Consider the following 55,980-nt stretch of genomic DNA (forward strand, 5'->3'; position numbering starts at 1 on the left):
ATATTTCTAAATTTTTCATAACTTCTAGAAAATATTTTATGTCCAAAATAAAAGGAACGCTTTCTAGAAAATTAAGTCAAATTTTTATTTGACTGAAAAATATTTTATTAACTAAATTTTTTAATGACAAATAAACACAAAAAAAATTAAAATATAATTTTTTAAAATTAATTTTTTATAAAATAAGCATACCTTAATAGAATTCAATAAGATGATTTAATCAAAACAAGTACACCTAATCAATAAAGAAATAAATTTTAATGTAACCATTTCGTCTAAGCTTCAAAAATATTTCTTTTGGAAAACTCATTTGAAATGCAGTTATTATTACAATTTTGATTTTTATCCTTTTTTTATTTTAAAAATATTTTTTAAAAAAATTAAAATTCTTTTTTCTTGGATTCCAATTATTACTTTTGTTAATTATTTTAAATAATTTTAATATATATATATATATTAAAAATATTTTTAAATAAAAAATACTTTAAAAAACATTCACAGCCACGTACTAAATAATACCTATTACTATAAGATGCCACTTCGTATTGTGAAACGTGAAGGCCCGATTTATTTACTTGATACTCATGATCTGAGTTTATAAGCTTCACATAATACAATATAGTTGGCCCCCCCCTCTAATACTAAAGTGTAATTAGTTATGTGTAGAGAGTAAACTAACATGGGTCATCAAAATCCAGAAGATCTTGTGCTCAAGGAAGATGATGAGCTCATAATTTCCTGACCAAGCTCCTTTATCTTGTTCAGTAGAAGCATTTGCTCAGTCTCGAGCTGTACCGTGTACTCTTCTAGCATGTCCTCTAGGCTTTGCATCTCGCTCAGGACTGTCGAGAGTCCCTCCAGGTTGCCATCCTCAATCAAAGACTGCAACTTGATCATCGATTGTTTCATCTGGTCAAAACCCATTCAAAGAAACAACTTCAGACTTGAAAACATATGTTAATTCATGAAAAACATAATAATCAGATAAGATTTCATCATGGATCCAATAAAAAGAGCAAAAATAAAAGTATGGATTGAAAAAAACTCAAGTTTTGCAAGGAAAGAGAAAATCACATGGCATCGTTAAATATTGGTCACTAGCTTAAAGGGATCCCGTAGAAAGCTTAAATTTAGAAACAGCAGCAGTGATTATACAAGATAAAGAGCTTGAGAATGTCAAATTGATTGGTCTAGAGGTGGTGTACAGGACTATCATCCTGTAACACATTATCATCACCTGGTTAGAAATTTGGTGTGATTTGGTTAAAGATGCATCAGCCTCCAAACTGCTTCTTGTTTGTAGTTCTGGAACTTTCCTAGTTATCCGAACGTGGATCTCTCCCCTTGTTACTCCTTGGAGAGGTATCCACTTCTCAGAAGTCTGGTTTGGAGGCAATCCCTGATACTCTACAACACAATCACCTATACTATAGGTTGGAAGCAAGGCATTATAGTCTTTCACATGCAACTCCAAGAGACTGCCATCATCAGGGAACTCCAAGGTCTGATTCCATTGAGGATTCAGAGTTTTGTACATAACCTGAAGGACAAGACAAGGAACGTTAGGTAAGTGATTGAAGTGTTGTAACATCCAACAGAAGCAACAGCAGGGCATAAACCAGACCACATACCTTTGTTCTCTTCTTCAAGCTTCCATAATGCACCCTCACATATGGATCACTTGTCCCTCTAATATCAGCAGCAATAAGATCTTTTGCTTCAACAAGGATAAGTTCAATGCAACCATTGAATGAACCTGAGACAGAACCCTAAGCATATTCGAGGAACAAAAAAACAATAATATCATTAGCTATAAGGATTTCAGAATATTAGGTCGCTGACAACAAGCCGTTCATAATAGCTTGGTAATACAACAGCTTGTTTGCACTCTTAAAAACAAGCTGGTTATGAACAAATCTGAACTTCAAAAACTGATATACATCAGCGAAGCAAGCAAGCAGGTCAGCCTAATATGTTTTACATGTCTACAGGTCAACGCACCTTCACATGTCCAGATGAAATAAGCTTTTGCATCTTTCAAACATTATTATGGTGTCAGGTGACTGCCTTAATTTTTAATGCCATGAAATGGCTTTTTGATTTTCAAAATGCATTTTAGTAAACTACAGGAAATACAGTATTGTTAAACCTTAAATATGATATAATCATACCCGTGATCCTTCAGAGTCATTGACTCTGACTGCTTCTATTTGAAGCCTTAATTCTCCTGAATTCACTCTTTCAAGGGGAACCCATATGTCCCTGATTGATCCCTCCAGCAAACCTTCTAAATTTACTCGTGCACTACCAATGTTTTCATCTCCAAAGGTTTCTTCGCTGTAGCATTTAATCTTAAGGCATCCATCATCTACTATCTCATCAAATTCAAACTTTTGATTCCAGAAAGGATTAGAATTGTGTGCAGTCCGTGTTTTCTGTAGGACCTGAGGAGACAGGTTAGAAGCATGATCAGAATCAAACGCAAATACTCTTGTGAAGTATTTATGTAGTTTCCCATACATATGGATCGGCTTCAGTTTCAAATTCATATCCCATACATATGGATCGGCTTCAGTTTCCCATACATACATGAAGAACCTAGAATCCTACCTTTCCATATTGCAGTTTAACATATGGATCACACTTTCCAGATCTTTCTTTTGAAATAAGATCTTTTCCCTCCATGATAACCACATTAATCTTCCTTCCTGTTCTTGAAAGAAGATTTGATGATCCATACATCGACTTCTGAGAGCTAACATTGAACTTGTTCAAGCTAAGGGAACCATCAGAGAACTGCCATTCTTTTACTACAAGCTTGACAGTCAACTGCCACATGCATATAAACAAGAGAAATGGCTTAGTTATCATCATTAAATCCTCTACTGACACAAGTTAGAATGAGTTACTTGATATCAATTGCATATAACACGATGAAAGTTTAAAAACAACTGCATGTTATCAATTACTCAAAATTTGAAACCAACAGTTGTCTATGCTTGTGCTGGTGCAAAGTTGTATCGCAATTTAGTCTAGAACTCCATCAAAAGGAAACAAAATCAACCACATTTGATTTTATATGGGATTCAAACTAGTTTCTACAGCAGCTGAAATTTTACAATTGATGCAACAAAAGATGACCTAAGGCTAGTCAAGGCTTTAATACTCCATCATAACTAGCTTCTGTTAAGCACAACAAGAGAAATATATCGATACAACACAGCAACTCAAAAACAAGTAACTAGTCACAATAAAAAATTTCATGTGCTACCTCTCCTGAAGTAACTCCCTCAAATGGAACCACCATTTCAACTTCTTTTCCACAAAACTCAGCATGTTTGGCAACTACACCAGAGTCAGGTCCCATTGCCCAAAACGCTGTTGAATCATCTGCAGCATACTTCATCTGCTAGTACAAACCAAGAAAAAAGATGCTAAATTAATTGAAACACAGAAATTTTTCTGAAGGAAAAAAAACAGGGATGTCTAGATGAACATATGTCAGGCAATACAAGTCAAAAGCACACACTCTTGTTGCATCCATGATTTTAGAGTCACGTTTATTTCTGAAACTTGGCTCTGCTTCGTTTCATTTTTGGAGATATATATAATGCTTGAAAATGTTAAGTCTTTCTTTTAGGAGACCTGGCTGCAATGGCAACGCATTTCAACATTGCAGTCTTTTGACTTCGTGCATTACAATCTACAAGGCATGAATGATGTAGTTTACAAATTTACATAATGTGTATTAAAAAAAGTCACTCAATGACAAATAAAATCAATCAATTAAAGTTTAGTGGTAATGTAATAAAGAACAATAAGATTTAAGCTCCTAAGTTTTTGCGATGAAATTATTCATGAAAAATTCAGAAAAATATCCTGTGATGACCAATATAGGGTGCTTATGATGGTTTAACTAATTAAGAAATAAAAAACATCCCCTCATTTGAAAACCTCAATCTCCTACAACGATAACAAAAAATAATTGCATGCTGTACGCCAACTTTTGGCTAATGTTTAAAACATGTGACAAAAGGCTGAAACTCACACAATAATTAAACCCAATGAAAGTGACCTGTTGCTCTCTAATTTACACAAAATAAGAGTCAGCTTGTACCTTGATCTCACAACTTGCTAGATAATCATACTTCACACTGTTGGGTGGGCAGTTGTAAAGATGTAACCTAAGAGTTCCTGTATCTTCATGTAAGACCATGTTAAATGTTGAATCCCATCTAGGGCTTGAGCCTCGTCTCACTTCTGTTCTCCTTGTTAACTGTCCAAGTTCAACCTCCACAAATGTTCGCAGATCTTTATCATCAAAATGCTCCACCAAACTACCATTTAACGAATGACTTTGTTCCCTTCTTGAAGGGCTTCCTCTCAGGTTACTTCTAGAAAGTTTTCTAGCTGAGATGACTGATACATATACAATTCCACCAACAGCCTTTTTCCTTAAATCTACTGCTGGTAAACAGTAACAACGACGGTGAGGCTCAACCATTGTCTTAACTAAGGTGTCAGTTAAAACCTTGACCTGAAATTTTAAAGAAAAAGAAGAACAAACACTTATAAGACCAATAGTACTGGAAGAACTAGAATAGAAGCAGAATAGAACAAACACAATTAAGGAAGTACAGCAAGATACATCATTATGAAATACTAAATACTGTACATGTCGTAAGTTAGCTAAAAAGAAACATGATGAATTCTAAATACTTAATTCAAGAGGCTAGAAAATTCCATGTAATAATAATAAAAATAATGAAAATAGAAATAATATAAAATTTACTACCTATTCATGTGAATAAAATAAGTTAATAAATAAAAAATACCAGCCAAGAAGAAACGCCGGGCAGCTCTGTGGCAGGTAGTGACTGGCTTCCTCCACTCCCAAAAGCAACTCCTATTCTTACTTCAGGAGTTGACACAAATGAGTACAATACTGCTCTCCCATCCAGAACTGGCATCAAGAGAAGCTGTTAAAAAAAAAAAGATGAGAGATTAAACAGCAACCTCAAAGGAAAAAACTGATGCACTTGAAAGCCAAATAAAATCCGAAATTTAGGAATGGCTCGCTTAAGAAACAAGAAATTAAATGCACAATAAAAATTGACAGTCTCAAATAGGATTACAACGATATTAATAAAAAAATGTTTGAAAAAAGTATTCCATGCTTGTATATCTCCCAAGTACAGAACCTATATCCTCTCCCTTGAGTAAATTGTAAATGCATTTCCAAATGTTCATCTCCCACAGCAATGAATTTTCAGATCTTTGCTAAATTTTGCAGATAAATCCCAAGCAATAAGCAAGGAGTGGAAGATCTCAAGGATATGGATACATTGAGAAGAAGCATTTTTTACAATTACTAGAAGCACTTCAAAACTACTTGGAGCTTTGAATTTTAAAGTGGTTGGAAAGGGAGAGGGAGAAAGGAAGAAGAGCATGAAGCAGAGGAGAGGAAAAGAGTGAGAAAGAATTGGGGCACAAACTTACAAATTATTCGCCGGGAGGCCAGGAATGAGATCATGGAATGCTTATGGTGGCATATAAAGGAGCTATGGGCTAACATAGGAAATGATGTAACAAAAAATCATAGGGCTGAGAGAATGTGACCATCATTACCAACTTATAAACTTACTTTTGGATGTTAATGTTAGAGAATAATATAAATCATATCTTGGAGTCTCACCTAACAGCTTAAACTATGCGGTTGAGATGGTTCTTTGATATGATATCAGAGATTTAATGACCAAGCAGTTACAAATTCAAATCTTACCATCTCTATTTATTTGATAAAAATTAAGCACAAGGTAATGTAGGTCTATGCAAGTTTCAAGCCCAAAGGGCTTTCACTTAAGGGAGTATGTTAGAGAATAATATAAATTATATCTTGAAATCTCACCTAACAGCTTTCAATTGAGGAAGCATGTTAGAAAATAATATAAATTATATCTTGAAACCTCACCTAACAGCTTTCAATTGAGGAAGTATGTTAGAAAATAATATAAATTATATTTTAAAACCTCACCTAACAGCTTAAGCTATTAAGGTGAAATGATTCTTTGACAATTAATATTGAAATGCTTTATTTGGTCAATAGCATTTATTAAATCACCGCCATGTGTGTGTTTGCTTCTTCTTTTTTGGTGTGCTTGTATGTGTGTGTATGTGAAAGAGAGAGAGAGGGAGAGAGAGAGAGAGTAGCCAAAAGGGAAAAAAACTAATATGTACAAGTAACTGATCCCGCCAAACAAATGAGGGAAGGTCATGTAAAAGATACTTTGATGGTTCTCTTACACTCATTTTTTGGTGTCAATATCCATGAGGAACACATAAAATCAAGCCATTAGCCATATACATTTTGATCAATCAACCAGTGCCAACACAAAATTATTTAGAGTGCAGAAAACATAAATGATTTTACATACCTCACCCTTGAAGTGGAGGCTATTTATAACAATCCGAGCAGTTCCCATTAATGGCTTTGCCAGCTTAGCCAATAATAAAATGCTCATGTCACTGGTATCCCAATCGAAACCCAAATTCATAATTCGCTGTCATAATGCATAAAAAATGCAATGTGAAAATATGAGAAAAAATTACTGTTTGAAAGGGGGATAACACATTAAGTTAGAAAAATCACTAGAACAATTTAGTATACATTGTATTCGTCTCTATAACCTCTATATTGTGCTTTAACTTTTCCCTTTCTTTCTTCATTAAACACCTTACATTTCAAAATAAATGCTCAATCATCATTCCAATAGAGTGTTTGAGAGTATGGTAGATGTTATTTTCCAAGTTACTTTTATATTATTAAAATACATTAAAATAATATTTTTTTTATTTTTTAAAATTCATTTTTAACATCAGCACATCCAAAACAATTCAAAAACACTAAAAAAAATAAATTTGAAGCAAAACAAATTCAAATTTTGACGAAAAGCAGTTTCAACTTAAATGTCAAACACCCTATAAGTCAAATGACTTAATTTTTCATTTGGTAGTTGGCTCATCAACCACCTTAATTACATCAGACTCAATCACCTCAAACACCAGTTTCCACTTCTCATCATCTTGTGCCTAACTTAATTATTAACTCATATATCAATAACAAAGTGGAGGAGAAGGCAGACCAAAATGCAATGTTCGTTGAATCATAGGCTCCTAATGGAATAACTTTAGCTTGCATCTTCTGAGCAATTGCAAGCAAAGGCAATTGCATGTTCTTTAAAAACTCATCCCAGTATGGGTTCAAGATGCAATCAAATTAACAAGCTCCATGATTTGGTTTCTCTTTGCTAGTTAAAGGATCCTTTTGAGGTCATTTTTGTTGTTTGGAACTAGCATGAGTTTTATAGTAACAAGTTTAGTTGGAATGTATTGATGAGCAAGTCTAGTGACCAACTAAATTCCACTCATGACAAGCTCAATAATGAACTACTTAAGATAAGCTAGATTGACTTTTTCCATGCAGTTTCATCAATTAGTCACCTCGAGCTCCGATTCTCACTTCTCATCATCTTGTGCCTAGCTTAATCACTAACTTATACATCCATAACAAAGTGGAATCAAAGGCAGACCAAAATGCAATGCCCATTGAATCATAGGCTCCAAATGGAATAACTTTTCCTCGTATCTCTAGAGCAATTTTCATTCCTATACTTGCATCAGTTAGTGCTAAAGCAGAGACAATTGTATGTTCTTTACAAATTCATACCAATATGGGTTCAGAATGCAATTAAATTAACAAACTCCATAATTTGGTTTCTCTTTGATTGTTATTGAGGTCATTTTTGTTGTTTGGAACTAGCACGAGTTTCATTGTAACAAGTTCAGTTGGAATGTATTGATGAGCTTGTCTAGTGAACTAAATTCAACTTATAAAAGCCTCATTAATGAACTATTTAAGGTAAGTTAGATTGACTTTTTGCATGTAATTTGATCAAAGACTTAACTTTTTATAAGATGTTGTGAAACTAAGTCATTCTTTGCTTAGTCACTTCAAGCACTAGTTCTCACTTCTCATCATCTAGTGCCTAGCTTAATCAATAGCTCATATATCCATAACAAAGTGGAACAGAATGCAAACCAAAATGCAATGCCCGTTGAATCATAGGCTTCCAATGGAATAACTTTTCCTCGTATCTCTAAAGCAATTTCCATTCCTATACTTGCATCATTGAGTATTGAAGAAGAGACAATTGTATGTTCTTTACAAATTCATACCAATATGGGTTCAAGATGCAATCAAATTAACAAACTCCATAATTTTGTTTCTCTTTGATTGTTAAAGGTTCCTTTGAGGTCATTTTTGTTGTTTGGAACTAGCACGAGTTTCATAGTAAGAAGTCTAGTCGGAATGTATTGATGAGCTTGTCTAGCGAACAACTAAATTCAACTCATAAAAGGCTCAATAATGAACTAATTAAGATAAGCTAGATTGACTTTTTACATGCAGTTTCATAAAAGACTTAATTTTTGTGAACTGTTGTGATAACTAGTCATTCTTTGTTGTGAATCAATAATGAACTAATTAAGATAAGCTAGACTGACTTTTTCCATGCAGTTTCTTATAAGACTTAAATTTTGTAAACTGTTGTGATACCAAGTCATTCTTTGCTGTGAACTTCAGTATTTCTTGCTGGAACTTTATTGCTATTCCACATATTTAGTAAAGTCAATGTCAAAATGCACACTATTGATTACTAGAACATATACAATAGGCCAATCATTAACATCATTAATGTAATATTTCAACACGAGCACTTGCATACTCCTACTGTCTTTTGCACTAAATGAATAACTGGATCCACCAAATGCATCAGAAATTTTTGAAAGGCACAGAAACATAAGGTTGCTTGTAAGACAATAAACAGAAAAAACAGAGTGGTTGACCTTGTTGATTAACATTTAATTGTAAGGTAATATTAGCAAGCATTAGGTAAAGTATATGTACATACCTTCCAAGCTATACGAAGGGATAAAACAGCAAACAAAATTCAAAAAGTGAAAATGGAACCAAACCTGATCACCTGAAGTTGACCAACAAGTCCCATGTGGACCCAGAGAAGGTGGGCATGAGCCAAGTGAAAATTCCTGCAACTCAATTTTTTCCTACATGAAGGGTAATATTTTCTCAGGAAACATGTACAATAATGTTAATCTTAACTTATATTTTCATGGAAATTAATAGAAGAGAAAATAAGTATATCACTTACGATGAGCTTCAACCTGCGTTGTTTTAAACGTTTCTGCAAAGAAAAATGTTGAACTTTTTTGTTTGATCTCACAAAGAACCATAAATACACGCAAGTGTGTGCATGAGTACACCTTCATATACGCAAGAGAAAGTTCATTTAGATCAAAAAATAGCAAAAACAAATATCAAAAGGTAGGAACAATGCCTTGGCCCCCTTTCTAGCAGTAAAGAAATGGAAGTGTGATACCAAATCAATCAGTAAAGAAGTGGAAGTGTGATACCAAATCAATCAAACACCATTTTTCAAATGATTACGTGTTCTTATGATTGATTCCCAAGAAATTATGACAAAGTGGGAATGATTCAGAGTTCTAGAGCCCCTTTCTAGTAAGTTAGGAAACAAGAGTGTGATGGGAAATCACTTTTATTGCAGCTTCATTTTCCTGGACGATTTTCTTGTGGTATAAGAAAGCCACTGCACAACTGTAGTCCTGCCACTGTGTCATTCACAAAACCCCACAAAGAGCAGACATTTGGAATGTGCCTTTTGCTTTTAGCTTTTAAACAAGAAGATCATAAGGAAATTTAGATGGCATAAATATAAACACAGCCAGTAGACATCTTGGAGCTCAGACAATAATGAACAAATAAACCTTGGCATAGGATAGAAAATTTTCAGTAAAAGTGACTATATCGCACAAGCCAATTAAAAACAATCAAAAAATCCTGACCTCAACAATGGATGAGAATCTTGTTGCAAGCTTTGGGTTCATATAGCTGGTCCAAATTTCCATCAACAGCTTGTTCAGCCACTCACAGTGTTCCAATGGCGTTATGGGCTATGCATATATGTGAATAGATTATTAGACTGAACCTAGTTAACACGAAATTTTGGGTAATCACAGAAGAGAACAAAGAAAGAAGAGATACCGAGGTGTTCAATACAACTCGCTTCCACTTCTTGTTTAGGTCTTCCACAAGAAGTCTACGTTGATAACTGCAATACTACAGAGGGAAAACAATAATTTCATTTTACAGCATTTCACATGCTGTGCTGAAAGCACAAGAGGAACCTAACTCTACAATGGCAACCCATAGTTATTTAAAAGGTGATGCAAGTAATGTTGTTAATCTAGGACCCACTGCTAGAATCAAAGTCAACTTTACCACAATCAAAGTCTAACCGAAAAGAGGAAAGGGGTGGGCAACAATAAACAGTGATCACAACATTTGTTTACACTGGGGGGAGAGTGATAAGCCTGAGCATGATTTAGAAAATATAAACTGTACTTGCATTTAAAGATTTTCAACTACATAAAGTTGTCCTTCTCTAGTAAATCACACCTAAATGCAGCAGCTTTTTTTGAAAATAAATGAATAAGAGATTCATAAGACCTCAAGAACTCAACAAAGTATATCCCAATTTTAACATCCCATAATATGAAACTTTTCAAGTACAAAAGTTTAATGACAAATGATAATAAAATCTAAACTAAAGAAAATAATAATCAGACAATACTGCATCACCATCCAAAATAGACATTGAAGACCAGAAAATATCAAGTTAAAGCGGGAGAAAAGTGAATTGATGGACTTGCCCGAAAAGTAGCCCAGATAGCAACGACAAGAGGAACCCAATTGGAGAAAGAGAAAACCCATTTCTCAATACCCCAACAAACCAAAAGCAAGGGGATTAAGAAAGCAATAGAGGGCTTTTCCTCCAAGAGATGATTAAAGAACTCCAAAACCTCTTCAACTTTGAAACCGGCCCTACCCTTTCTTCTTCCCATTTTTTCAAGTCAAGACAAAACCTACAACTTCACTTTCCTTGTTTATAATATCCTCATATACCATGATCCATTGTTAACCGTATATCCCCATGAAACAAAAGGCCATTAATTTCCTGGAAAGTGTGAGAGAATCGTTACCTTCAAAAAGCGCTTGGAAGGAAATTTTAACGGTTAAAGATGGGAACTTGAAGAGACTGGACTTTGTGTTTCCATAGTGGAGAGAGAGTAACATGAAAAGTCCACAAGTCGTCAAGAAAATAAGAAAAAGCATTCATTTTATTTTTTATTTTTTATTTTTTATTTTTTTGAACTCTTTTAAGTTAACGAACTTTGCATACAAGTTAACTAACGGTTTTATTTTGTCCGAACAACTACCAATGCTGTGTTCTTATTTTCTTTTATTTAATACTACTCTCACCTAATTTTCTCCTGAGAATTATATTTGTATTCCATATTAAAAATACCTGTTTATACATCAATCACTGATTTTTTTCATAAAAAAATAAAATAAAATGAGGATAAACTTGGCGGTCCTAATTTAAATTTCAGTTATGTAATCATTTGAGTTTTGCTTTCTCTAATTAATTAATGAATATGGCTCAGATCTTTGGTGGTCGGACCCCTTAAGAATTTATTATTGGTGAACGTGGTCCACGTTGCTCAAATTAGCTCCTAATTCTTCATCTCGATCCTATTTCTTCATCTCGATTTGGACAGTTAGATATTATCCTTATTTATGATCAAAGTTAATAAAGTCAATTATTTTTTTTTATTTTTTATGTATTCTTTATAAAATTGAACTGGTCTTTTTAATTACGAATAGAATTTTAAATTAAATTTTAATATATTTGAAAAATGTGCTAGTAACATCCTGTATTTTACAAATTCAATAACATTATTTTCACTAATTATATTCACGATGTAAAGAGAGGTAAGAGAAATTTGTAACACTTTCTTATCCTTAATTCATTCCAACACATATTACACAAAACAACGAGATATATTTTATTGCCCCTGTATATTTTATCATTCATGCATTTTAAAGAATGATTGGAAATAGATACAAACTATATTTTTAAAAAAAATTAATTTTTTTATTAAAAATTAAATTTTTTTATACTTAGAATCATTTTGATGCATTGATTTTAAAAATAATTTTTTTAAAAATAATAAAATATTATTTTGATACATTTCAACATAAAAAATATTTTGAAAAATAACTATAATTACATTTCATACTTTTAATCATTCAAAAACATTTATTAATACAACAAGTATATTATATCTTTATAGTTTTTTATAAAATTTAGAAATATCTCATTTTTATAAAAGCACTATCCAAGGCAGTCACAACTTTCCATCTCAGATATATTTTATTGCCCCTGTATATTTTACCATTCATGCATTTTAAAGAATGGAAATAGATACAAACTATATTTTAAAAAAAAAATTATTAAAAATTAAATTTTTTTTATATTTAGAATCATTTTGATGCATTGATTTTAAAAATAATTTTTTTAAAAATAATAAAATATTATTTTGATACATTTCAACATAAAAAATATTTTGAAAAATAACTATAATTACATTTCATATTTTTAATCATTCAAAAACATTTATTAATATGACAAAGATATTATATCTTTATAATTTTTTATAAAATTTAGAAATATCTCACTTTTATAAAAGCACTGTACAAAGCAATCACAACTTTCCATCTCATATTTAATACCATACTTTCCATCTTATATTCAATACCATAGTGTCATAGCTTGATTTTGCGTAGTTAGAACATATTAAAATTCTTTTAAAATAAATAATTATAATGATATTTTTTAAAAATATATACATTTACATCATGCTTTTTAAATAAAATTTAAGTTTTTATGATAATATTAGTAATTATTTTATTAATAAGTATACATGAATCTAATATACAATTGTTTTTTTATTATGCATAGATATTCAATAAGAATAAAATATATCTTTTGTTGTTTGTTTTTATTGTGAATTTTTATATAGGTTTTTTGAATTAATTGGTCAAGTATTATTAAGATATGATTTTTTATTATTAAAACTTACTTTTCATATCATGATTATTTTTTATTTTAAATACCATTATTCTAATAAAGACATGCTTTTGTCAAAATTATACACACACATATATATATATATATATATATATATATGAAAGGAAAAGGGAGTTTTAGCTCAAGAAATACACTTTTTTCTCCTTGATTCAAATCATTAAAAATTTTACAGAGATAGCTTATGAAAATGACTTGTCGTTTGTTTTTAGCTATACATAAGATGAAAAAACTAGACTCAAAAGAAAGTATATTTCAAAATGAAAATTGCAAGATGCGCTGACCTAGCGTTGCAAGTCAATGTGTGCTTAGATTGTCTTTGCAAGTTCAGGCATGACTAAGCTTCATCTACTTTGCCCTTCATTTTTTTTTCTTTTTTAATTATTTTATATTTTAAAATAAATTTATTTTTAAACAAATAACTATAATGATATTTAATAAATACCATAATTTCTAAATATAATTTGAGCTTTTTATAATATTATTAGCAATTATTTTATGAATAAAGATATATGAATCTAATATGTAATTCTTTTAAAAAAAAACTTTACATAGATATTAAATTAGAATAATATGTCTTATATTTATTGTGAATTTTTATATATTTTTTAAAATTAACTATTCTTTTAATGTTTCATACATTTGTATAAAAATTATCAAAACATGATTTTTTTTTATTGAGTTTTACATTTCATGATTAGTTTTTATTTAAAAAACTATATATGCTTCTAATAAAAAAAGATATTCTTTTGTAAAAAAATAGAGTGTTTGTTTTATTTAGAATTTTTATAAATATTTATTTTAATTACCTGGTTTTTTAATTACAAAAAGCATTGTTATTAATAAATAAAAAAGACATGTTGTGTGAAGATTAAAAAAAATACAAAATTTTGTAAAGAGAATTTCCATTTTATGATAATAAAATTAAATAAAAATAAAATATAAAAATGATACCATCGCGGGGCATATTTAATATTGTGTAAGCAATATATATATATATATATATAGACTGAGAGAGAGCGCGTAATTAACAAACAGATATAGGTGCAGAAAGCGCCTAGGGTCATAAAGAAGAGGAGAAATCCTTGCTTCCTGGAAATTAACAAACAGATATAGATTTGCCGAAATATCCGGTAGCCTAAACACGTGTTAATATCACCACTCCCGTTTTAACATCCTCCTTAACAGGCAACTAACTCCTTTTTCACATGCCTATTTCAAACTTACCATAATACCCTTCCCGCATCCACTTGGCATTACCATAATACCGGTCCTGTCATTCCTAAATTACGCGCTCTCTCTCAGTCTATATATACATACATATATATATATATATAATATTTATTTGTTGGCCCCCCATCTCCACCCCTACAACACCACCATCACCGCTCAAAACCACAAATTCAGGTGCAAAATAATTAATTTATTTATCTTATGAGCCCAGCAAATCTCCATGATCACAAAGCAAAGACCAAGAATATGTACCCACCACCACCCTTGAAAGTCAACAAGGACTCTCACATGATCAAAAAATCATTTCCATCACCGCCGTCGTCATCTTCATCCTCCGCGTCTTCGCTAGCTGTTACAGGTCCCATCAAGCCCCATCCGGTGATCATCTACACCCACTCGCCCAAAGTCATCCACACAAACCCTAAGGATTTTATGGCATTGGTGCAAAAACTAACGGGCTTGTCGCAGTCCGAGGATGACCCATCGGCACCTCACGTAAGGAAAGAAAATGGTAATAGGGTGGTGGCCATGGAGGAAAACAAGAAGGTGAAGTTTAACGATGATAATGAATCGTCTTCAGCTATTACTGATCATGAGAATTATGGGAGCATTGGTGATCGAGGACAATGTTTTATGCCACGCCATCCTAATTACATGACTAGTATTCCAATCTTTACACCTAATTTAGCTGAGTTTCTTTGTGCAAACCAGCCATGCTATAATAACTATACTACGGATCCTTTATTTCTTTCCTTCTCCAAATATGATCTCAGCAACTTCTGCCTTGGAGGTGAAGATTAATGAGTTCTGCGGGTATTATTAGTTTTCTTTCTTCTGATTTTGGAGAGAAGACAGTCTCTTGGCAGAATCTTTTTCTTCTTCTTCTGGTTTTAGTGTCAATAAAAGCTCCGATACATACCTATTCATATTTTTTATTCAATTTCAGAAATAAAGTGTTAAACGATGTTTCATTTTGTTCTGTGTATAAATAGTTGAGATTTGCTCATTGTTCTTGAGAATTAGTGCTTGTAACCTTTTTACCATACATGTGTAGATATATATAGCTGCTCCATCATTAAGGGAAAATATACTGGTATTCTTGCTTTGCAAAGTACATTGCTTTTGCATGAGGTAGTAATTATTTTTTGTGTTCATGTCTGCAAAAGAAAACCATATCGAGAATTTTACGTTTGTTTCAAATTTAAATTTAGACCACAGTTATGGATTGTAAAGATGACGACAGCTCAATGAGGATAAACGACAGCTACAGTTCCAAAAAGAAAGCGTGCCGTTTCAATATTTTACGTACAGTTGATTTCACCTCAAGTAAAGAGAGAGATCAAAGTGGGAATTACCGTTAGAAAATAAGACATGTATTGTTGAATCGAACATATGTACATGTACTCTTGATAAGACAGAGATTCAGAACAGCTGTTTTTCTGCATGCAAGTGTAATTCGAATTCAGATTCTTTTTTTTAGGTAGCTAAGCTAAGTGTTCCTAAATTATTTAGGATCCAGTTTTGGATTTAGCTTTAGCAATCTAAAGGAACAATAAGATGCTGAAACTAATGTGGGTTATGGAGAGTGATTCATTTTTATGGAATGTTTTTTAATTTTTTTTGTATTTGTTTATTTTTTTAAAAAAATTAGCCAATAAATAAAAGAAAATTTTAATTTGTTTTCTAAATTTTTTAAGCAAAAAAATTCAGAATTATCTTATTATTTATTAATTATATCAAATTTAATCCTTCATTGTTTTATTATTTTATATATATATATATATATATATTTTTCAATTTCATTCTTTAAAATTTAATTTTTATTTTTTTCCCTCTTATCCTTATCCCCATTGAATTTTTTTTATCTATCAAATTTTATCTTTATTTTTTTATATATCATATTTAATTTCTATTCTTTTAATTGTTATTTGTTTTATTTGTTATTTGTTTCATTTAAAATAATTTATAAAATTAAATTTTCTTTCAATTTCATCCATCTACTTTATTATTTATCATAATAAATTATTTTTCATAGTTTTTATAACACTAATAAAGAACATAAAATAATTCACATTACATGGAAACCCTTTCCAAAAAATAACCATTTTCCAGCAAACACGCATTCATTGAAAATAAACAAGTCCTTGTAGTAGTAAAACATCAACTTTTTAAACTCTTTGTTTTCCTAATAATGATTCTTCTTCCGTGGTTGAGATTTACACTCGCACAGATGATTCTGTGGAAACATAACTGTACATGTATAAAAGGGAACACCATTACTTCTTCTTTTTGTCTTCCTTTTCTCTTTCAAGAACAACAGGAGCTGCTGGTATACTGAACCACCACTCCCTTAATCTCCTTGTCCATCTTTCTGTGCTTGCTTTCCTTGGAGGTGAATATCTTGTAAATGTCTCCAAAAAGATCAACAGGGTAATGTACTTGCTAGGTACGAAAACCACGACCAAAGCAACACACAGGAGAGTGAAAGCAAATTTCTCGCTTGCCTTGTAATTACATAAACACCCAAAAGCAGAATGCAGTTGAGTAATTTGAATAGAATATGGAGAATAGACGTGTAATTATACTCCTAATGCACTTATGATTTATGACATATGAAGAAGGTTAAAATTAGAAAAGATCAGACATGCTGGCCCGCAAGGAGAGTGACAGAGAGTAACCTGGGGGAAAATGGACAACAGCAAGGCACGAAACTTGAGGAGGATAATGTTTCCATCCTGGATGAACTGTTCAGCTTGAGAAATAGCATTCTGAACAGCTAAAAGCTGCTCCACCGTGTTCATTGGTGGAGGTGCTATTACCTTGAGTTTATCAACAGGCCTTCCTTGATTACAAAATCGTGTGAGCACCATAAAGATAGCAAGAAAGATGGTCATCAATCCAAAGGCATAGCTCAGCCATCCCCTAAAATGCAGATCCAGTAAGTACTTGTTGAAGGAAAAAACTGTCTCCGTAACATTGTAGAGAAATCAGCCTAATCCTACAGAGAAATCTCTCCCCCTTTCAGGAACTTCCTCCTCTGTGACACTATCTTTCAACAACTGTGAATGTATAAAGAAATTTACATAATTGCACCTAGGTTTTCATCCAAGATCAAATATGCTTCCTATCAATCCAGAAACATTTTGATATATATGATTAGATATATAACTAGCTAATATTTTAGAAAGATTCACCCATAAATCAGTTTCGCACATTTCTCAAAGTGGCTTCGAAGGGCTATGAAATCAAATAGGAATCCATGGGAGAAAGTTCATGAATGCTCTTTCTGAATCCAATAACCAGAGTCCCACCATTCATTATTTACATATGAAAAAACCTCTAGTGGGAAAAAAAGATAGAGTTCTGACATGACCATCATATTCAAATCCCATGGAAGGCAAATTTGAAATGGCTACCAAATCTGTATTTCAAAAAAAAAAAAAAACCATTATGCAATTCAATCTTCTGTTGGTGCACAGAATGCATCCATGAATAAACCATTTCACACACAAGATTATGTCAGTAACTGTGCAATTCATGTTTCCATCCTAATAAAATCCCAGTCTCCAACAGTTAAACTGGGGCAGGTTGGAAATATTTGGAAATCACACAAAATTATTGTTTGATTCGGTTTCTAATACAGTTGACCATGAAAAGTTTGTTCTTTAACACGATTTTGTTTCATTTGTCTTTTATGATGAAAACTAGTAGTGACGGTAAATTAAGATAAAGAACCTAAATTTTCAAGCTAGGTTCATGCTTTTGAGGGCTTCGCAAATCAAGAAAAGAGAAAAAGAAGTGGATTTTTTTTTTGGGGGAAAGAGAAAAAGAAGTGGATTTTTTTTTTTTTTTTACCTAAATTTTCAAGCTAGGTTCATGCTTTTGAGGGCTTCGCAAATCAAGAAAAGAGAAAAAGAAGTGGATTTTTTTTTTGGGGGGGGAGATTGAAGAGAAAACTATCATCCCAACCTACTAGACGGTACAAAGCAAATGAAAAGGGCATAATTTGGTTTAGAGCCCAAAGGACAGGCAAATAAGGGGCAGGCTAGATTTCTTAATTCTAGGTAATCCAGCAAGGAATTCAACATACTACATATTGCATTCATAGCTTTGATCATCTAATGAGAGCACTTCCAAAGAAATTAAAATCTCAAAGGCACCCTTTATTGCATTTAAATATAACCAGTGATTTCCATCCCTGTTTAATCCTTTAGACATTTATATGAACTATACAGCAGTGTCGATAAACAAAAACTCCACTACTATTAGGATAACTTGATGATTTTGCATCATTATAGTAAGCCCAACAGTAAGCAATAATGTAATTAATGTCTTACCTCCAAATGACATAAGTGTGAACCAAACAGAACACCAAAGACTTCATAGGGTCATCCCAGTGTATCAAGGAAATAAGCCACTCCACAACTTCCATAACAGGGAGAAGTAACTCCTGCGAACACCAGATGTTTGCAAGGAATATTAGAAAGATTATTGAAGGTACTATATAAAAGAGCTTTAAGAAAATGGCCTGTTGTCACACAAAAAAACTCAATATATTCTTGGCAACTTTATTTCAAATAATGTAAATAGCAGAAAGAATTCAGGCACAAAAAAGCCGTTACTGATTCCTATAGGGTAATTTATAGTTCTTAGCCTTGTCAGCAAACATCTCCATTTCCATTCATTCTAATGTCTTACCATGGCATTGATGATGGAAAGGAATAGAGGCAGATGGAACAAGGAAGCAAATGTGCTTGGTAAAATTGAAACTCAGAGTTACTTAGTACTATAACTAGCATCACCTTCATTACTGCCAGATTGGTATCAATGCCATCTACTTTAACTCCATCAACTGTTTCTTGTGCTAGCACAGTTTTTTTGTAGCTGTTTTGAGATTCCTTAACCACCTTCTCCAATGAACTCATCTCTCCCACAGCTATCTCACCAACAACAAGCCCAGCCTCATTAAGATCACCTGAACTTGTTCCTAGCACAAACCCTAAATTGGAAATCATGGCCAAGGAAGAGATTGAATACATCCCACCTCCAGCCTTATAATTGTTAGTCCGATCTAGTTCCCTTATGGAGGACATGTTTGCCAGGGTTTCCAGTATCAAATCTCCACCAGGAAGTTGATCACAAAGATTAAACATAAGAAGAGTTTCACAGCAAACAGAATTCACAGCACTAATTTCTTGAATTGCTTGAAGTCGCAGAATTCCAAGCACAGCCCTTGAAAGAGCTTCATCCCGTTCAACTCCAGAGATCTTGAACTTTTTTATAAATCTGTGAACGTATAAAATTTCCCGAATAATTGCCAACCAGTAATCACGACGAGTATGGCCTTTAAGCTCAGGAAACTCAATGACAGCTGGCTCTGATCTACATGAGAAACAATTAGAGGTTAATGCTAATAAAGTTCAAAACATATGTTTCATCAATGGAAAGGAAAATAAACACGAATCATGCCTTACAAGGAAATAGATTTATAGAAGACTGCCTTGTCAAAAAGACGAGTACCCCATGGCCCAGTCAATTCAGGTTTAATAATCTGTTTTAGGTCATCTGACAAATCATATATTTTTGGCTTGTCATAGGATACCACACGGAGAGCTTCAAAGTACAGTGCATGGTCGGTGAGAGTTAGACGACCTGTATGCACATGACAGTAAATAGAAGAAATTAGGCAAATATTGCACAGCATATAGTTATCAGAAGTACGGGGAAATTTTATCATCTTTCTATATCATAACCTCTTTTGCAAGTATGTTACACCTTACCTTGATTTCCTTTTCACAAAGAGAAGGGAACAAATACAATGAATTTACCGAATCACTTATCCAATGAACCTACCTGGCCATGTAGATATTCCAACATGTTCAAGAACTGGTTGGGTTGTCACTGTTCCATCTACTTCCAGAATCTTCTCTCTTCTTGACAATCGCAGTGTAGAAAGGAGTGATGAATCTGATTGAGTCTTCATCTTTTTTATTGCCCTGTAGAGAATATAAACATAAAATATAAATCCTGGATGTATGTGCCTACACAACATAACATTACAGGTGCAAAAATATATTGATCCTACTGAACATAAAAATTGCCACTATATATTGCACAATCTTTAAATGAAATATTATGATCTTTACAATCAGGTATATTTAAAGAGAACATTTTGCGGGTTGTCAAAAAGGAAACAAAAATAAAACTGTACAGCCATTTCTGAATGAAACATCATCTTAGTCACATCATTCAGTCAGCTTTTATGGTGACACCTAACAAGATCCAACCTGATATATTCTATATATTGATAGGATAACAAGAAAAAAACATCAAGGAAGAAAAAGGCATCAACTCAAAACAAGCCTGACACACTATTAAAAGCTCTATACAAAATGCAACTAATAAGGATAATTTGCTAGCTGATCTAGCTTTATGTTTCACTGTGTGGTAATGGATATGTGAGGTATTTATGTGACCTTCCTTGGACATAAATTTTTTGATAGGGTTGTGAGTAAGGCTGTATGCTTTCTTGATAATCCATATTGTTTCTTTGTGATGTATTTTACGATATAGTCTCTTCCTGTGTGATTTAACAAACAAGTACATGAAAAAAATTCAGTTCCTGGGAATAAAGCAGACAGAAAATAATAAATGAGAAAAAAAGAGCATTCTAGGCAAACCTAAGAAGTAAGAAACTTAATAAATATAGAAAAACAAAAGTACTTCAGCATTTGTTGGTTGGGCAACTACATCATAAAATGACAGGTGCTTGTACTGCATGACAAAGGATCTTGTTGGAAACGATGTACTGTACATCCCATCAGTTAAGGAACAAAAAAGTTACCTTTCTAGTCCACTTAGGTACTTGTCATAGATGGAGAATTGAAGCCGGCCATCAGTTGCCTTAGTAAGCACATCAAAAAGATTTTCACTGATAACCACATTGGCAATGATTGGAACCGCTGGAGCTATTCGAGAGAAGGCCTCTAGACCAACTGTTAAGTCCTCATCTAACTAAAAGGAAATAAAATCCACAGTCAACAAATCAACAGTAAGGTGCCATAAACTTTCTACATAAAATTGCTCCATATTAGCCAAAACATTCAAAAGGACAGGGGAAAATGCAGATACTAGTAACAAGCACACAAAGACCAACATGCATGCATGAGCTTAGAGGGATGGGGGAGTGGGTGTATGTTTGGAATTCAACATTAGATTCTTCTAAACCTTCTACAATATCCATGCAAGAAGGGAGCAAGTGTGAATCTCCATGCCAAAATTGTGAGAAACAGCTTAGTTATATATAAAAAAAAACTGATGTTATTTTGGACATCTAGTGACATACAAATGAGTAAGGTCAGCATGATTAAGTGCAGAATTTTACATTGAGCACTGGTTGGCTAGCAGCTGCTGGAGTAGTCCAAGCTAGCATCATGTCATATGTCAACCGTCGGAACTTTTTATCAGCTAGATGACCAGTTACTTGAGTTGATAAAGCCAGTGCTCTGAAGCAACAGTATTCCAAGAAGTTTCTCGCATAACAGGAATGATGCTTTAATGAATCAGAAGCCTCTGCATTGAAGCTTTCTTGAAGTTCACAAGCAGAAATGCCAAGGATTCTGCATCATAGCCCTTGACCATAAGGAGATGAAAATTGCAGTAGAAAGGAAATTCATATACTTTGAGTTAGCAATCAGACTGTCTAAGTGAAAAGGGAACACCAGCCTACAAGATGGTCATATAGAAAGTCAAACTATATAGAAAGTTCCTAAATCAACTGAATCATAATTTGCACAGAAACTACAGCATGGGAAAAGAACAAGCAAGAACACAAAAAGAGTAGCACAACTTACTTTGAGCATCTACGAACAACCACATTAGCAAGTGGAGAGAGCTCAGCTATCCAATTCCTGCCAGCTGATGGAGACCTTTCCATCTCCTCAAATTCTTCATTAAAAGAATTTCCCTTTCCAAATAGCCATTTAAATGATCCTTCTCTTAATAAACCCTCAAGCGCACTTCTAGTTTTGTTTGCCGTAGGGCTAGCCATCTCTAATCTTCACCTAACTGTATGATCAAGTGAAAATATAGCCAGTAGCCCATCAAAGTCATCTCATCCCATAAACATTCCACCAAAATCCTTCCAATCAGCACATATACCTATTGAGACAAAACACTTAGCAAAACTACTTATTACTCATTCAACTCTATCTAACATACAAATTCCTAGTTGTGCAATCTAATCTGAACAATTCGTTAAAAGCCCAGCACAGACTATTATCGTCAAAACCCAGCTACTAAATTCACCAACAACCTAACCCAAAAACCATTCTTCAATTAATCACCAGACCAAACCACACCCTTGACCTTAACTCAAAATCTCATATTTAACTAGGGATTATATCAATTCTTACAACACTTGTGCTAAAATGGATGTACCACAATCTTTATCTCAATAAAATGAAGAAGAACAATACCACATCAAAAAGAAACTGTACCTTGACGATCAAATTCTCTAAAATCCGACAAGAATTCCACAAGCCCACCACAGATCAAGTTCAAGGAACCATTCTACAAGAACCCATTTGACTGAAAACGCAGACTTATAACAAAATTAAATTTGTCAAGCAGAAAAGGAAAAGCAAAGAAGATAAGCACCTTCTAGTTCAACATTGGGTGGTTTATTGTTAGAAATGATGCTATCTTGATCTGGGGTTTATCAGAAAGAGTGGGGGATGAAAAAAGAGAAAAGAATGAATGTTAGTTATATAAGAAAGAGAGATGCGGTGAGAAGAATCTTGCGAACTCAGTGTTACTCAAGTTCACGTCACCATACCTATTGATTGGCAATTTAAATTCCATCCAACCTTCTATTTATTTATTATTATTTATTATTATTAATATATTTATGCAACTCGCCTATTTCATCTAATTTTATAAATTTTAAAATTATAATTATATAATTTTAAAATTTATAAAATTTAAATTAATAATTTTTAAAAAAAAATTAAAATCTGATCAATTAAACTATACTCCTTAAAATTTTATTTATTTATTTTTATGTTTAGAAAAATTATATACATACTAAATTTTAAATATCACTTAAAATAATAAAGAAAAATATAAATTACTTCAAGTTTATTTTTATAGTCAATTTAATAACAAAACACTCTTATATATTAAATATTATAACTTTATCATCGTATTAAAAACAATAAAAAAAAACTTTTATCAAATATATGTTTTGTTCAGACAAGAAGATAAAGATTATTATCAAGTTAAGATATGATCACCCCCTTAACAATTAGTCAATAAATTAATATTTTTTTAATTTTGGTATATAAAAGGAGGCATTTATCTTGATTTTCAGATCAAGATCATGTTCTTACTCTCTCTTGTCATATTTAAGTTTTTCTTATATTAATCTCTTATTTATACTTCTCATTTCCTTTCCTTTACTTAGTTAACTTTTATCTTATTTATATTCTTATCTTATTTATTTATGTTTTTCTCTTTTATTATATTTAGTTAAGTTTAATATGTTAAGGTGAAAAAGTTACACTAATGATATAAGAATAAGTATAATATAAACTCAACATTAACCCTAATGTTTGATACTAATATGTTTTGTATTTATTATCATTATTCTTATTATTGTTATTGTTGTTATAGTTAACGTCCTTGTGGTTCGATATCGGTCTTGTCGGGTTACTTATTACTTTGGCATTCCTATACTTGGGAAAAGACATCAATCTTTTGGTCATGTCAAGTTTTTGGCCTCGTTGTCGAAAAGGTAAATTCTTGTGCAAATTATAGTATTTATTTTATTTTTTCTTTCCACTTTTCTTGTATCTAAATTTGTTTCTTTTCTTTTCTTTTCTTCTTCCTTTTATTCTATTTCTACACGTGTATAAGAGTTTGGTCACGTACATTAAGTGGTAGACTTTATAGGGTATCCTTATCATTTTTAAAAAATATGGTTAAAGAAGATAACCAGTCGCTTCATAATGAGAATAATAAAAATAATAGTGTTAGAACACTTAGAGACCACATGAATCCTATAAGAGCAACTGCACCATCATGCATATTTTTCCCAGCTGATGCATCTCATTTTAATTTTAAACCGAGCATTATTCAATTTTTATCTTTTTTTTCATGGCTTAGATTTAAAAAATTCATACTTGCATTTAAGGGAATTTGAGGAGGTTTGTAACACATATAATAACTTCAATTGTAGCATAAACACCATCAAATTAAAGCTTTTTCCTTTTTCATTGAAAGATTAAGCTAAAACATGGTTACAAATTTTGAGACCATGATCTATTTGTGAATGGGATGAAATGCAACAACAATTTTTAAAGAAGTTTTTTCCATCTCATAAAATAAACTCTTTCAAAAGAAAAATCATCACTTTCACTCAAAAATCAAAAGAAACATTTTACCAATATTAGGATAGATATCGAGACTTGCTTAATACTTGCCTTCATCATAGTTTTGAAATATGAAGATTGGTTTCATATTTTTATAAAGGGTTAACACCTAGAGATAGACAAATGATTGAATTGATGTGCAATGAAACTTTTGAAGATAAAGACCCTAATGAAGCAATGGAGTACCTAAACTTGCTAGCTGAAAATGCTCAAAATTAGAACACTACAAACATTTATGAGGCATCAGTAAAAGTCAATCTTATATATTTAGTGGAGGTATGTACAACCTTATGGAAGATCATGACCTCCAAGCCTAGTTTGCATCTTTAGCTAGAAAATTTGAGGTACTAGAATTGAAAAGGAGTGGTTAATTAAAATCTGTTCAAGACATTATATGTCAAATCTATAAAACCAATGAACATTCAACTAATGACTGTTTAACTTTGTTTTCTTTTAAGAAATGTCTCCATGAACAAGCTCATGCTTTAAATAGTTTTCAAAGGTCCAATCATAACTCATACTCACAAACATATAACCCTAGTTAAAGAAATCACTCAAATTTTAATTGAAAGAGTAATAATAATAATACACAAACTTCACAACCACCGTATCAAACACACTATAATTTTCAAAATTCTCATAAATATGCACCCCTTTATGCTCCACCTTATAAAAGAAAATTTGAGAAAATATTGCATGTATTCATTGAAAAACAAGAGACAATTAATACTCAACTTGCTCAAAGCATGACAGATTTTAAAGATACTCTTACAAAGTTCACATCTGCTCTCAGTTTCCAAGAGATAGGTAAGTTTCCATCTCAACCATAAAAAAATCTCAAGGGGCAGCACAATATAAATGTAAGTAATTCCAAAAACCAACACAAAAATCCAGTCAAATCACTCATCACTCTTCGCAGTGATAAGGTTATTGAAAAACTCATTTTTGAACCTTATGAAAAAGATGATGAGTTAATCTCTGAGGGTAAGGAAGGGGTTGGATCTAAATATTACAAAGAAAAGACTATTTTTATATGTCCATTTGATACTTTTGCATATTGAAGGATGTCTTTTAGATTATGCAATGCACCGATCATGTTTAAAAGATGCATGTTCAATATATTTAGTGATATGGTTGAATGTTTTCTTGAAATTTTTATAAATGATTTTTCTATTTTTGGTAATTCATTTGATGATTGTTTAGCAATTAACTTAAAAAAGGTTTTAAGTAGGTATGAAGAGAAGAATCTTGTACTGAATTGGGAAAACTATCACTTTATGATAACAAATGACATTATACTTGGTCACATTATTTCATAAAAAGGAATTGAGGTTGACAAATCTAAAATTGAGTTAATTGCTAACTTGCCAACACCAAAATCTATTAAAGATGGTAGATCATTCTTAGAATAAGCTGGTTTTTATAGAAGGTTTATCAAATATTTTAGTGTGATATTTAAGCCCTTGAATAACCTTCTAACAAATAATAATATTTTTTAATAGACTGAACATTATGAAGAAGCCTTTGCTAAACTTAAAAGCTTACTTACTTCTGCTCCTGTCATCAACCTCCTAATTGATTATTACCTTTTGAAATAATATGTGGCGCTATTGATTATATCGTGGTTGTTGTTTTGAGATAAAAAAAAAAAGATAAGAAAATTATGTAATTTACTATATAAGTAAAACTTTAATTAGTGCTCCAATGAATTACACCACCACTGAAAAAGAATTACTTGTAGTAGTATTTGCATGTGAAAAATTCATGTCTTATCTTATTGACTCACCTGTTATTGTTTTTAGTGATCATTGAGCATTAAAATATCTTCTTTTTAAGAAAGATTATAAGGCTAGATTGATGTAGTGAATTTTATTACTTTAAGAATTTGATATCACAATCAAAGACAAGAAAGGCATCAAAAATATTATTGTAAATCATTTGTCAAGATTGATAACAGATTTGAAATCTGACATCACACCAATCGATGACTACTTTCCTGATGAATCTTTACTTTCTGTCTCTACAATGCCTTGGTTTGCTAATATTATCAATTTTCTTGTTTTAAAACAATTGTCAGCTCATTAGAGTACCTAAGATAAAAGAAAGTTCTTGAATGAAGTGAAGAACTTTTATTGAGATGACCCTTATTTATTCAAATATTATTATGATCAAATATTTTAAAGACCCATTCCTGATAATAAGGTAAATAGTGTTATTAAATTTTGTCATTTTAGGTCATATAAGGGCCATTTCTCATCAAGAAATATAATTGCAAAAATCTTACAAAGTCGATTTTATTGGCCCACCATGTTCAAAGGCTAACATACATTTTGCAAGAATTGTGAAAATTATCAAAAATTAGGATCTATTTCAAAACGTCACATGATGCCTTTAAATCCTATTCTTGTGATTAATACTTAAAAGTTCATTTTTATCAAGGATTTATATCATCATTTTGCACTTGAAATATCAATAACTCATCAACTAAAACATGTTTTTTAATAACAAGTCTAATACCATAATATACCTTTAATTTATAGTAAATATTTATCTTAAATGCAAGCCTATCACATAAATAAAAGAATTGATTGATGAGTTTAAGTATTGAAATTAAAAAAGCAAAGAGAGGGGCAAACTTAGAAAAGAGATGCTGGTTCAACTCAAGTTAAAACATTGTTCGGTCATCAGATCATATCTAGAGCTGTAAAACTTGGATTTAAGTATACTCTATATGGATATAAAGCTAAGATATAAGCCTAAAATATTCATGGAAAAGCAAGACTCAATTTTGCTATTTGGAAGTCTAAATTATAGCAACAATGGAGAAGTTTGAATCTGTCCAACAACTCAGACACTGTTTAGTGTTTAACCCATATCACGAGTTTTAAAAGTCTAAATGACCTCAATCTTTTTTTTTTGAAAAAACATGACAACTTCCTAGAACTTTCATGATTAAGTCTGTCTAAATTTTAATGTTAGCAATATCGTTTTGTTCAGACAAGAAAATAAGGATTGTCACTAAGTCAAGATGTAGTCATCCACTTAACAATTAGTCAACAAATCAATAGTTTTTAATTTTGGCCTATAAAAGTAGGTAATTGCATGCATTTGGACATCTTGGTTTTTAGATCAAGATCATATTCTTGCTCTCTTTTTATTGTAATGCTTAAATTTTGCTTATATTAATCTCTTATTTATACTTCTCATTTCCTTTTCTTTACTTAGTTAACTTTTATCTTATTTATGTTTTTATCTTATTTATTTATGTTTCTCTCTTTTATTATGTTTAGTTAAGTTTATTATGTTAAGTGACACGACGAAAAGATTGATGTCTTCTCCTAAGTGCAGGAGTGTCGAAGTAATAAATAACCCGGCAAGACCGGGGTCGAACCACAGGGAGGTTATTTGTACAAATTATAAATAACAATAATAAAACAGCAACAACAACAACAACAATAGTAGTAATAATAATAATAATAATAATAATAATAATAGTAGTAGTAGTAGTAGTAGTAGTAGTAGTAGTAGTAGTAGTAGTAGTACTAATAATAATAATAATAATAATAATAATAAAGAAAGAGAAGAAGAAGAAGATGATGATGATGAGAACTTAGAGATGAAATATTAATGTAAGGATTAAACAATAATAATAACAAATGTCAAGGTTAGAGGTTCCACTAATGGTATATCAAACAAGTATAGTATAAACTCTTATTATTGAATTGGAAACCACACACAAAGGAGGTTCCAATCAGATTATATATTGTTAACATGATTACATTAGTCATCTTATTCAATTAATGCTAATACTTTTAAATCTCATCAAGCATTCATGATTATAACTTATGTTAACAACAAATCAAGTTCCTTTCATAGCTCAGGTGTCGGTTATACCATACAGTATGAGCTATGAGAGTGCCAAGCATTTGTTGTACCAAGTGTTATACAACATAAATCAAGATTAGTCATTTAACAAGCAAAGTATTAAAGAGTGAACAAGATAACAAATATAAAACATGTTAGTATCAAACATTAAAGTCCATATTAAGTTTACATTATACTTATTCTTACACCATTAGTGTAACCTTTTCACCTTAACATAACTAACTTAGCTAGACATAATGAAAGAAAGCAAAATGGATAAACAAAATAAGAACATAAAAGTTAACTAAGTAAAGGAAAGGAAATGAAAGGCATAAACTTAATATTAATGAAAGCAAAGCATAAAAAATACAAAGAGAGAAAGGAAGAGCATGATCTTGATCTAGAAACCAAGATGCCTAAATGCATGGCAAATGCCTCCTTTTATAGGCCAAAATTGGGAACTATTGATTTGATGACTAATTGATAAGTGGGTGGCCAACTTTTGACTTGGTGACAATCCTTATCTTCTCTTGTCTGCCCAAAACGTTATTGATAACATCAAAACTGGAGCCAGTTGCAAACATGAAAGTTGTAGGCAATTGTCTCAGCTTTCTTGTGTAAAAACTTCAGCTCATTTGGACTTCTAAAACTCCAGATATGGCCAAAATACCGAACAGTGCTCGGGCTTCTTTGTTGTTGCTACAATTTGGACTTGATAATGGCCTTTTTAGATCTTGGGCTCCTATGAAAGTTGTAGGCCTATGTCTTACCTTTCCATCCATATAAATTGGACCTAAATCTGAGATATATAGCTCTAGATATGACCCAATTACCGAACAGTGTTCCGGTTTGGATTGCACCGACATCTCTTTTCTAAGTTTGGCCATCTCTTTATCCTTGCAATTTAAGTTCTTCAAGTCATCAATCAATCCTTTCATTTATGTGATAGGCCTGCATTAAAAATAGACATTTACCACAAATTAAAGGTATCTTATATTATTAGATATATTATTATAAAACATGCTTTGGTTAAGGAGTTATTGATACTTCAAGTGCAAAATGATGATATAAAACCATGATAAAAATGCACTTTTAAGTACTAATCACACCCCTCAACCAGCTTATTACTAGTCCCTAGTAATCAAAGCGTTAAATAGAAAAACAATTTGCAAATTCCACAAAGCAAGGTATTCATCATTTAACTTCCATTAATCTATCCAGATAAACAAACTCTCATTAAATTTATATATCTGCTCAATACCTCTTAACAAGATATTAATAAACCTTTCTTTTGTGCTCAATGTATCAACACATAATTATGGGGCTTTTCTTGGAAGAAAACAAAATTTTTGTTCTAATGTTTAAGGTTAACTTCCTTGGGCTGGGATTATTATTTTTGTCTTTTTTTCTTTTTTTTCTTTTTTTTTTTAAATCTATATACATATAATTTAAAAACATCATGCATCTTTAACCCATGTAACGAGCTTTCAGCTAATGACTCCCAGACCAGTTGGTCTTAGGGCATTAGGTGTTAAGACACCCCTACGAGCTTAGTAACTCGGGTCGCAGATACTGATATGTAGATAGTGCAATGTTTGATTCCCTTAAGCTTTTCTCCTCAACCCATGTAACAAGCGTTGGGCCAATAGCTCCCAAGTCAGTTGACTTTAGGGTATTAGGTGTTAAAACACCCCTTCGGACTTAATTGCTTAGGTTAGGGAGGCTACGAAACCAAACTTATCTACATTTTTATTATCATCATTTTTTTTTTCATTTTTTTTTTCTTTTTTTTTTTCATGTTTTTTTTTTCTTAATTATATACAATCCCTTTCCCTTAGTTGTTACCTTTAACAAAAGAACATAAATAATGTAATAATCCAATATGCAACCCACAATCATATGTTAAAGTGTGTGTGTGTGTGTGTGTAAATTAAGGTTTAAGAATACATGTTAAATAAGTATGTGAGCAGAATTAAGTGATAACAATGCGAGAGTTTGTAAATCTGAATATTTCAGGAAGTATTATAATAGACCTTGTTAAGAATGATTACTAAGATGCGTCTCAAGAGTCACTTTAACAAAAGAACTCCTTTACTTTGCCATCCTAGTAACAACAATTATGCACATGCTTTATGAAATGAAAAACAATTTTTTTTTTTATCAACTACTACCCTCTCCCCCCAACCAAAACGAGACATTGTTCTCAATGTTCTAAGGTAGAAAGATAGAGTATAGAAGATATCACCTGAAATAACGAACACTGACAAAACCTGAAACACACTGAAACAAAAATAAGAAATAACAAAACACAATAATAAAACCAAAAGACACAAAAATTCACAAATGAAGGCTCAAATCCAATCTAAGCTTTTTACGGCTTCCCGTAGATGACCAATTTATGCGACTCATGGAAGGATCAATCACAGGAATGAAAGATTGTAGTTGGTCAATCAATTGTTCAGTAGTAGTAGCAAAGATTATGATTTGTCGTGCAGAAGATGTTAAAAATTCCTGTTCCACAACATGATCAAGAAAAGACAACAACTTATCATAATAACCATTAACATTTAACAAACCAATGGGTTTATGGTGAATGTGCAATTGAGCCCAAGAGGAAATATGAAAGATCTCTTCCAATGTGCCTAGACCACCTGGTAAAGCAATGAAAGCATCAGCATGGTTAAACATTGCATTCATTCGAGCCGACATTGTGGAGACCTGAAGTTCCTCTCCAATTGTTTTTCCAATGATGTCCCCTTGTGCTAAAGCTTCGGGGACGACCCCCAAAACTTGACTACCTCCTAAAAATGCGGCTATTGACACACCTCCCATTAACCCAAGACTGCCTCCCCCATACACTAAATGAATCTTTCTCTCAGCTAGCACCTGACCAAGATGATTTGCTGATTCTAAAAACTCCTTTTCTTTCCCAGGACTAGATCCACCGAAAACACAAATATTTCTTATTTGATGACTTGAGGAACTTGCCATTTCTACACACTTCTGTATTTGTTGAATGTATGGGTTGAGTAGAAATGAAAGGAAGGAAAAGAGGGTTTTATAGATGAGAAATTAGAAAGGCAATCATAACACCTATATGTAGGCCAGCTGGAGTCTCACTCTCTCTCTCTCTCTCTTTTTATTTATTTATTTATTTACTTTTGAAAAAAGCATGTGTATGTACAGGGAGTTGTGATTGTGGCTCACATCTTCCCTTGGTTTTACGTCCAAGAACGGCTTAAACGCCCTTTATGGGTCGGGGATAGGCTTCCCATCCAGTTTTCTTAAAAACTGGCAAACAAGGTCTTTTTTAGTCAGATTCCCAAGACTAAGTCGATCATGTTCTTTATAAAATAGTGGCCATAAATCATGAATTGCACAATGCACATCTCCACTAGGATGCGTCTCAAGAGTCAATAGAAGATTATCTAAAGACTCCTTACTCAGGCCATCCTTAATGAATTGTATTTTATCTTCACGGTTTGTAGATACCATTCCTAAAGAACGATATTGTGTATTACAAGTCCATCTAGCACATCGATGACAGACATCCAGTCGTTTTGCACGACGCTTCTTTGCAAAAGTGCTTTTACCTGTTCCAGGCATGTGTGAAATGAAGTTAGAGGACTCACCTGATAATCGGACCTTTGCTTCAATCAACCAGCGAATATCTTCAGGAATTCCATGATTCATTAACAATCTCAATCTTGCACATCTAGCACGGTAAATTTTTGTAATCGCATTCTGAGGCAGAGCGGGAAAATACTTTTTCAATTTTTCAAGATTAGTGTCCATTTTCAAATGAGAATTGGAAGAGAGATTCAAAGAATTTCACAGATATATGCACAGATATCAGTTATTGTGGGAAACTGAAAGAACCAACTTAAGTCACAGAGTACCGTTGTCCGCCGTTTGATCGGGGTGAGAGAAACTACCAAAAATCACTCAAAAAGAAACACAAAAAACAAAATATGAGAAAAACAAAATAATCAACCTTTATCTACAAGATCATTCAAACCAGCTGATTCATTTTTGACACGATCAAAGAGTTGATGTCTTATCCCAAGTGCAGGAGTGTCAAAGTAAAATAACCCGGTAAGACCGGGGTCGAACCACAGGGAGGTGAATTATATAAATTACAAATAAAGAAAAAGATTTGAAGAGAATAATAACTGAAAAGGAGTTGAAGAAAGTTTTGGGATGTGATATTGATGTAAGGATTAAACAATAACAAAACATATGTCAAGGTTATAGGATTCACTAATGGTATTTCAAATAAATATAATATAAACTCTTTTTATTACTCAACTAGAAACCACACACAAAGGAGGTCCTAATCGGATGATTTCTCGTTATTAGCTCATTATAAATTACTAACATGATCATATTAATTATCTTATCTAAGTAATACCATACTTATAAATATCATCAAGTATTCATGTTGCTAGTTTATGTTAACAACAAATCAAGTTTCTATCATAATAACGATTTTGGCCGAAAACTATGAAAGATCAAGCATTTGATGTACCAAATATTATACAACACAAATCTAAATTAAACATTTAATAAGCAAGGCATTAAGAATTAGTAAGATAAAAAGATAAAACATGTTAATAACAATCTTTCTTGGATATAAACATTTAAAGCTCATATTGAGTTTATATTATACCTATTCTAACACCATTAGAGAAACCTTTTCACCTTGACATAATTAACTTAGCTAAACATTAAAAAGGAGAAAAACATAAATAAGCAATATAAGAACATAAACATAATATAAGCTAACTAAGTATAGGAAAGGAAATGAAAGAGCATAAACAAGAGATTACTATAGCATGAAAGAAAACTTGAACATTACAAAGATGTAGAGAGAAAGCAAGAAGATAACTTTGATCTGAAAATTAATATGACTAAATACATGGACAATGCCTCCTTTTATAGGCTAAGTTTCAGAACTATTGATTGATTGAAGAATTGGTGGGCATCCATTGATTTGGTGGCTGGTTTTTGACATTAATGGCTGCTGATTTTTTGATATTGTGGGCTGATTTTTGATATTGTTGGCTGGCCAAAACGTCATTGCTCACATCAGAATTATAGCCAACTGAATTGTGGAATCTGTGGGCAATTGTCTCAGCTTTCCATAAAAAAAAACCAGAGCTCATTTGGACTTCTAGAACTCAAGATATAAGCCAAAAACCGAATAGTGCTTGAGCTGTAGGACAGCTTCCGACGTCTTCGTTGTTGCTAAGATTTGGGCTTGAAAATGGCAGAACTGAGTCTTTGACTTCATATGAAAGTTGTAGATCTATGTCTTACCTTTCCATCGATATAAAATGGACCTAAATCTGATATCTACAGCTCCAGATATGATCAAATTAATGAACGGTGTTCGAGTTTGGAATGCACCAGCAACACTTTGCTAAGTTTGGCCTTCTTTTTATCCTTTCAATTTCAATCCTTAAACTCATCAATCAATCCTTTTATTTATGTGATAAACCTGCATTTAGGATGAACATTTACCATGAATTAAAGGTATATTATATTTTTAGACTTGCTAATATAAAACATGCTTTTGTTAGGGAATTTAATGATACTTTAGGTGCAATATGATGACATAAATCCTTAATGAGAATGCATTTTTAAGTACTAATCACACCCCCCAACCAGCTTATTACTAGTCCCTAGTAATCAAAGCATTAAAATATAAAACTAATTTGCAAATACCACAAAGCAAGGCATTCATCATTTAACTTCTATTAATCTATCCAGATAAACAAACTCTCATTAAATTTATATATCTGCTTAATACCTCTTAAACAAGATATTAGTAAACCTTCTTTCGGTGCTCAATAAATCAAAACATAGCTATAGAGCTTTTCATGGAAGAAAACAAAATTTTTGTTCTAATGTTTAAAGTTAACTTCCTTGGGTTGGGATTGTTATCTTTTTTTTTCTCTTTTGTTTTTTTTAAAAGCAAGAATTTATAGCACAATGTATCCTGAACCCATGTAACGAGCTTTCGGCTAATGACTCCCAGACCAGTTGGTCTTAGGGCATCAGGTGTTGAGACACCCCTACGAGCTTAGTAACTCGGGTTGCAAATACTGATATGTAGATAGTGCAGTGTTTGATTCCCTTAAGCTTTCTCCTCAACCCATGTAACAAGCACTGGGCCAATAACTCCCAAGTCAGTTGACTTTAGGGTACTAGGTGTTCAAACACCCCTTCGGGCTTATTTGCTTAAGTCAAGGAGGCTACGAAACCAAACTTATCTACTTTGTTTTTATTTTCTTTTTAATATTATGCTAAGCATAAAATGTGACCAAGTACAATGCCGTTTGTTACCATAAAATTTTTATTATTTTTTTTTGTTTTTTTTTTTTTTTTGCATATTATATACTATCCCTTTCCCTTAGTTGTTACCTTTAACAAAAGAACACAAATAATGTAATAATCCAATGTGCAACCCACAATCATATGTTCGAGTGTGTGTGTGAAAATGAAGGTTTAGAAATACTTGTTAGATGAGCATATAAACAGAATCTATAGATAACAATCCAAGAGTTTGTAAACCTAAATATTTCAAGAAGTATTATAATAGACCTTGTTAAGAATGTTTACTAAGATGCGTCTCAAGAGTCACTAAAGTTCCTCCGTTACTCTGCCATCCTAGTAACAATAGTTTTGCAAATGGTTTAAATAATAGAAAATAAAGTTACGTAATAATTTTTTTTTTTTTTTTAATATCCACTACTACCCTCTCCCCCCAACCAAAACGAGACATTGTCCTCAATGTTCTAAGCAAAAAGATAGAGTGTAGAAGATATCACCTGAAACAGCGACTATTGACAAACCTGAAACACACTAAAACAAATATAAGAAACAACAAAACACAAATATTATGCTATTAATAAAACCAAAAGACACAATTTTTCACAAACTAAGGCTCAAATCCAATTTAAGCTTTTTATGGCGTTTCATGTTTGACCAATTGAGTTGACTCATGGAGGGATCAATTACAGGGATGAAAGATTGTAGTTGGTCAATCAATTGTTCAGCAGTAGCAGCAGAGATTATGATTTGTCGTGCCGAAGATGTTAGAAATTCCTGTTCCACAGCTTGATCAAGAAAAGATAACAAATTATCATAAAAACCATTAACATTTAACAAACCTATAGGTTTATGGTGAATGTTCAGTTGGGCCCAAGAGGAAATATGAAAGATCTCTTCCAATGTACCTAGACCACCTGGTAAGGCAATGAAGGCATCGGCATGGTTAAACATTGTATTCATTCTATCAGACATTGTAGAGACCTGTAATTCCTCTCCAATTGTTTTTCCAATGATGTCCCCTTCGGCTAAAGCTTTGGGGACAACCCCCAAAACTTGACTGCCTCCTACAAATGCAGCTATTGAAACACCCCCCATTAACCCAAGACTGCCTCCCCCATACACTAAATGAATCTTTCTCTCAGCTAGTACCCGACCAAGATGATTTGCTGATTCTAAAAACTCTTTTTCTTTCCCAGGACTAGATCCACCAAAAACACAAATAGTTTTTATTTTAGGAACAGAGGAACTTGCCATTTCTACACACTTCTATATATGCTGAATGAATGGGTTGAGTAGAAATGATGGGAAGGAAAAGAAGATTTTATAGATGAGAAATTGAAAATGCAAAGCATACCACCTATAGGTAGACTAGTTGAAGTCTTACTCTCTCTCTCTTTCTTATTTATTTATTATTATTATTATTTTATTATATATATATATATATAAAACAAATATGTATGTACAAGCAGTTGTGATTGTGGCTCACAGCTTTCCCTTGGTTTTACGTCCAAGAACGGCTTAAACGCCCTCTATGGGTCGGGGATAGGCTTCCCATCCAGTTTTCTTAAAAACTGGCAAACAGGGTCTTTTTCAGTCAGATTCCCAAGACTAAGTCGATCATGTTCTTTATGAAAATGAGGTCATAAATCATGAATTGCACGATGCACATCTCCACTAGGATGCGTCTCAAGAGTTAATAGAAGATTATCTAAAGACTCCTTACTCAAGCCATCCTTAATGAATTGTATTTTATCTTCACGGTTTATAGATACCATTCCTAAAGAACGACATTTTGTATTACAAGTCCATCTGGCACATCGGTGACAGACTTTTAATCGTTTTGCACGACGTTTCTTTGCAAAAGTGCTTTTACCTGTCCCAGGCATGTAAGAAATAAAAGAGTTGGAAGACTCACCTGATAATCGGATCTTTGCTTCAATTATCCAGCGAATATCTTCAGGAATTCCATGGTTCATTAACAACCTCAATCTTTCACACCTAGCACGGTAAATTTTTGTAATCGCATTCTGAGGCAGAGCAGGAAAATACTTTTTCAATTTTTCAAGAGTGGTGTCCATTTTTGTTTTGTTTTGTTTTTAAAGAGAGGTCAAGAAGAGATGTAAAGAAAAGAGAAGGAACAAGGAATTGAACAAATATATACAGAGTTATCAATTATCATGGGAAACTGAAAGAACCGACTTAAGAGTCACGGAGTACCGTTATCCGCCATTTGACCGGGGTTGGAGAAAGACTAGCAAAACAAAAGTCACACCAAAAAGACCTTGAAAACATTACCATTCTTTGGATTCTCAATATCAAAGGCCCCATAAGGATATACATGTTTCACAACAAATGGACCGCTCCATCTTGATCTTAGCTTTCCAGGAAATAAATGGAGTCGAGAATTATAAAGCAAAACTTTTTGACCAACATCAAATGTTTTTCTCAAGATTCTTTTATCATGAAAGTCTTTGATTCTTGCTTTATGAATTTTTGAATTCTCATATGCATCATTTCTTATTTCTTCAAGCTCATTTATTTGTAACTTACGCAGCTAACTCGCATCATCCAGGTTTGAATTGAAAGCTTTAATAGCCCAATAAGCTTTGTATTCAAGTTCCACAGGCAAATGACAAGGTTTTCCATAAACCAACCTATAAGGTGACATACCTAATGATGTTTTAAAAGCAGTTCGATAGGCCCATAGTGCATCATTAAGTCTTAAAGACCAGTCCTTTCGATTAGGGTTCACTGTTTTTTCCAAGATTTGTTTGATCTCCCTATTAGCAAGTTCTACTTGTCCATTTGTCTGGGGGTGATAAGGGGTGGCAACTTTGTGTGTGATTCCATATTTCTTCATTAAAGACTCAAATGGCTTGTTACAGAAATGTGTTCCACCATCACTTATCATGGCCCGAGGGATTCCAAATCGACTCAAAATGTTTTCTTTCAAAAACTTAATGACTGTTTTATGATCATTGTTACGACTTGGAATTGCTTCTATCCATTTTGAAACATAGTCTACTGCGACTAATATGTACACAAAACCAAATGATGGAGGAAATGGACCCATAAAATCTATACCCCAACAGTCAAAGATTTCAATGACAAGAATAGTACTTAAAGGCATCATGTGACGTTTTGAAAGAGATCCTAACTTTTGACAATTTTCACAAGTCTTGCAGAATGCATGCGTGTCCTTAAACATGGTGGGCCAATAAAATCCACATTGTAAGATTTTTGCAGCTGTCTTTTTTGATGAAAAATGACCCCCACATGCCTCAGAATGACAAAATTTAATGACATTACTTACCTCATTGTCGGGAATGCATCTTCGAAATATTTGATCAGGACAATATTTGAATAAATAAGGGTCATCCCAATAAAAGTTCTTCACTTCGTTCAAGAACTTTCTTTTGTCTTGGGTGCCCCAATGCGCTGGCAAATGTCCTGAAACAAGAAAATTAACAATATTAGCAAACCAAGGCATTGTAGTGACAGAAAGTAAAGATTCATCAGGAAAGTAGTCATCGATTGGTGTGATGTCAGATTTCGAATCAGTTGCCAATCTTGACAAATGATCCGCGACAACATTTTCGGTGCCTTTCTTATCCTTGATTGTGATATCGAATTCTTGAAGTAACAAAATCCACCGCACCAATCTAGCTTTAGAATCCTTCTTGGAAAGAAGATATTTCAACGCTGCATGATCGCTAAAAACAATAACAGGTGAGCCAACAAGATAAGATCTGAATTTTTCACACGCAAATACTACAGCAAGTAATTCTTTTTCAGTGGTTGTGTAATTTATTTGAGCACTATTTAAAGTTTTACTTGCATAGTAAATGACATAGGGTTTCTTATCTTTTCTTTGTCCTAAAACAGCACTCACGGCATAATCACTAGCATCACACATTATTTCAAAAGGTAATGACCAATCAGGAGGTTGAATAACAGGAGCAGATGTAAGCAGGTTTTTAAGTTTAACAAAGGCTTCTTCACAATATTTAGTCCATTCAAAAACATTATCCTTTGTTAGAAGGTTACACAATGGCTTAGATATTATACTAAAATCTTTGATAAACCTTCTATAAAAACCAGCATGTCCTAAAAATGATCTAACATTTTTAACAGATTTTGGTGTTGGCAAGTTGGCAATTAACTCAATTTTAGATTTATCAACCTCAATTCCTATTGATGAAACAATATGACCAAGTACAATGCCGTTTGTTACCATAAAATGACATTTTTCCCAATTCAACACAAGATTCTTCTCTTCACACCTGTTCAAAACCTTTTCCAAATTAGTTAAACAATTATCAAATGAATCACCAAAAACAGAAAAATCATCCATAAATATCTCAAGAAAGCGTTCAACCATATCACTGAATATGCTAAGCATGCATCTTTGAAACGTGGCTGGTGCATTACATAATCCAAAACGCATCCTTCGATATGCAAATGTACCAAATGGACATGTGAAAGTAGTTTTCTCTTGATCTTCAAATGCAATTTCAATTTGGTTGTAACCTGAATAACCATCTAGGAAACAATAAAATTCATGACCTGCAACTCTTTCTAGAATTTGATCCATGAAAGGTAAAGGAAAGTGATCTTTTCTAGTCATTGAATTAAGTTTCCTATAGTCAATGCACATGCGCCAACCAGTAATAGTCCTCGTTGGAATTAACTCATTTTTCTCATTTGTTATCACAGTAACTCCAGACTTTTTAGGTACAACTTGGGTAGGACTTACCCATTTGCTATCAGAAATAGGATAAATGATTCCATTATCTAGAAGTTTAATGACTTCATTCCTCACTACTTCTTTCATATTAGGATTAAGCCTTCGTTGCATTTCTCTAGAGGGTTTAGCATTTTCCTCCAAATAAATCTTGTGTGTGCAAATCAAAGGACTAATTCCTTTTATGTCAGCTATGGTCCATCCTAATGCATTTTTGTGCATTTTAAGAGTTTGTAATAACTTACCTTCTTGATGAACATTAAGTTTGGAAGAAATTATTACCGGAAAAGTTTCATTTTCTCCCAAAAATGAGTATTTGAGATTACATGGTAATGGCTTCAAATCGGGTTTTGGTGGTTGAACACTTGAAGGTATGGACCCAATTGATCGTGGTGGCAATTCCTCAATTTTTGGTCTCCAAATATTTGCCTTTGATTCTTCCTGAAAACAAACCATTTGCAAATCTTCAGATTCATTAAACTCAATTTCATTGGAAGAATTTTCAAATTGATCGTAAATTATTTTTTCAATAAAATCTACTTCCTGTAAATCATTATCATCTCCAGGTTGCTTGCAAATGTTAAAAACATTCATTTTTAATGTCATGTTTCCAAAAGATAACTTCATCACTCCATTCCTACAATTAATCAATGCATTAGAAGTTGCAAGAAATGGACGTCCTAAAATAATAGGAATTGAATTGCATGCTTCAACAGGTTGTGTATCCAAGACAATAAAATCCACAGGAAAGATGAATTTATCAACTTGTACTAACACATCTTCAACTATTCCTCTAGGCATTTTTATAGATCTATCAGCAAGTAAAAGAGTAACAGAAGTAGGTTTTAACTCACCTAAATTGAGACTTTGAAAAACCGAATATGGAAGTAAATTCACACTAGCTCCAAGATCAAGTAAAGCTCTGTCAATTTTATGTTCTCCAATAAAGAAAGAGATTGTAGGACAACCAGGGTCTTTATATTTCAAAGCATTATTATTTTGAAGAATGACACTTACTTGTTCGGCTAAGAAGGCTTTCTTTTTCACATTCAATTTTCTCTATACAGTGCATAGATCTTTCAAAAATTTAGCATAAGATGGTACTTGTTTAATAGCATCTAGCAAAGGTATATTAATCCTTACCTGTTTGAAAGTTTCAAAGATTTCAGAATTATGATTGATTTTCCTTTGTTTGGTCATGGCATGAGGAAATGGAAGTGTTGGCGAAGAATCACTCTCTTCTTTGCAATGATCAGGTTCAACCATTTCCTTACCCTTGGAGACTAACTCACCTTCTTTCTCACAAGGTTCAAGAATGGGTTTTTTAATAACCTTACCACTGCGGAGAGTAGTGACTGATTTGACTTGATCTAGATGTTGGCTTCCAGAATTGCTTGTACTTGAATGGTATTGCCCCTTGGGATTTTGCTGGGGTTGAGATGGAAACTTACCTTTCTCCTAAAAACTGAGAGCAGATGTGAACTTTGCAAGAGTATCTTTCAAATCAGCCATGGTTTGAGCATTTTGAGTGTTGATTGTCTCTTGCTTTTCAATGAATGCATGTAATGTTTCCTCAAGATTTCTTCTAGGAGGGGGAATATAAGGAGGTGCATATCCATGAGAATTTTAAAAATTATGTTGTGTTTGAAATGGTGGCTGTGAAGTTTGTGCATTATTGTTACCACTCTTCCAACTGAAATTTGGGTGATTTCTCCAACCAAGGTTGTACGTTTGTGAGTACGAGTTATGACTTGGTCTTTGGAAACTATTTAAAGCATTGGCTTGTTCATGGAGACATTCCTTAAAAGAAGGTAACGTGGGACAATCATTGGTTGAGTGTTCATTGGTTTCACAAATTTGACACACAATTTCTTGAACATATTTTAATTGACCACTCTTTTTTAATTCTAGTGCCTCAACTTTTCTAGCTAAAGATGCAAATTTGGCTTGAAGGTCATGATCTTCCCTAAGGCTATACATGCCTCCATTAGATGTATGAGGTTGAGTTTTACCTGGTGCCTCACAAGTACCTGTGGTGTCCCAATTTTGAGCATTTTCAGCTAGCAAGTCTAAGTACTCCATTGCTTCATCAGGGTCTTTATTTTCAAAAGTTCCATTGCACATCAATTCCACCATTTGCCTATCTTTAGGTGTTAACCCTTCATAAAATTGTGAAACCAATCTCCATGTTTCAAAACCATGATGAGGACAGGTATTAAGCAAGTCTTTATATCTATCCCAACATTTGTAAAATGTTTCTCCTGGTTTTTGAGTAAAAGTGGTGATTTGTCTTTTGAAAGAGTTTGTTCTATGAGAAGGGAAAAATTTCTTTAAAAACTGTTGTTGCATTTCATCCCAAGCATGAATGGATCCTGACCTAATATTTTGTAGTCATGTTTTAGCTTTATCTTTTAACGAAAAAGGAAAAAGCTTTAATCTGATGGTGTTTATGCTACAATTTAAGTCATTATAAGTGTTACAAACTTCTTCATATTCTCTTAAGTGCAAGTATGGATTTTCTAATTCTAAGCCATGAAAAGTGGGTAAAAATTGAATAATACCTGGCTTAAAATTAAAATGAGATGCATCAGGAGGAAAAACAATACATGATGGTGCACTTGTTCTTGTTGAATTCATATGATCTCTAAGTGTTCTAACACGATTATTATCATTATTCTCATTATTCTCATTATGAATTGATTGATTATCTTCTTCGGCCATGTTTTCTGAAGAAAATGATGATTTTCTAGAAAGTCTACGACTTAATGTACGTATCCAAACTCTCATGCAAATATAAAAGAAAAGAAAAGAAAAAACAAAAAGAAACAACAATTAGAAAAACAAATAAAAGTGAAAATAAAATAAAATAAAATATTTAATTTATACAATAACTTACCTCCCCGGCAACGGCGCCAAAAACTTGACCCGATCAAAGAGTTGATGTCTTATCCCAAGTGCAGGAGTGTTAAAGTAAAATAACCCGGCAAGACCGGGGTCGAACCACAGGGAGGTGAATTATATAAATTACAAATAAAGAAAAAGATTTGAAGAGAATAATAACAGAAAAGGAGTTAAAGAAAGTTTTGGGATGTGATATTGATGTAAGGATTAAATAATAACAAAACATATGTCAAGGTTATAGGATTCACTAATGATATTTCAAATAAATATAATATAAACTCTTTTTATTACTCAACTAGAAACCACACACAAAGGAAGTTCTAATCGGATGATTTCTCGTTATTAGCTCATTACTAACATGATCATATTAATTATCTTATCTAAGTAATACCATACTTATAAATATCATCAAGCATTCATGTTGCTAGTTTATGTTAACAACAAATCAAGTTCCTATCATAATAACGATGTCGGCCAAAAACTATGAAGGATCAAGCATTTGATGTACCAAATATTATACAACACAAATCTAAATTAACCATTTAATAAGCAAGGTATTAAGAATTAGTAAGATAAAAAGATAAAACATGTTAATAATAATCTTTCTTAGATATAAACATTTAAAGCTCATGTTGAGTTTATATTATACCTATTCTAACACCATTAGAGAAACCTTTTCACCTTGACATAATTAACTTAGCTAAACATTAAGAAGGAGAAAAACACAAATAAACAATATAAGAACATAAACATAATATAAGCTAACTAAGTATAGGAAAGGAAATGAAAGAGCATAAACAAGAGATTACTATAGCATAAAAGAAAACTTGAACATTACAAAGATGTAGAGAGAAAGCAAGAAGATAACTTTGATCTGAAAATTAATATGACTAAATACATGGACAATGCCTCCTTTTATAGGCTAAGTTTCAGAACTATTGATTGATTGAAGAATTGGTGGGCATCCATTGATTTGGTGGCTGGTTTTTGACATTAATGGCTGCTGGTTTTTTGATATTGTGGGTTGATTTTTGATATTGTTGGTTGGCCAAAACGTCATTGCTCACATCAGAATTATAGCCAACTGAATTGTGGAAGCTGTGGGCAATTGTCTCAGCTTTCCATAAAAAAAAACCGGAGCTCATTTGGACTTCTAGAACTCAAGATATGAGCCAAAAACCGAATAGTGCTTGAGCTGCAGGACAGCTCCCGACGTCTTCGTTGTTGCTAAGATTTGGGCTTGAAAACGGCAGAACTGAGTCTTTGACTTTATATGAAAGTTGTAGGTCTATGTCTTACCTTTCCATCGATATAAAATGGACCTAAATCTGATATCTACAGCTCCAGATATGATCAAATTACTGAACGGTGTTCGAGTTTGGAATGCACCAGCAACACTTTGCTAAGTTTGACCTTCTTTTTATCCTTTCAATTTCAATCCTTAAACTCATCAATCAATCCTTTTATTTATGTGATAGAACTGCATTTAGGATGAACATTTACCATGAATTAAAGGTATATTATATTTTTAGACTTGCTAATATAAAACATGCTTTTGTTAGGGAATTTAATGATACTTTAGGTGCAATATGATGACATAAATCCTTAATGAGAATGCACTTTTAAGTACTAATCAGCTAGCAACGTGTATGGAGTTGCAAATGACAATAGTAATCCTTACAGAAATATGGTTATGGATGCAATGAGAATGAATCAAGGTAATGTAAGTTAATATCCAATCTTAGAAGAAGAACCTAATGTAGATGCAGCAAGGTTTTTTTTATCTGTTCAAAGATTCTGACGACCCATTATGGGATGGCTGCACGAACCATAGTAAATTATCGGTTATAGCATAGGTGTTCACCACTAAGCCAGATCATTAGTTGAGTGAGGCTAGTTATGACAAAATTATCGAATGGACAAAAAGCATTTTACCTAAAAGGAACAAGTTGAAAGAGAACTTATATGCTACAAAGTTCATGATGAAATCCCTCAGTTTAGGATACCAGACAATTTACACATGCCTTAACTTTTGCATGTTATACTACCTTGAAAATGCTGAGTTAACCGAGTGCATGACATATGGGCATTCTCGTTACAAACCCAGAACTAGTAGGGGAAAGACTCTTGTGACATATAAAAAACTTAGATACTTTCCAATCACACTGAGACTATAGAGGTTATTCATGTCATTAAGGACTTCTGAGCACATGACATGGCACTAATCACATGATGCTATTAATGGAGTGATGGTGCATCCTTCTGACGGCGAAGCATGGAAACACTTTAATAGTGTGTATCCTCACCTTTTAGCTAAATCAAGCAACGTGTATCTTGGGTTATGTACAGACAAATTCAACCCATTAAGCTCATTTGTTGCTCCTTATTTTTTGTTGGTGGGTCATACTCATGGTTTATAACTTGCCACTAGGGATGTGTATGAGGCCAAATTTCATGTTTTTATCTATTATCATACCTAGTCCAAATAGCCTAGGCTAGAATATAGATGTTTGTTTTCGACCATTGATTGATGAGTTGATGTAGTTGTGATCCTCTAGAGCTTTTACTTATGATATATCTAGGAAATAGAATTTTATTATGAGGGCAGCTTTGATGTAAACTATCAATTATTTTTCAACTTATGGAATGGCTTTTGGTTGGAGCACTCATGGAAAACTAGCATGTCTATACTACATAGAAAACAATAAGACATTCATGCCAAAAAACGGAGGTAAAGCTGCTTTTTTTATTGTCACCGTCGTTTATTGCCACCAAATCATAGGTATAGAAAGAACAAAAAGGATCTCTTTGTTAATAGAGTTGAAAAGGATGTTGCACCCCTGCATATTTCTAGTAAAGAATTGCATCATGTTGTATTAGAGTACGATGACATTGTATTTGGTCTCCAATTAGGTAAGCAGAAGTTTCCTGGTTTTGGTTTGACCCATAGTTGGGTAAAACGACGTATCTTTTAGGAGCTTCCGTATTTGAAGACCAATCTCCTCCGCCATAACCTTGATGTCATGCACATAGAAAAGAATATGTTTAAGAACATTTTCAACATCATTATGGTTATAAAGGGGAAGACAAATGACAACATCAAGGCTAGATTGGATATAGCTTTGTTTTATAACCCCAGATATCACAAGAAAACAAAATAAGTTTTTTGAAAATTTTAAAATACTGGCCTAGTTCTCGTGACTTTAATAAACTGGTTATTAAAGCCAACATCCATGGTAAAACCCTTTTTTCATGAAAATATACTATGATTTTTGTTTTTTTTTTTTATCTTTGAGAAACTCAGCTGTTACAAGAAAGCAAAACACATTTTTTTTCAATTTGCAATGTTTTGAAAAAATCAGGTATTTTAATAATGTATTTATATCTTTACAGTATAAAAATACAAACCAATACTAAGCAAGATTTAGTAAAACAATTTGCGAAAAATCATAGATTTTTTTGAAATAATTTTTGACTTTTTTTTTTTGAATAGACTAGACCCGACCCAAAAAAGTTGAGATGAGATCAGCCTAATAAAATGCAAACTACCATATATTGGGCTGGACTCAGCCCAGCCACATGGACTTGGCTGAGTCAACCCGGACTAGTTATTGTGCCCATGCACAGTAACCAACCCCAAATACAATTACTCGTTACTGTGCTCATGTACAGTAACAGGGTAATTATTTCTTTTTGCTTGCAGAAACATGCACAATGCACGTTCTGCATGAAAAAAGATGAAATGAGAAATGAAGACAAAGGGAAGAGAATTACTTGGAATGGAAGCATTGTCGTTTATGGTGCTGGTGGCTCACAATGGCGTTGGCGTCGCAGAAGTCGGTTGTGGTGGTGGCTGAAAAGGCCGGTGGCGTCGCAGAAGTCGGTTGTGGTGGTGGCTGAAAAGGCCGGTGGCGCTCTTGTTTTTCTTCTTCTTACTCGTCATGGGTGCCAACCTCTATATTTTTCCTTCCTCATCTGCTTTTGTTTGGTTCTTCTCCTTTTGGTCTTTAGTGGGTGGAGTTGCTGGTGGCTTTCAGATGGTGCGGTGGGGGTTGCTGACTGGTGGAATTGTTGTAGGGGGTGATGGTGGCTCTTCTCCTCTTTGTGCAAAGGCACGCGCCTCTATTTTTTTTTTTTTTTTGATCAATACTCCCTTCTTAGTCTTTTTGTTTGCTAATTTTGTTTTCGATACAATCTTCTCAGTGGCGGTGTTGTGGTAGTGGTGGAAAGTAAGAACAATGGTGGTTCTCCTTTTTCCTTCCTTCTACCTCTGTCATTTTCTCCCCCCTGTCTCTTTGTTTTTTTTTTTTTCATTCTTTTCAAAAGATTCCCCTCCTTCTGGCATCTTCCCTCCTGTGTCTGGTCCCTCCTCTGTCTTTTATAGCCAGAGGATGCATGCATTATTGCATGAACATAGTAACAGCCGAAGTGTATTAGCTGTGAAACGTTCCCCATAATTGAAGCAATCTGCGGCTTTTGTTGTTGAAACAATTCCTTTATCTATTGAAATGGCTCCTGAAGAAGAGAATGAATAGTGCCTCTGAAACGGCACCATTTTCCTATTCAAAATGTATATTTTTGATTTTGTCATTGGAGTTTTGTATTTTTGTAATCAAGCTCCCCAGATAAATTGTAATTGGATCCCTTGATTTTAGCGCCTTTTATGGTTTGGTCCTTGGTTTCGGATTATTCAATCAAGTCCCTAATTAGCCATCAAACTTCAATAATTATGCAATTAAACCCCTATTTTGACTAAATCAATTCTTGAAAATTGTAATTTGACCCTAGAACTTTAATTTCTTCCAATAAAATCCTAAATTGACTTAAAAATCAATTTTTTCTTGCAATCAAACCCTTCATAAATTCAATTAAACCTTAGATAAAAATTTAATCCTAAATGCTAATTTAATGAAATGAAGTGATAAATAAAAAGTGTTTATCCATGAACTTGTTTATGAAACTAAATGGGTATGTGAATTAATAAATATGATGAATGGATAAAAAAGACTTAAGTACTAATTTAGGATGTTCGATTAGAATGCAGGAAAAACATTCAGAGTAGCACACTACTTCTCAAGAACATGTATAACAAGAGTTCAAGGTAAGGGTCACCCCCCTACTTCTCTAAATTGTTTAAATTCTTGTAATGCTAGTATGTGATAGACATTATGCATATTTTGTACTACTATGTATCATGAAAAAAATTGCTATGTGAACATTACCTAAGAGTAGTATAAATATTGTTGCATGAAAGATATAAACAAGTATGAGAAATATTATTATTGTGTGAAAGTTGTCAATGAGTAAGAAATGTTATTATTGAGTGAATATTACCAACAAGTAGGAGAAATATTATTGTTGTGTGAATGTTGCCAATGAACAATAAATATTATTATTGTGTAAACATTGCCAATAAGAAGAAGAATATTCTTATTGCGTGAATGTTGTCTATGGACATGAAAAGTATTTCGTTAAAATGTTGCCAACAAGCAGGAAAAATACTATTTATATGTCAATGCTGTGTTGCTAATGGGAAGGAGAAATGTAAATACTAATTCTATGTGAATGTTGCCTGCGAGCAGTGAAACAAATTGTGAAAATCAAAAGTTGACTAACAGACTTGTTGATGGCTAATGACATCCATGTTGGGATGACCGAGAATGATTAATGAGATTAACTTTGGCTAATAGCATCTATGTTGGGATGACCGAGAATGATTGATGGGATTAGTTTTGACTAATAATATCTATGTCAGAATGTATAGGACTATTTTAAATAGTCGAAACTAGACAAAGAAATTAATTGATATATATCAGTATCCAATTACGATAATTAAGAATGTCCAAAATGATTCATGATAATCACCTAAATTTGGTATTGAAAAGTTAAGGGATTCCTACATAAAATGAGGAATAGCATATATGTCCATTATATGTATTGCATTAAAAATTTATGTCTTGTTTCTTTTGTTTGGTATGCTCATATAAATTTAACATTGTAACAAGATCTTCTCACAACCAAGATGCCTAGTAGTCCCTAGAGCATTACCTTTACTAAGAATATGTAATGAATGCGGTACTCTTGTGTAAATTTTAATGTATAATGTCTTAAAGCAAAGATAATAAAATATGTGTAATTTATGGCTTTAGATCGTAAATAGATTTGTAGATTTATGCTTATGAACAAAGAGATGTTATTTCTAGTGCATATGTAATAGCTAGTTAAGGTTTTTTTAATAAGGGTAACATGCTCATTAAACTTTAATGTAAATTTCCTTATTTAAAATTTTGTTTATATAATGTTTAGTTAAATACCTATGCTTGTATGATATGTGGAAAAATCTCATTGAGATGATATTGGAAGAATGCATCATGATTCCAAGAAGGTTGAATCAAGGATTGTGAAATGGTTTTGGAAAGTGAACAGGTTTGTGTTGATAACCCAATATCGTTCAAGTTTAGGAAAGCTCTACTGTGTTTTTGATTGAACATTTGATAGCACAATGTGGACTGAAATGACATTACACCTAATAATAATCATGTGTATTCATCTTACTGTGTATGTATAAGTGCCAAAAAAAAATTACCTATATTTTTATGTGCCAAATTATAGAAAAGGAACTATAAACGTATATGAAAGGGTGGGGTGTTACACATACATAAACACATTTGAATAAAAAACACTAACAAAAATTCAAAATATCAAAATCAAGCTTAAGATACTAAATCTAAAACAACAATAACTTAACACAACCTATATATTCATGTGACATGGATTTAAAATTGACTTATTAAACTCGTTTTGTCAACGAGCATGCATAGCAAAGCCAAGGTAAACACCCTTAAATATACATAAAAAAACTTAAAAAATCAAGAAACAAGTATCAAGACTTCAGAAATAAAAACACTAAATGAAAAACACAACAACAAATAGGTGAATGCAACATTATTTGTTAAGCATTCCAAAACTATTTGCAATGCTTATAATCATAAATATATAATAAAAAATAAATAAAATACAATAAAAGCAGACCACAAGGGTCTACTTTTAGATCAGAAAGGTATTTAAAATAGCTTCTCCTTTTTTTACCCATTTTCTTTTGATCTCAGGGTGTATTCATATGGTTTTTAGAGGATTTTAAATCTATTTTTAACCTTTGATTTTATATTAGGGTTCTTTAAATTGAATTTTCTAATATTCTTGATAAACAAATTTACTATATTTTCTGCAATAATTTTGCTATTTTTTTAAGCATAATCTTTATGATAATTGTGGATAGTACATATATTACGTGAATGTTCTTAACCACAATATTATATGTAGAAAATTATTTGATCACCACGACGAAAACAAGTTTTGTGGGATGGCTAGCTAAGCAAAGTGACACCAAAGCGTTTAGCCTATACAGTGGAGAGCCATTGTACATGAGCTGGACTAGGTTCTCCTAGATAAAAAAAATTTAAAAATTTATGGTTTTCTCGCATATTTTAACATCATTTTGATTAATATTGATTTGTATTTTTATACTGTAAAGATACAAATTTGATATAAAAATACCTGATTTTCACCAAAACAATTACAAAGAAAAAACAAAACAAATGTCTTCTTTTTATGCATATAGTAAGTCTCTCAAAGATTAAAAAAAAAAAAAAAGTCATATTGTATTTTCATATAATAAAAATTAAAAAAAAAACATGTTAGCATGCATTTTGGCTTTCATAACCATTTTATTAAAGCCATGAGCACTAGGCCAATATTTCAAAAATACCTAAAAAATATTTTTTTTTCTTTTACTATCTAGGATTATGAATTCATATGTAAAATGTAATCCTGATATTAAAAAGATAATTCTTTTATAAACATTAGAACAATTAGGATTTTACTTGATAAGATAAGAAACTTCTTAAATTATAAACGGTCCAATAATTAGAAATATTATAGTATCTTAGCATATATTAGACAATCAAACAATGTGGATTATTTTAGGTAGAGCGTATTTGAGATACTAATGCCTTTCATTTACGCAACCGATCTCCATGCTCGATCTTTGAGACTAATTAGGGTTTTTAGTGACCAAAATACTAGGTCATAACTCTCATTCTCTTTTTCTACTCATAAGATACAAGAATTCCCCCCCCTCCCCCCCAATTTTTCCAGATACTAAAACCATAAAATGGATGTTCGCTGAGACACCACACACGTGCGACTTTATCGATGTTGATTGGATGGGGAGTATTGATTATTAGAAATCTATTGGTGGCTACATTATCTTCCTTGGCACCACTCCCATCTCATGGAAATCTGGTACGCAACGCACTATTACTCGCTTCTTTACTAGACCATAATATAAGGCCTTAGCAGATGAAACTGCTGAGATTCTTTGGCTCCGTTATTTGCTTTCAAATTTATCACTGAAATCAAAATTTAATGAACCCGAACCAAATCATATTTTGATATATAGTGTATAGAGACGACAAACTCTTTTTCGATCTTTCATCTTCTTTATCATCTTCATCTTAACAACGCACATATGCACATAGAGAATGAGAGAGAGATATACTAGGGAATTCTTGAGTAAAAGTGTCCCACATGCTCTAACCATTGCAACGTTCATTTTCATCACCCTCATAATTGAGATTATAATACAGATTTACATACCCGATTTGAATCTCTATGTAATTTTGTCGGTAAAATCGCCTACAAAAACTTCCACTTCATTGCACTGCTTTGTTCTTTAAAATTCTTTATATTCTCTATAGGATTCTGTCAGTATATATTGATACAATAATTTTATTAATATGTATCGACAGATTTAAATCGATTGGTAAATATTACTGCAAATTACCGACACAAAAATTTCATCAGTAATTCATATGATATTTGTTGAATTTCTAGTGGGGTACAAGCCTACAACGTTTAATATCCTAATATCCTACAATAGCTATCATTTGTTAAATATCGACTCCCAATAGATATCCATGTCAGTAGAAAACCAAACTTACTCATCATATATTAGGGTTCTCTAAATGTAATCTTCATCTATTACTGAAAAACAAACTTACTCATCATGATCGTTATGGATAGTTCATATATTATGTGAATCTTCTTAACTACAATAAATGTAGAAAACTGTTTCAACAAGTAAGCAACGTGGTCCCGAAGCTTTTAACCTATACGAATATTATTTATGTTATAGCCAGCATGCGCAAGTTTGAATTAATACAAGGTAGCAAATAATACAAATCCTTTCTCCCTACAAATCTATGTTCTATATGCATTCTTTCAACTCATCAATAAAATAATTGTAGTGAGTTTAGCAGTACCTATCTTAAAATAAGATGATAAATATTTATTATTTTCTTCTAGATTGAGATGAGGAAATATTTTAATTGATGGAATCTTACAAACTATTAAGCACGAGTAAATCAAAAGCTCAAAACCTAAAGGACAACTCTCTATAATTTGTAGTTTTGTCGAACAACATGTGCACGTTTAATTATTAGAACAACTAATCCAAATGTTTACACCCTTTCAAGACATGAACTAGAAGACAAAGCATTGGGCTAACTAATACTGATCTCAACAATGAAGATCACTAAATTTCTATCAACTCAATAAATTTTTAAATCTCATACAGTTTCTAGTGCAAGAAAATAGGAATAATTTAATTTTTTTGACAGTTCATAAGAAAATCGTCATTTTATAGTAGGAAATGTAATCTCATTTTAAATGACCGATTCTAAGCTTCACAACTTGAATTTTATTTGGAAGGTTTAGCTAGTAGTTCTATGCAATTTTTATTTTTGTGTTTCAAAAGCACATTAAAAAAAACATACAAATTTCATTTTTTTCTTTTCATTAAATTAATATTTTTTTTGATGTTTTGATAATATTTTGATTTGTTGATGTCAAATTAATTTTTTTAATTATTTTAATATATTTCTAAACAAAAAATATTTTCAAAAATAATTACTATCATGCTGCTAAATACTCTCTTAGTTGAAGTTATTTATATAATAGACTATTTTGTTTGAGCTCACCAGTTATTACATGATTAATTAACTATTAAAACAATTTTCGTTTCAAAAGAATATAAATTATTTATTTATATTTAGGAGATTTAAATTTTTTATGTTCATTGATCAGATCATTTATAACCTATTAAGCACGAGTTAAACACTTTTGCGGGATCAATCAAGTGAGAAAGTGGTGCAAGCTGCAAGAGCTCAAAACCTATATGACAACTCGTTGCCATAACACTTTAATTTTTAGTTTTGTCGGATATCAGGCGAGAAAAACACTACAATTTGTATTTTTGTGGAAATTTTTAATTAATTGTAACAAATAATTCAAATGCTAGGGCTCCATATAAATATATGCTCTCCATGCGTTGTTTCAACACAACATCATCAAGACACAATATTGAGATAACTAATACTCATATTCAACAAATATGAAGATCACTAAATCTCTAGGGCTCTCTTTCCTTCTCTATGCCTTCGCAGCAACTTCATTTCCTGAGGCTGTTCATGCCGAAGACCCTGCAGTGCTCGATTTGTTCGGTAATGAGGTGCAAGCTGGTTCTCGCTAGGTAATCGTAGCCCCCTCGACTGACAATACAACAACTCTTGCGGTCACTGCGACTAGCAAGATCATATGCAATTCTGATGTTATACTTTCCACCTTGAACGAGAGCCTCCCAATAATATTTTCACCAGTTATAAAATCCAAGGATGTTGTCATCCGCGAAGGAACTTATCTAAATGTGAACTTTGATGCACCCATATGTCTGATGGTGGGCGTGACAACGATGTGGATGGTTGAATTGAGTCCAACAACGGAAGGATACATTGTGACCACCGGAGGCGTTGATAGATTGAATCAGTTTAAGATTACCAAGTATGAAGGGGACAATATATTTTATCAGCTTTCTTTTTGTCCAAAGTCCGAACCCTTCGGTGAATGCTCATGCGTCCAGTGGGCGTCAACAGTGAACAGTACTTGGCTCCCAATGTCGACCCTCTTCTTGTTATGTTTGAACCGGATGCATAGAGAGCACCTAAAATGGTGTCAGAATGATATTGAGGGAAGTCGATTGCCTATTATCATGTTTGAACCAGAACTGTTATCTACTGCAATCCTGTGTGAGGGATCTAGAATGCCTACTATCAGGTGTTGGGCATAAATAAAACATTAATAAATAAGAAGCTTTTTAGCTTTGGCTTTTTCTTAATTTTCATGTTCACAAATTTTTTATTTTCGTATGTGTGATTGGTCAGTTAATCAATTTATATTAATATTAACAAATATGTAAAATTTATTAAAATCGACATATTTTTAAGTACACAAACTAGATTAAGGCTGGGCCATATTTTCATGTTTTTCCAGAAAATGTTCATATGTTGACGTACACAAACAACTGTCGTCCATTTTTTTTTTAATAATATTTGTATTGGGCAATTCATTATGTTTCCGGGAGAAATCTCATGGAATCTATGTGTCAATACACTTTTATTCCTAATATAACTTATGATTAAGTTGTACGAGGTAATGCACAATATTTAATGTAATGTATATAGTTAGTGTAGAGATTACAATATAGAAATAGTAAATCTTTTCCTGAACATATACAAGCATATAATGTGTAATATCCTAATATCGTATAATACATACTCTCAAGCTCATGGTGGATATTCAATTTAAAGCTTCAATGTTATTATTTATTTTTGAGGGGCTACAAATACAAAAAAATAAAAGAGGAAGGGGGGGAGGGGAGAAAATATAAAAAAATTAAAAGAAATGTTGGAAGAAAATAAAAAAAATACATGTCAATTGAGAAGAACATACCAGAACATCCAAGAAATTACAAAAAGATTGTTTGAGAAAGATTAAAATTGGATTTGACATTATATATTATGTTGCTTCTTTTTTCCCTGTGAACGCATAGGCAGGGGAGAAGGAGAATTTTTTTTTTCCTACTTTTTCTCTTTCTCCCCACTTGCCCAAACCCTGACAAAACTCACGCCCTTCGCCTGCCACTAGACAAAAAACCATCAACATTGTCTGTCCAATCTACATTTGTAAAACCATGTAAGGCAATCGTATATTGCTTACTTGATTTCCATGAAATCAGCATCTGAACAAAGAAAACAAGATAACCACCTATAGTTTTTCTATCCTCAACACTGTCTACCCAATCTGCATCTGTAATATGAAGGTGATGTGATGTCTTACCCTTAAGATAACACAATATGCGTTTAATAGCTACCCAATGAGAATTTGTAGGAGCATGCATAAATTGACAAACTTTGTTAACAACAAAGAAAATATCTAGGCACGTAAAAGTGAGACATTGAGGAGCACTCATAATTTGATAAAAAATATGTAGCATCAGAAAACAAGGGATCTGGTAGAATGGTAGCTTTGGATGTAGAGATAGGAGTATCAATAGGTTTGCAAGATAACATAGCAGCCCGAGTGAGGATGTGAAGTTTATATTTATGTTGTCGAAGCATAAGACCCATACTAGTAAGTTGAACCTTAATACCTAAAAAATAATGAACCGAACCCAAGTAGCGAAGTTTGAATTCGGAGCTCAGTAGCTGTATGAGGCGTTGGAGTAAAAGGGAGTTGCTACCCATAAACAAAATATCATCAACGTAGACTAGAATATAACAAATATCAGTACCAACAGAATAGATAAACAATGAGATATCCACCTTAAAGGCACGAAAACCAATAGATAATAGGAAAATATTCAGACGAGTGTACCAATCCCGTGGAGCTTGTTTTAAACTATAAAGAGACTTATACAATCGACACACATGAGAGGGGAGAGCAGAGTCAACAAAACCTGGAGGTTGTTTCATGTAGACCTCCTCATCAAAAACACCATTGAGGAGGGCATTATGGATATCAAGCTGATGAATTTTCCAATCACACGAAACGACAATAGAGAAGACTAGTCTGATGGTCACCTGTTTAATAATAGGACTAAAGGTTTCAGAGTAATCAATACCTTTTTGATGAGTGAAACTTCTAGCAATTAGACACGCTTTATACCTGTTTAATCTTGTACACCCACCGACTACCAATAACATTCATTAAAGGGTGAAACGATACTAAGGACCAAGTTTTGTTAGCGTGTAAGGGCTGGATTTCCTCACACATAACACTATGCCATGTGTCAAACCTATTAGCATCATTAAAAACATGTGGCTCATGAGTAGGAAGAGATACTACCTGACTAAAGGAGGCAGCAAATGTAGTGGCAGTGGATAGGATTGTCTTGGGCTATCGCGGACAGAGAACCATGGGACGGTGGCGAATAGTTGGGCGTGTAGAAGGAGAGCCAGCACCTGAAAGTTGTTGGAGAGGATAAGAGGAA

The 55,980-nt window shown here is 32.6% G+C and overlaps 3 protein-coding genes, 2 long non-coding RNA genes and 1 pseudogene across 10 annotated transcripts; 3 read left to right on the forward strand and 3 right to left on the reverse strand.

Moving 5' to 3' along the window:
* Window positions 1–543: 543 nt before the first annotated feature.
* Window positions 544–11,269, reverse strand: LOC105114468 (extended synaptotagmin-1-like). Its single transcript, XM_011011016.1, has 14 exons — window positions 10,807–11,269; window positions 10,139–10,213; window positions 9,940–10,047; window positions 9,228–9,260; window positions 9,034–9,123; window positions 6,435–6,560; window positions 4,836–4,979; window positions 4,118–4,537; window positions 3,272–3,406; window positions 2,611–2,829; window positions 2,172–2,444; window positions 1,632–1,769; window positions 1,238–1,540; window positions 544–909 (listed from the first exon to the last, which is right to left on the reverse strand). Exons 1-14 carry the CDS (start codon window positions 10,996–10,998, stop codon window positions 688–690), a joined length of 2,478 nt encoding a protein of 825 aa, XP_011009318.1. The 5' UTR covers window positions 10,999–11,269; the 3' UTR covers window positions 544–687.
* Window positions 11,270–14,446: 3,177 nt separating this feature from the next.
* On the forward strand, window positions 14,447–15,235 carry LOC105114469 (uncharacterized). Its single transcript, XM_011011017.1, has one exon. It carries the CDS (start codon window positions 14,520–14,522, stop codon window positions 15,117–15,119), a length of 600 nt encoding a protein of 199 aa, XP_011009319.1. The 5' UTR covers window positions 14,447–14,519; the 3' UTR covers window positions 15,120–15,235.
* A 1,132-nt stretch (window positions 15,236–16,367) lies between these two features.
* Window positions 16,368–23,107, reverse strand: LOC105114471 (uncharacterized). 6 transcript variants are annotated; one of them, XM_011011022.1, is made up of 11 exons: window positions 22,977–23,106; window positions 22,817–22,889; window positions 22,172–22,385; window positions 21,703–21,937; window positions 21,163–21,332; window positions 20,172–20,314; window positions 19,793–19,970; window positions 19,121–19,700; window positions 18,656–18,768; window positions 16,997–17,240; window positions 16,368–16,822 (listed from the first exon to the last, which is right to left on the reverse strand). In XM_011011022.1, exons 3-11 carry the CDS (start codon window positions 22,366–22,368, stop codon window positions 16,595–16,597), a joined length of 2,088 nt encoding a protein of 695 aa, XP_011009324.1. In that variant the 5' UTR covers window positions 22,369–22,385; window positions 22,817–22,889; window positions 22,977–23,106; the 3' UTR covers window positions 16,368–16,594. The 6 variants fall into 6 exon arrangements, with proteins under 6 accessions (XP_011009324.1, XP_011009325.1, XP_011009326.1 ...); XM_011011023.1 differs by having other exon boundaries at window positions 22,172–22,478; XM_011011024.1 differs by lacking the exon at window positions 22,817–22,889 and having other exon boundaries at window positions 22,977–23,107.
* LOC105114470 (uncharacterized) lies at window positions 17,750–18,646 on the reverse strand. The gene is made up of 2 exons (XR_840136.1): window positions 18,174–18,646; window positions 17,750–18,053 (listed from the first exon to the last, which is right to left on the reverse strand). It is a non-coding gene; the product is annotated as an uncharacterized LOC105114470 (long non-coding RNA).
* A 13,284-nt stretch (window positions 23,108–36,391) lies between the features above and the next one.
* On the forward strand, window positions 36,392–50,409 carry LOC105114472 (uncharacterized). The gene is made up of 3 exons (XR_840137.1): window positions 36,392–36,407; window positions 50,215–50,217; window positions 50,295–50,409. It is a non-coding gene; the product is annotated as an uncharacterized LOC105114472 (long non-coding RNA).
* A 2,637-nt stretch (window positions 50,410–53,046) lies between these two features.
* LOC105114473 (wound-responsive protein GWIN3-like) lies at window positions 53,047–53,645 on the forward strand (annotated as a pseudogene).
* The last annotated feature ends 2,335 nt before the right edge of the window (window positions 53,646–55,980 follow it).

Source organism: Populus euphratica, unplaced genomic scaffold (assembly GCF_000495115.2).
Source record: "Populus euphratica unplaced genomic scaffold, PopEup_1.0 scaffold531.1, whole genome shotgun sequence".
NCBI lineage: Eukaryota > Viridiplantae > Streptophyta > Magnoliopsida > Malpighiales > Salicaceae > Populus > Populus euphratica.

What these genes read in the sequence shown, in the direction of transcription:
- LOC105114468 (XM_011011016.1), bottom strand. Translation starts at nt 10,998, where the DNA reads ATGGGAAGAAGAAAGGGTAGGGCCGGTTTCAAAGTTGAAGAGGTTTTG. An exon ending in AACGCAGGTTGAAGCTCATC is followed by an intron (nt 9,124 to 9,227) that starts GTAAGTGATATA and finishes CCCTTCATGTAG; the next exon opens with GAAAAAATTGAGTTGCAGGA. An exon ending in TTAAACTGCAATATGGAAAG is followed by an intron (nt 2,445 to 2,610) that starts GTAGGATTCTAG and finishes CTGTCTCCTCAG; the next exon opens with GTCCTACAGAAAACACGGAC.
- LOC105114469 (XM_011011017.1), top strand. Translation starts at nt 14,520, where the DNA reads ATGAGCCCAGCAAATCTCCATGATCACAAAGCAAAGACCAAGAATATG.
- LOC105114471 (XM_011011024.1), bottom strand. Translation starts at nt 22,368, where the DNA reads ATGGCTAGCCCTACGGCAAACAAAACTAGAAGTGCGCTTGAGGGTTTA. An exon ending in TGGAATATCTACATGGCCAG is followed by an intron (nt 19,971 to 20,171) that starts GTAGGTTCATTG and finishes ATGTGCATACAG; the next exon opens with GTCGTCTAACTCTCACCGAC. An exon ending in CACACTTATGTCATTTGGAG is followed by an intron (nt 17,241 to 18,655) that starts GTAAGACATTAA and finishes TCTGCATTTTAG; the next exon opens with GGGATGGCTGAGCTATGCCT.